This window comes from Bubalus kerabau, chromosome 8 (assembly GCF_029407905.1).
Source record: "Bubalus kerabau isolate K-KA32 ecotype Philippines breed swamp buffalo chromosome 8, PCC_UOA_SB_1v2, whole genome shotgun sequence".
Taxonomy (NCBI): Eukaryota; Metazoa; Chordata; class Mammalia; order Artiodactyla; family Bovidae; genus Bubalus; species Bubalus kerabau.
This window is the reverse complement of record NC_073631.1, coordinates 25160961-25233049: the sequence shown is the minus strand read 5'-3', so window position 1 is coordinate 25233049 and position 72089 is coordinate 25160961. Positions and strand designations below refer to the sequence as shown.

Genomic DNA, 72089 nt, shown 5'->3' with positions numbered 1-72089 from the left:
CAGTGATTTTCAGTTCAGTTCAGTTCAGTTCAGTCACTCAGTCATGTCCAACTCTTTGTGACCCCATGAATCACAGCACACCAGGCCTCCCTGTCCATCACCAACTCCCGGAGTTCTCTCAGACTCACATCCATCGAGTCAGTGATGCCATCCAGCCATCTCATCCTTTGTTATCCCCTTCTCCTCCTGCCCCCAATCCCTCACAGAATGAGTCTTTTCCAATGAGTCAACTCTTTGCATGAGGTGGCCAAAGTACTGGAGTTTCAGCTTTAGCATCATTCCTTCCAAAGAAATCCCAGGGCTGATCTCAGTGATTTTGGAGCCCCCCAAAAATAAAGTCTGTCACTATTTATGTTGTTTCCACATCTATTGCCAAGAAGTGATGGGACCGGATGCCATGATCTTTGTTTTCTGAATGCTGAGCTTTAAGCCAACTTTTTCACTCTCCTCTTTCACTTTCATCAAGAGGCTCTTTAGTTCCTCTTCACTTTCTGCCATAAGGGTGGTGTCATCTGCATATCTTAGGTTATTGATATTTTACCCAGCAACCTTGATTCCAGCTTGTGCTTTACCCAAACCAGCATTTCACATGATGAATTCTGCATATAAGTTAAATAATAAGGGTGACAATATACAGCTTTGACGTACTCCTTTTCCTATTTGGAACCACTCTGTTGTTCCATGTCCAGTTCTAACTGTTGCTTCCTGACCTGCATACAGGTTTCTCAAGAGGCAAGTCAGGTGGTCTGGTATTCCCATCTCTTTCAGAATTTTCCACAGTTTATTGTGATCCACACAGTCAAAGGCTTTGGCATAGTCAATAAGGCAGAAATAGATGTTTTTCTGGAACTCTCTTGCTTTTTTCATGATCCAGCAGATGTTGGAAATTTGATTTCTGGTTCCTCTGCCTTTTCTAAACCAGCTTGAACATCTGGAAGTTCACGATTCACATATTGCTGAAGCTTGGCTTGGAGACTTTTGAGCATTACTTTACTAGCGTGTGAGATGAGTGCAATTGTGTGGTAGAGATGTGAGCATCCTTTGGCATTGCCTTTCTTTGGGATTGGAATGAAAACTGACCTTTTCCAGTCCTGTGGCCACTGCTGAGTTTTCCAAATTTGCTGGCATATTGAGTGCAGCACTTTCACAGCATCATCTTTTAGAATTTGAAATAGCTCAACTGGAATTCCATCACCTCCACTAGCTTTGTTCGTCGTGATGTTTTTTAAGGCCCACTTGACTTCACATTTCAGGATGTCTGGCTCTAGGTGAGTGATCACACCATTGTGATTATCTTGGTCGTGAAGATCTTTTTTGTACAGTTCTTCTGTGTATTCTTGCCACCTCTTCTTAATATCTTCTGCTTCTGTTAGGTCCATACAATCTCTGTCATTTATTGAGCCCATCTTTGCATGAAATATTCTCTTGGTATCTCTAATTTTCTTCAAGAGATCTCTAGTCTTTCTCATTCTATTGTTTTCCTCTATTTCTTTGCATTCATCACTGAGGAAGGCTTTCTTATCTCTCCTTGCTATTCTTTGGAACTCTGCATTCAAATGGGTATATCTTTCCTTTTCTCCTTTGCTTTTCACTTCTTTTCTTTTCACAGGTATTTGTAAGGCCTCCTCAGACAGCCATTTGCCTTTTTGCATTTCTTTTTCTTGTTGATAGTATTGATCCCTGTCTCCTGTACAATGTCACGAACCTCCATCCATAGTTCATCAGGCACTTTATCAGATCTAGTCCCTTGAATCTATTTCTCACTCTCACGGTATAATCATAAGAGATTTGATTTAGGTCATACCTGAATGGTCTAGTGGTTTTTCCTACTTTCTTCAATTTAAGTCTGAATGTGGCAATAAGGAGTTCATGATCTGAGCCACAGTCAGCTCCTGGTCTTGTTTTTGTTAACTGTATAGAGCTTCTCCATCTTTGGCTGCAAAGAATATAATCAATATGATTTCAATGTTGACCATCTGGTGATGTTCATGTGTAGAGTCTTCTCTTGTGTTGTTGGAAGAGAAAATGCACTATGACCAGTGCATTTTCTTGGCAAGACTCTATTAGTCTTTGCCCTGCTTCATTCCGTATTCCAAGGCCAAATTTGCCTATTACTCCAGGTGTTTCTTGACTTCCTACTTTTGCATTCCAGTCCCCTACAATGAAAAGGACATCTTTTTTGGGTGTTAGTTCTAAAAGGTCTTGTAGGTCTTCATAAAACTGTTCAACTTCAGCTTCTTCAGTGTTACTGGTTGGGACATAGACTTGGATTACTGTGATATTGAATGGTTTGCCTTGGAAACGAACAGAGATCATTCTGTCGTGTTTGAGATTGCATCCAAGTACTGCATTTCAGACTCTTTTGTTGAATATGATGGCTACTCCATTTCTTCTAAGGGATTCCTGCCCACAGTAGTAGATATAATGGTCATCTGAGTTAAATTCATGCATTCCAGTCCATCTTAGTTCGCTGATTCTTAGAATGTTGACATTCACTCTTGCCATCTCCTGTTTGACCACTTCCAATTTGCCTTGATTCATGGACCTGACATTCCTGGTTCCTATGCAATATTGCTCTGTAGAGCATCAGACCTTGCTTCTATCACAGTCACATCCACAACTGGGTGCTGTTTTTGCTGTGGCTCCATCTCTTCATTCTTTCTGGAGTTATTTCTCCACTCATATCCATAACATTTGGGCACTTACTGACCTGAGGAGTTCATCTTTCAGTGTCCTCTCTTTTTCCCTTTTCATACTGTTGGTGGTGTTCTCAAGGTAAGAATACTGAAGTGGTTTGCCATTCCCTTCTGCAGTGGACCACATTCGGCCAGAATTCTCCACCATGACCCATCGGTCTTGGGTGTCCCTACATGGCATGGCTTTGTTTCATTGAGTTAAACAAGGCTGTGGTCCATGTGATCAGATTGGCTAGTTGTCTGTGATTGTGGTTTCAGTCTGTCTGCCCTCTGATGCCCTCTCTCAGTGCCTACCGTCTTAACTGGGTTTCTCTTACCTTGGATGTGAGGTATCTCTTCACACTGCTCCAACAAAGCACAGCCACTGCTCCTTACCTTGGACGTGTGGTATCTCCTCTTGGCTGCTCCTGCACCATGCAGCTGCTGCCCATGCACTGTGCGGCCGCCTCCCCTGCACTGCACAGCCACCCCTCCTTTCTAGGAATAAACTTACCTAAGGAGACAAAAGAACTGTACACAGAAAATTATAAGACACTAATGAAAGAAATCAAAGACCACATAAACAGATGGAGAGATATTCCATATTCCTAGATAGGAAGAATCAATATTGTGAAAATGACTATACTACTAAGTGCAATCTACAGATTCAATGTGATCCCTATCAAATGACCTATCAAATCTCTAGAACCAAAAATTTCACAATTCATATGGAAACACAAAAGACCCCAAATAGCCAAAGCAGTCTTGAGAAAGAAGACTGGAGCTGGAGGAATCAACCTTTCTGACTTCAGATTATACTACCAAGTTACAGTCATCAAGACAGTATGGTACTGGCAGAAAAAACAGAAATATAGACCAATAGAACAAGATAGAAAGCCCAGAAATAAACCCATGCACCTATGAGTATCTTTTTTTTAACAAAGGAGGCAAGAATATACAATGGGGCAAACATGCAGCCTCTTAAATAAATGGTGCTGGGAAAGCTGGACAGCTACATGTAAAAGAATGAAAATAGAACACTTAACACCATACACAAAGATAAATTCAAAATGGATTAAAGACCTAAATGTAAGACCAGAAACTATAAAACTCTTAGAGGAAAACATAGGCAGAACATTCAATGACATAAGTTAAAGCAAGATCCTCTATGACCCATGACCCACCTCCTAGGGTAACAGAAATAAAACTAAAAGTAAACAAGTGGGACCTGATTAATCTTAAAACCTTTTGCACAGCAAAGGAAACTATAAGCAAGGTGAAAAGACAACCCTCAGAATGGGAGAAAATACTAGCAAATGAAACAACTGACAAAGGATTAATTACCAAAACATACAAGCAGCTCATACAACTCAATACCAGAAAAACAAACAACCCAATCAAAAAGTGGGAAAAAGACCTAAACAGGAATTTCTCCAAAGAAGACATACAGATGGCTAACAAACACATGAACAGATGCTCAACATCGCTCATTATTAGAGAAATGCAAATCAAAACTACAATGAGATATCACCTCATGCAATGGCCTTCATGAAAATGTCTACAAACGATAAATGCTGGAGAGGGTGTGGAGTTGGTAGAAATGTAAATTGATACAGCCATTATGGCAGACGGTATGGAGATTCCTTAAAAAACTAGGAATAAAACCACCATATGGCCCAGTGATTCCACTCCTAGGCAAATACCCAAAGGAAACCAAAATTGAGAAAGACACATGTATCCCATTGTTCACTGAAGCACCATTTACAATAGCTAGAACATGGAACCAACCTAGATGTCCACTGATAGATGAATGGATAAAGAAGTTGTAGTACATATACATGATGGAATATTACTCAGCCATAAAAAGGAATGCATTTGAGTCAGTTCTAATGACATGGATGAACCTAGAACTTATTTTACATAGTGAAGTAAGTCAGAAAGAGAAACATAAATATCATATTCTAACACATATATACAGAATCTAGAAAAATGGTACTGAAGAATTTATTTACAGGGCACCAGTGGAAAAACAGACATAGGGAATTGACTTATGGACATGGGAGAGGGGAGGAGAGGGTGAGATGTATGGAAAGAGTAACATGCAAACTTATATTACCATACGTGAAATAGATAGCCAATGGGAATTTGCAATATGGCTCAGGAAACTCAAACAGGGGCTCTGTATCAACCTAGAAGGGTGGGATGGGGAGGGAGATAGGAGGGAGGCTCAAAAAGGAGGGGATGTATGTATAGGGGATATTTATATGCAGGAGAGTGGGTTTGATCTCTGGATGGAGAAGATCCCCATGAGGATGGTATGTCAATTCGCTTTTGTTTTCTTGCTGGGAAACCCCATGAACAAAGGATCTGGTGGGCTACAGTCCACATGTTGAGGTTTGACAGAAAATAACAAAATTCTGTAAAGCAATTTTCCTTCAATGAAAAATTAATTAATCAAACAAACAACCATAAAAATAAATAAAGAAACACTACAGCCAGGTATGTTTTCTAGTCATAACATTAAGTGTAAAGTTATAAAAATATTTGATGCTTAGATTAAAGAGGAGTATACTATGCTTCCTTTAGGTTCAAAAACGTATTTCTTTAAAAACTGATTTGTAGGAATTTTACCAATAAAATGAAGTCCTCAGTTTAACACTTTGAAGAGTAAATACCTCATATATGTTTTGTACTGTGTGTACTCAGTCGTTTCAGTCGTGTCTGACCCTTTGCCACCATGTGGACTGTAGCCCACCGGGTCCTCTGTTCATGAGGTTTCCCAGCAAGAAAACAGAAGTGAATTGACATACCCTCCTCAGGGGGATCTTCTCGATCCAGGGATCAAACCTGCATCTGCTGCACTGCAGGTGGATTCTTTATAGCTGAGCCACTGGGGAAGCCACATTTTGTAGTATAGGCACTCACTTTTAACTTACCTTTACCAGCTTGACATGGATTTTAAATTAGGGTCAAAGTCACTTCCAAGGCTTGTTTTCAACCTTTGGTTTGCATGGAAGTGACAGAAGTGTCTCTTCCTTTTCACCATTGCCCATGCTTACAGGGACATGCATTCCTTCTTCTACTCTCTTCTGGTGATGATGTCTGAATCACCTCCTTGTACCATTTCAGTGGATTAATGGACTTTCTAGGTGGCTCAGTGGTAAGGAATTTACCTGCAAGGCAGGAGATGCAGTTTCAATCCCTGGGTTGGGAAGATCCCCTGGAAAAGAAAATGGCAACCCACTACAGTATTCTTGCCTGGAGAATCCCAAGAACAGAGAAACCTGGTGGGCTACAGTCCACAGGGTCACAAAGAGTCAGATACAACTTAGTGACTAAGAACAGAAACAAGCAGATTAATAGAATTTTCTTCTGGCAGATAGAGAAGAAAAGGTATATGTGTTCAATCTTTGACCTTCTACATCAACTTAGGATTCTAAAATAGTCACGTCGCATTTATTTTTACAATTCATTGCTCATGTTTTCACATATCCTGTTCTCATGAAACCCAAGTCATATCTGTTTCTGGTGCAGGAATCACCAGGGCCTGTACTGTGAGCAGAGGAAAGTTTGGGGGGATGGTACAGAGAGGCCAAGAGGAGTCTTGACCCCTGCGATTGTGCCATTGCTTGTTTCAGCCGCTAGGTGACAACCAGTAAAGTTTATCTACACACTTCCTGTTGGTGATGCTTCTGCTGGTGCAGATTCCTGCATCCATAGGAGTGACTGCACCCCAAGCATAGGTTCTAAAGTTGGCTTTCCTTTCCTTTATTCACAATGTTTGGCCATTTCCCCCCAATATAAAATATAACACCATGCAGTGGTTGCTCTATCCGTATGGGCTTCCTCCTCCAAGGGAAAGCTTTATTCACACCAACTCTTCTTCAAAAGCATTTAGACCTTTGTCTTATTGTAAACACTACCTTAGACTTTACCTTTCCTCACAGCTATTTTCTTTTGGGAGTGATGTTTACTTTCCCTGCCAGTAGGTCTTTTTGAAAACATCCTGTTCTACTTTGGTCTCTTTACCTTTCCATTTCAGGGGCCAAGGGTCAAGATTTCCAATCTCCCACAAGTATGCCTGTTGCTCGCTTTTTCCCCATCACCCGTGAGGAACCTCAGGAAATCAGTCATGATGAAGTCACAAGGCTCTGTCCTACCATTCTGCAGGTTTCCTGCTCTGCTAGCTCCTCCCTTTCACAATTCCATAAAACCTATACTTACCTGCAGCTCTTCTTGGAGAAGACACATACATACATAAGCATATATAGATACAGTCATAAACATTGCCTGATCAAGTACCTTTTATTCCAGCATTGTCTTGATCTGTGCCTTGATCTGGCTTTGGCCCAAATCACAAATTCAGCAAACTGAACCTTCTTTCAGTGTTTCTTTTTTCTTTTTCCCTTCCATGTTTCTCATCTTCTTCAAGGGTCCCCTTGTGAATCTCAACTATAAATTGTTGCATTCTACCAAGAATGCATAATGTTTCTCACTGAAACAGATCTCACTTGCATCTTGGGTCAAAAAACTGATAACATGGTCCATGTCTATAAGAAAAGTTTATAACCAGATCTAAGATATTCAGGGATTTTTAGTTTTTACAAAGTCCTTCCTTTAAGAAACAGCCTTGGGTAGCAGAATGTACACCGGCTTTGCAGTCAGCTTGACTTGACTCCAAATTCCTAAGAAAAAAATGAGAGAAGGAAAAGGAGGAACCGAATAAGAGCCCAAAGATGAGTGCAAAAAGGAAAAGCTGCACTCATGTTCTCGGTGTTACTCTATTTGGACTCTGCCACTTGGAAACTAAAATAGATGGTGTGGTATTTATATTTGAAGGGAGTTTGCCATGAACTTGAGCAATATAAATAATGAATACTGAATGTTTAAGAAGGTAGGCCTAGTGAAACTTTAAGGGAAATTCCAAGAAAAAAAGTATTATGACTTTAGCTTTAAAAAAAAAAACGAACTTTGCTATGTAGCAAATAAACCAGATGTCATCAGGAGCAGATGCCAATGAAAGTTTTCTCTACTGAATTTAATAGAAGGAAACATCATCTGTGACCATTTCCTTCCATGAAAAAGGAGGCTGACCAAATCCCTAGCATTCAAGTTCACAGTGTCAGAAATGAAATCCACAAGTAGAAGCCAGTTTAAATAAAAAAGTGTTGAAGTATTAAAAGAAAATGCTTTAAAAGTAAGGATAATTACTTGCATACCATAGAGGAGATTGAAATGCATTGAATGAAAGAAGAGATCAATTTTTCTATAATTCTAACTTGCTTTGGAGTTGACACAAAGTATTTGGTTTTGATTTTTTTTTTCCTTTAGTTAGTAGCTTTCTCAAGTAAGCTATATATATATATATATATATATATATATAAAATTTTCTAACCTCTATGTAACAATTTATGAATTGAAGTGAAAGTGTTAGTCCCTCAGTCATGTTCGACTCTTTGTGACCCCATGGAATTCTCCAGGCAGGAATACTGGGGTGGGTAGCCATTCCCTTCTCTAGGGATCCCTGACCCAGGGATCAAACCAGGGTTTCCTGCATTGCAGGCAGATTCTTTATCATCTGAGCAATCAGGGAAGCCCCTGACCATATCTATGTTTCTAACTTTCCTGTGAGGGTTTGTTTACTGTCCTGGAGGTGGTATATTGCATTTCATGGAAACATGCCATGTTAATTTATACTGAAATAGGACTGGTTGTTTTCAACCATTTGTAAGTTTTCAGAAAAAAATATTTTCAGATTCCTAGAAGTTTTGTACAATTTGCTTTAACATAAAATCAGAAGAATGATTTTTCTTTTTCCCTGTGAAGTTTTTCTAGTCATTTGCTAATTAATGGCCTACTTTTTTTTCCACCAGAAATGTAACTGTTTGGGGGAAGTAATTCAGAGTAAAAAAATTATCACTAGGCTTGGGTTTTGGTAACCCAAGTGTTAATGTTAGCAGATACCACAATCTGCATTTGATTTCTAAGCTTTTCCTGTTATTTACCAAGTGTCTCCTTCTGTGCTATAAATAATTTAGAGTTAAAGTGAACTTTGCCACGAAGTCCTAGAAAGCTCCAAATCACGTTGATTTTGTTTGTTAATGTTTCCCTCATAGAACCAAGCTCTGAACCCTTTATACTTGCTCTCTAATCTTACACAAAAGTCTTATGATGACAGAAGCTGTAAGCTTCTGGCAAGGGGTAGAATAAATCTAATATCCAAAGTGAACTGATACAGAACAGTTCTTATATGCATTAGTAATGACAATATAATATTCTTACGATGTGCATCTCATATAGGAAAATCAGCATTTAACATGACCAGAACAAAGAAGGATTCGAAAACTCAATATGGATTGATTTGTAAAGGGTTTTATTGATACGTTATTCAACAGTGGCATCTAAAATAAAGGGAAATTAAATTTACATGTGTTTTGAGTGAATATGTACATAGCCAGCCTGCAACCCTTGAAAGAATAACGATTTTAATTGAATATTTCTTGCAGCAATGTCTCATGAATAATTTTAAATATTCACTTCAGCATGTTGTGAAAAATGACACAGCAGATTCTTCACAGTCGTGGAAAAATTTTGCTGCTTCCCCGTTGTGGTTTCCTTATGCCAAAAAGCAGTCAGTTCAAATGATTCAAATGATTTGTATTTGTTTTATTTATATGACCTTGGAACACTTTTTGAAGGAGACGAGATCTAACAAAATCAAGATCGTACTTTCATTGCAATGATTACGTAAAGAGAAGTTCAAAAAGTTTTCACTTTGCCAAAGTTATAAATTGTGGCAGGTTTGAAATGAAAGCCCCAAGATTTTGATGGCCTACTCTGGCCATTTTCCTGCCTTTAAGAAGGTTTGTGACACTCTAAAACTCTTCTACAAATACGTCCCACAGACAAGTTTAAGACACTAATAATACAGTGTCATTAAAACAAAAATAGTACTTCAAAAGAATATCTAACTTTGTCACTAATTTTAATGTCTTGCTCGAAACCAAACTACAAAAAATTCTTTTTAATCTTCCATTTTAAGTCAGATTAGAAAATAATAGTTTTTTAAAAAGGACTAGAGCTTACTTACTAATTTGTGTACATAGGGTTGTATCTGGATCATCTTTATCTCCTACATTTAACAAGAACAATACTAACAAGAATAATATTTAGCACCACTGCAGACTCTCTCTAAGCTTGTATGCTTGTTTGTTTCCTGATATCTGAGGGCTTTTGTGTGGACTGGCCTTAGGTATACATGTGAGAAACTAACCTAGTACCTGCTTTGGTTTCAGTTAGGAGAAGGCAATGGCACCCCACTCCAGTACTCGTGCCCAGAAAATCCCATGGACGGAGGAGCCTGGAAGGCTGCAGTCCATGGGGTCTCGAAGAGTCGGACGTGACTGAGCGACTTCACTTTCACTTTCCACTTTCATGAATTGGAGAAGGAAATGGCAACCCACTCCAGTGTTCTTGCCTGGAGAATCCCAGGGACGGGGGAGCCTGGTGGGTGGCCGTCTATGGGGTCGCACAGAGTTGGACACGACTGAAGCGACTTAGCAACAGCAGCAGTGTTACTAAGTGAATAGCTTTACCAAATCATCATTTCCTAAGATTATCTGGTTCAGTTACTCTTACAAGAAACATCTTTGGTGGTTTATGTCCATAAACTCTTTAGTCACTACAACTGCTAGTTAACATCGAGAAATCCATTATGAAATGTGAAGAGACTAATATAGTCTCTCAGACACATGCAATGAGGTGTTTCATAGATTATTCACTTTGATTCTCTCAGAAATCATATATGGCAAGTAGTAAAACCTTCATTGTCTTATGAACACTCAGTTTAAAGCAACTGACTTGGCTAAGACTCCATAGCAATATAAGAGAAGCTGAATTCAAATTTAACTATGCCTGCTTTGAAAGCCATCAATTTTCTAGTCTATCAGGTGACTATAAAACCTGAAAGATCATGTAACTTTGAAGCTAGAAAAGAATTATTTACTTCTCTATTAGAAAAACAAAGGTTTATAAGCATGTAAAATCCCATCGCAATGTGTTGCCCAATATCAGTGAACAACAGGCTGAAAATCAAGTTCTGAATGTCGTTCCAACGCTGCTGGCTTTAAATGTTGAGGTCGAACTTAGATTTTTGGAATTTCTGTCTCCTATAACTTCAACATTCTTTTGAATTCCCTTTCTCCCAATCAAATGCCAAAAGCAAACACTACACAGACACACACACCCATGGAGTCATGTGCCTCATTTCCTTCATGAGAGACTAAGCTTGCTTTCTCTGATGTGTATCTTGCCTCACTATGCAACATAACCTGACCTCCTACCAGGTCCCTTTTCATGATGCCAAAGTAGAGCCTTCAGGACACTTTCTCAAGTCCTTCCTAAGCCCTTTACAAATCAGTCCTGGTTTATAAACACTGAAAATCAATTCCCAAATGAAATTTTCCAGCTTTCACATGAGTAAAATCAATTGCCTTTCTTTAGCAATATGTTCCAGGTAATATGCTAAGCATTTGGCACATGTGATCTTATCTAGCAGTTATAATAACTGAACACAGTTGACACTGGTCCTCACCCTTATTTTTCAAGTGGGTACACACAGAAAGACAAAACAAATTACACAAAGCAACAGAATAACTAAGAGAAGATTCAGGAATGCAAACCAAAACTAGCAAGGCTTCCATAGTCTATGTTTTCAGGCTTCCATCGGGTAAGCAAACTTCTGAGCTGCTCACATGTTCAGTTCAGTTCAATTGCTCAGTCGTGTCTGACTCTTTGCAACCCCATGGACTGCACCATGCCAGGCCTCCCTGTCCATCACCAACTCCTGGAGCTTACTCAAATTCATGTTCATCAAATCAGAGATGCCATACAACCATTTCATCCTCTGTCGTCCCCTTCTCCTGGTGCCTTCAATCTTTCCCAGCATCAGGGTCTTTTCCAGAGAATCAGTTCTTCACATCAGGTGGCCAAAGTATTGGAGCTTCAGCTTCAGCATCAGTCCTTCCAATGAATATTCAGGACTGATTTCCTTTAGGATGGACTGGTTGGATCTCCTTGCAGTCCAAGGGACTCTCAAGAGTCTTCTCCAACACCACAGTTCAAAAGCATCAATTCTTTGGTGCTCAGCTTTCTTTGTAGTCCAACTTTCACATCCATACATGACTACTGGAAAAACCATAGCCTTGACTAGGCAGGCTTTTGTCAGCAAAGTAATGTCTCTGCTTTTTAATACGTTGTCTGGGTTGGTTATTTCTTTTTTCCAAGGAGCAAGCGTCTTTTAATTTCATGGCTCACATGTAGTACCCTGGAGAATCTCCATGAGCAGCAAGAAGTGTTTGTTCCTTTCCATGTTCCCAACTTTTCCCAACCAGAAAAACAAAAACATACAAGCAAAACCCAGGTATTCAAAACTGTGTTCATGGAGAATAGGAACCTGTCATAAACAACCATTTCCTTGACATTTTTGGATCAAATGGGGCTGCCCTGGTAGCTCAGACAGTAAAGACTCTTCCTGCAATGCAAGAGATCTGTGTTCAGTCCCTGCGTTGGGAAGATCCCCTGGGGAAGAAATAGCAACATACTCCACTATTCTTGCCTGAGAAATCCCACAGGATGGAGGAGCCTTGCAGGGCTATAATCCATGGGGTTGCAAAGAGTCAGATATGACTGAGCAACTGACACTTTCACTGTTACTACCTATATCTCTGTAACAATATCAGGTGCTTTGCTTCCTGAAAGAGACTCTGTTGCCATTTTCACTCCCAAGTGTTAAATGTGCTCTCCTTTGAAACCATAATGTTTATGTAAAACAAAATGAATAAAAATCTCCACAAACTTTGTACTCTAAAATATATTATACATTCTGTTAAACTTTCCAACTGATCATAGAAAACCATTTTCGAGTTTAGTTATGATGCATGTTGCTGAGGAAATTTTGGATTTCTCTATTAGTGCTCAGATGGCTGTAATGTAGACAGCTGCTGGGGAAATTTGGCAGGTGTCCAAATGAAGTTAGAAATGTACATGTTTATCACTTAAAAGCTGCATACACCTACTGTTCTTCTTCACCAAAAGATAACAATCCCACATTTTATAGGCAATTTTCTTTCCTTTTTTTGTCCCAGAGGCTCACCAAAATTCAATAAGTTTATTTTAGTGAAAACCACCTTGCTGCACTCAGCATCTTGCCTAAGCAAAATTCCCTAAAATAAAGTGAGCAGCAGCCATTTAGCAGAGTGAACAAAGCCAAAATGATCATGAGCCCATTGCTTTCCAAATGAGCCCATTACTATTAATTTCTCCTGTCCTTAGAGAATATTTGGAAAAAGCAAGTTCATCAGGAGAGTGAAATAAGTGTAAAAAAAAGTTGGTAAAAATATCTCTCCCCTTCAAAACTGCATCCTAAGTAAGGTGATCCCTATAGGACACTAACTCTCAAAGGCACAAGCTCTGCTACATGTTTTAGATGATGAGCTGTGCATGATTGCAGGATGTTTTGACACTGGCATCAAACAGGAGCTAAATATTTGTAGAGCCACTTCAGTCAGTACACATAATGCAACAGATTCCATTCTCAAAGATTTAGAATTTTCCCTCCTTGGAAATCTAGGGAGACTGTCATGGAAAGAATGCTAATAATAGATTCCATAAGTTAAAACATAAATGACATTGAAAGACTCACTTTCTGTAAGTCAAATTCCCTGTCACTCCCTACCCTGCCCTAAGGAGAGCACACGGCTGTGTGTGCAGGATGGGGTATGTGGTTTGAGGGCACAGCTAGAGATGGGAAGTGGGAGGTGAGCAAAGCAATGTCTTTCTTTGGTACTCTTCTGAACCCCAGAGCCTACACTTATAAGCTGTTTCACATTGGACTTCTCAAATCACAGCACTCTTGGTTTTTTAATCTATAAAATGAGAACAGCAATAGTTCTTACCTTATAAATATAAGATATTAAATGTAAATAGCCTAGGACAGTACTTGGTATGTGATAAGAATTTTTTTTAATGGCCATGAGTTTTTATGGACTTGGACAGCAGTTTCCATCTCCTCTCTTTCTTCCCAAATAGAGAGTATGGAAAAGTAAGCATAAACCTGATTCTCTGCTGATGAAAAGTCAAGCAGGATGGGGTGGGATTTGGGGCCACAAAAAGAGTGAGGTGGCTGGCCATACACACGTTTTTAAGAGGGGGAGGTATCCTTTTCCTATGAGTTGAGTTTTCAGTGTTGTTGTTCAGTCACTTAGTTGTGTCCGACTCCCTGAGAACCCATGGACTGCAGCATGCCAGGCTTCCCTTTCCTTCACCATCTCCTAGAGCTTGCTCAGACCCATGTCCATTGAGTCAGTGATGTCATCCAACCATCTCGTCTTCTGTCTTCCCTTTCTCCTCTTGTCTTCAATCTTTCCCAGCATTGGTCTTTTCCAATGAGTCAGCTTTTCCCATCAGGTGACCAAAATACTGGAGCTTCAGCATCAGTCCTTCTAATGAATATTCAGGGTTGATTTCCTTTAGAATTGACTGGTTTGATCTCCTTGCAGTCCAAAAGACTCTCAAGAGTCTTCTCCAACACCACAGATCAAAAGCATCAATTCTTTGGCACTCAGCCTTCATTATGGTCCAACTCTCACATGCATACGTGACTACTGGAAAAACCATAGCTTTGACTAGATGAACCTTTGTTGGCAAAGTAATATTTTTGTTTTTTTAATATGGTGTCTAAGATTGTCATAGCTTTTCTTCCATGGAGAAAGTGTCTTTTAATTTTATGGCTGCAGTCACCATCCACTTTGATTTGGGAGTACAAAAAAAATAAAGTCTGTCACTGTTTCCATTGTTTCCCCATCTATTTGCCATGAAGTGATGGGACCAGATGCCATGATCTATGTTTTCAGAATGTTGAGTTTTAAGCCAGCTTTTTCACTCTCCTCTTTCACTTTCATCAAGAGGCTGTTTTGTTCCTCTTCACTTTCTGCCATAAGGGTGGTGTCATCTGCATGTCTGAATCTTCCATGCTTTCTTACTATATGAAGATAGTCTTCAAATGTAAGCTTGGGAAGAAGATTAGGGTAGGCTGAGTTTGACTTAATCTGAGCCTTAAAGAAGCAAAAAGAATTTTCTTAGATCACATAAAGTCCAGCTTACTTTACCAAGATGAAAGACCAGCTAAAGTTTTGGTGCTACTTGAAGTATTCTCTACTATACACATGTGCTTCTCCTGGAGCCCTGTAACAACACAGGAAGTCATTAAAACTCAGGTATCAGGGATGTTTCTTAATGACTTTAAAACAACACTTTAATCTCCAACCACTACCACCTTTGGTTCCCTATCATGTGTTGTCTGTTTATCTGTGTGTGCATGCTAAGTTGCTTCAGTTGTGTCCACCTCTTTGCAACCCTATGGACTGTAGTCCACCAGGCTCTTTGTCAATTGAATTCTCCAGGCAAGAACACTGGAGTGGATTGCCATTTCCTTCTCCAGGGGATCTTCCTGACCCAGGGATTGAATCTGCATTGCAGGCAGATTCTTTACCACCGAGCCACTGAGGGGAAGCCCATCTGTTTTGTATCTCCAAATGACTATTTCTTTCCCAGCAGAGAAAATGTGAACATTATCGCAACTTCTGGCCCTTTTCCCTGGTTAGTTGACTTCGTTGACTGAATGATAAACCAGATAAAATGTCCACATACCCAAAGCTGGTTTAAGTGTTTGCTAACCAAGACATCATTAATAAGATTTTCAAAGCAAATTCTCTAAACCAAATAAAGATAAGGTGATCCTTGAAATGTATATACCTTTATTTTTATTCTAAAAGGTTGAAAACATTTAAATAGTAAATGACCTTTTCTTAGCCTACTTCACAGACTGGATAACCAGTAGTATTAAACATGTTAAGCATGAAATAAAAACTTCCATCCCAATCTACACATTCCTTAACTTCTCCAACATTTCCCTGAGGAGGGCCTTGACAAACACCTTACAGAAAAAAGGCTCTGCTCCTGATCATCCAAAACATAGAGGAGTTTTAAATAATTTATCCAAAGCTATCAATCTACATACCTTAATAAAGTCTTTCAACATGAATGCCATATAGGTGAAAGATCCAACTCCCTGCTTTCCTTTGTGCTCAAATATTATACTTCTGGAAAATATCCCAACAGCAGCCAAAAACCTGACATGGAGGAGGAAATCAGTAAAGATCATCTAATAATCAAAACTCTGAATTTTTAAAAAACATTGTACCTTACTTGTAGGCCTCTAAATATTACTTAGTTTTTCTCTCTCCTTGGGTATCCACCAAGTGCATAAAATGAAATGCACTTTATAGAGATGGGTTTTATACTGCAGAAGTTTAATTCTTTTAAAATTCAATGCATTGCCCCTATTTCATTTGATTGATTTTTCTCATAGTAGATGCCAAGGTGCAGTCATTGTTCCTTAGCTATAAACAAAGCACAATATATAGCTTTTGCCTAACTTCCTGGGTCAACCGCAATCCAGTCCAAATGCTTTCTGTATGTGATTCAGGTACTTAAACCATAAATTAATACTCAGTCATAAATGGTAGGAGAAAGATTGCAATGTTGCAGTTGCTCTGTATGGTCTTGTTTATTAGACACTATGATTGTTCAATATAAAATGATCACAGAAGTAAGAAAAAAGAAATCTGGGTTCTGGAGAGGAAACTCGGGTATCAGTATGTGCAAGAGTAGAAGAGCACTGCCGAAGTGGCTTTCAAACTCTAACCACAGACAAAGCTAAGAAATATGTATTTTATTTTATTCAGTAACACACACACCTGGTAAAGCTTTAATCAAATGACACTTGCCATTGTTACCTGTGACATTATTCTGACATTTTCTAGCCCACTATATCCTATGTCATCTCATCCATCCTGCTGTATTCTATTTCACTTGTGTTGGAGCTACATAATGTTCTCCAGGTATCTGCTGTGGGTCTTGCTATGCATCTCAATGTCAGTCTTTGCCTCTGCTGTGTCAACTATTTCTTGCTCTCTGCCCTGAAGCTTCTCAACCACTGAATGCTACCTTGGCCTAGATGAGAGTACCATCAACTATTATGATACCTATTACTAAAAGTGTCAGGTAATTAATTCGTTTTGAAGTAATTTTTGTGAAAAGACAGGAGTCAATGGAGAATCATCCTCTTTCATGCCTCTTTTTCATGCCTCTTCTGAGATGCATGATTCATGCTTTTCAGGGTCAAACCAGTGGGCTCTGCCCCTTGTGCCTGTAGTAACATCCTGGACAAAGCACCTGTGGATTGGTTTTCCATGTACTGGCTTCCCAGCTTTTAAGTCCCCAACTACTATTTCTTGGAATGGGGTCAAATCCTAAATAAACCACTTACACATATATTCTAGACACAAATTCTCCTTTTTGGGGAGAGGAGCATGAAAGGGACTCAGGCTAAAATAACACTTGACTTTAAAAATTCTGGTTGTAAGTTGATTTCATGTTTCATGAACATTAGTTTGCAAAACAGTGATCCAGGCCTTGGGAAGAAAGAGAATTCAAGTGGAAGAGAGGATTCTCAGATGATGGGAGAGCTGAAATTTTCTCATTTGTGTCAGAGAACTTTGCAAAATACCCATTGGTGAATGGTACTCATGAGGCAAGTTTAGCCCAGCTAGCTAGAAAGTATCTCTCTATTCTGTGGTGTATATCAACCTCGCTGACTGCTGTCACCTTTATGACTTCATAGGAAGACAGAATGCACATCGTGCATTTACATTCAATTTAGCAAGTATTTATTGAGTCTCAATGATTCTGAGGTTACCATGTTAGAATGTTTTTAGAAGCGAGTTGAAACATAACATACATATCTACATAATAAGAAATTGGAAGTCTTCTGGGCACTGCTGCTGCTATCAAATTTTTGTTAGGAGAAATAAGGGGGTTTTAAAGGAAATAAAGAAATTAGACATGACTCTATGTGTGTGTGTGTATTTGATTAGAGACTGAAATAAAACTTGATGGCTTGAGTTAAAATTCATAGAAAAAGAAAGCAGAGTAGCCAATACAGAAAACACTGAACAAGTGTGAATGTGTTAGTCACTCAGTCATGCCTGACTCTTTGTGATCCCATAGACTGTAGCCCACCAGGCCCCTCTGTCCGTGGAATTCTCCAGGCAAGAATACTGGAGTGGGTTGCCATGCCTTCCTCCAGGGGATCTTCCCAACCAAGGAATCAAACCCAGATCTCCCACATTATAGGCAGATTTTTTACCATCTGAGCCACTCAGGAAGTCAGGAACACACATTTTAACATCAGATTCTTACTATACATGAATACTCAAGGAATGTAAATAAGATACATATGAAAAGTAACTACATGTGTCCATATATGTGTTACAGGGCTTCCCTGATCATTGAGGAGGTTTACAGGCTGCACAGATTTACTTTTCTATGAATTTTACCTGTTATCCTGGGCTGTCAATCAGATTGTTAGTTCCTTTCTATAAATCTGTAAATTTTTAATATATTCTGTCATGTGTGTCACAGATGAAGGCTTACATCATTACTATTTCAAAAGAGTCCCCAGTAGCATCTAACAAACTCTTTACTTGCCACGCTGAATTTAAGTGAAAAATAAAGAGCCTACAAGAGGGCAGTGACTGTTCAAGTTTTATCTCTTGTTAGTCAAAGGGAACAGTTATAAGATGAATAAGTTTTGAGAATCTATGTACAGCATGGTGATTATAGTTAATAATACTATATTGTATATTTGAAAATGGCTGAGTAGATCTCATATTCTCATCACAAAAAAAGGAATGGTAATCATGTGACTTGATGGAGGCAGTGGCTAACACAATGAGGGTAATCATTTTTCAACATAAATGTACCAAATCAGACATTGTACTCTTTAAGTTTGTATAATGTTACATGAATTATATCTCAATTAAACTGCAAAGTAGAGTTTTATCTCTGGTCCAGAAACATAGTATCCAAGGGTTCTCATAAATCTCCTTGAGCCCCTATCATTCTATTGAAGGCAGTATAATGACCAGTGGAGAAGCCAAAGGGTGAAAAACATACAGAAACAGTGCTGGTAGACCAAGGGGCTCATCTTCCATCTTGATCTAAATTTCAGAATATTTAAAATAATCTGTGAACACATATAAGGTAAAGGAAAAAGAAAAAGATGAAGCACCACCTGTACTTGCCCTGGTTAAGCACAGGGTCTACTAGTGCCTTGCCCCGTGCAGTGGCATGCTTGCTTGAGTGCCCCTGTGAGCATAGCATCTTAAGAGGGATGCCAACAACTGGAAGCACATCCAGTGATGGACGATGAAGGTCATGAAGGGTCCAAGGCCATGCACTGTGTTGAGTCATCAGAAGTTGGAAGTCATCAGAATTAAGCCTGAGAGACACACGATGCTGGTGGCCCAGTGGTGCCATGGCTGCATGGGCTGGATTTGGAAGTGATATTAGAATATTAGTCTCCCAATGGCAGTAGAGGCCCATGGGAAGAAGTTCAAAAGAAGATAAACTTTCATATTTAGTTCAACAACAACAAAAATATTAAAGCCCTTTTATATGTGCTGAACAATGCAACTGATGCTAAGGTTAAAAAGTACATGAGACACAATCTCATGTCTCAAAATGTTCAATTGGGCAGGAGAGACTAGTCTCTATACTATTAAAGTTAATAAATAGTGAAAGTAACGTAATATACCAAAGGAGAACCAAGGATATAGTGATTAATTTGCTTAAATACATTCAATCAGTTAATAAGTTACCTCGAAAGATACTGAGATTCCAAACACAGAGGTCATTTGAGCCAAATGTGAGTTGGACTCAAATGCACTTGGACGTGGACAATAAATACAATTGTTTAAAAGTTGACTGAGTTTGAAAAAACAGAGTCTAAGATGGCTGTATTTCCAAGAACATGTTTGCTTAATGGATTTCATTCTAAAAATAAACATGAACTCAATGGTAATCAAAGAAAACTGCTATTGTTTTCATATTTGGCCTGGGTTGCCAGTGTATGATCCATTGTCTAAGTCAGGGATTGGAAAAGTATGACTCATGGGTCAAATTCACATATCTGCCTGTTTTTATAAATACAGTTGTATTGCGACATAGCCACACTCATTAATTCATGTATTGCCCAAGGCTCTTTGAGTACTTGTGGAAGATTATCTAGTTCTCAGATCTAAAATAATTAGTATCAAATTCTACAGAAAAAGTTGGCTGAGAGTTGGTCTACATAACCACTCATTATTCATGTTGAAGCTGGGGTGGTAGGTTGGCTGATGGTGGTTATTGGGTTAAATGTTGGATTAGGTTATTTTCAACTTTACAGGATGTGTTAAAATCGTAATTATTCTATTTTTCTTGTTAGATCCCAAGTAAATTGTTGTATTAATGTAGATAATCATATTCTTATCAGTTAACAAGTAAAAACAACACTAACTCCCTGAGAGTTGGGAAATTCTCAGTGTAATTAATCCAGTTCAATTGGATCATGTGTGTTTTCTCCTCCAACCTAAAAATTACATTATAAATCTACAGATGACTGGGGTTTCATCACTGTTTCTGCTCAAAAATACATTTAAATTGATTAGAAAACAGTTGACATGGTACTACTATAGCAACAGGACCTATATGATGAGGTAATGCTCGCTTGATATTTAATGTTAAATTAATGAGAATTATGCACTCATGACTACTCTTAGAGTGCCAGTAATAGATGTTTTATTATGATGTGAGCAGAGAGATTCCGTCTTCTCACTATTTCGCTCTTAAACTGATTGATCTTGCCAAGCTTCCTGGAGAATTGAGTGCTGAGGTGTATTGTAAATGCAGCCAAGGAAGTATGAAAACTATTTTTTAAGCATAAACTGCTAAGTTAAATATTTGTATAACTTTAGAAAAGTCCATTTATCCAGGCCTTCAGCATGCAGATCCATCCTCTCAAAAATAGAACGCTTATGCTAGAAATGTGAGACCTGGTTCTCCCATGGGCAGCTGTGGGAGCCAACCTCTAATATGGCCCCTCATGGTCTTCATGTCCTCCTACAATCACTGTCTTATTGTGCCCTTCTGTATTAATTGGGACTGACTTGTGTAATCATCAGGGTACTGCAAAAATGATGGAATGTGGTATCCAAAGCTAGGTAACAAAAGACATTAAGGGATTTCTCTGGTGGTTCAGTTGCTAAGACTCCATGAGTCCACACTGCAAGGGGCATGGGTTCAATCCCTGGTCAGGGAACTGGGATCTCTCATGCTGCACAGCATGGACAAAAAAAGAAAGAAAGAAAATGGACAAATAAAAATAAAAGACACTGAGACTTCTACCTTGCTTTCTTGGGTCACCTGAGAGGTCAGGTGGTATTAGAGAAGGATACCCAAGCAGCACTGTGGGAAGCAGACTGACAAGGAAAGGAGACAATCTTGCCAAGAGTCAAGAGCAACTTGAGAGCTTACATGGGATAACAACTTTGGAAGGAGATCCTCCAGCCACAGTCAAGACTTCAGATGGTGGCAGAGATCTTGATTGTAATCTCATGAGAGACTCAAAGCCAGAATCACTCAGTTATGATTCTCTCAAATCCAGGCAATACAGAAAGATGATGAATGTTTGTTTGAAGCCATTAAATTTGGAGATGAATTGTCATGGGCAGTAGATGACTAATATAGCAGCAATACCATGTGTGGGCTTCCCTGGTGACTCAGGTGGTAAAGAATCTGCCTACAATGTGGAGGACCTGGGTTTGACCCCTGTGTCAGGAAGGTCCCCTGAAAGACGACATGGCAACCCACTCCAGTACTCTTGTCTAGAGAATTCCATGGATGGAGGAGCCTGGAGGGCTACAGATCACGGGGTTGCTAAGAGTCAGATGCAACTGAGTGGTTTTCACTTTCACTCTGTGTGGGACAGTTATGAAGCACTGCTTCACTGAAAAGATCAATGCATGCTATAGAGCCTTGGCAGCTGGGAAGAGACTGTCCTGTCCCACGGATGTCGTGCCCCAGAGATGAAGGTCTCCCTCTCTAGGTAGATTAAGCCCGATTGGGATGCCTGGTTTATTGATGGGAATGATGCAGAGAAGTGTTTTGAACTAAGAGGCTGGCAAAGATACCTGTTCTACTCATGTAAAGCCATATGACATTGGCCGTGGCACATGAATTCTAGACTTCCTTTCTGTAGTTGAAATGACTCTCTGCTTTTTCCAAGTCAAATAAGGGAACACATGTGAAAACATGTTTGAAAATAGTGTAGAGCGATTGCTGTGATTGCTGATCCTTGGCACCTTCTTTAAAAGATGAATGCTAGCTCTTGCTTGTTTATAAACGTTGATGAAACTGTCCATTTTTCTTCATCAGAATTATGGGACACATGAGTATATCATTATCTTCCATACCTTGATGTTCCCTCCTCTGTGAGTACCTGAGTTTATTCACTCTCAATTTTAACTACAAAGTCAAAGAAAAGATTCTTTTCCTAAGCTAATTGCCATCATGTTTCCCCTTCTAATGGTTTTCAGCTTGGCCTGCCATATCTATCCAGTCTGAGAAGACCCTGAATCTCCATTTTTAATCATCTCTGCACTCTGTGTTATGAATCACCCAGTGCTAACCACCTATAAGGAATAAAAGGAATACACTTTTAGTATATGTTGCTCATACCATCATGAATGTCAAAAAAATACATTTTACAACATTGATTCATTGACTCATTCATTTCATAACATTAATACTTTGTACTATAATTAACATACATATCATGAAAATTTATATTCTGTATCATGCTCTATTCTAGATACTAGAAATACAGCTGTGAACAAAGCAGAATCCATACTTTCACAAAGCTTTTAGTTTATTAGTGAGTGAATGCATATCATAAATAATCTCCATGAAATACATAGCATATTACATGGTGCTACTGAAAGAAAAAAAAAAATGAAAGAATTATAGAGAGTACATGGAGGGTGTAGTTTCAAGTACAGTTGCCAAAAGTCTTCATGGGGAAGCTGACGTTTGAGTTAAGATCTGGTGGAGATAAAAAGTGACACGGGGTCCCGAAGAAGAACACTGCCACCAGAGGAAACAGTGGGAAGAAAGGCCCTCATGTGGAAGCATTTTTGTTTTGTCTCGGAGAGAAAGGAGGTTAACGTGACTCAAACAAAGTAAGAAAGGAGCAACTGTTACTTCCCAGGAGGCACAGTGGTAAAGAATCTGCCTGCCGGTGCTGGAGAAGCAAGGGACCAGGGTTTGATCCTGGGTCAGGAAGGTCCCTTGGAGGAGGAAATGGCACCCCACTGCAGTTTTCTTGCCTGGAAAATTTTGTGGATAGAGGAGCCTGGTGGGATACAGTCTGTGGGGTCGTGAAGAGTTGGACATGACTAAACATGCATGCACAAGGCCAGAGGGTGTTTTTTTCTTTTTCTTTTTTCTTTTTTTTTTTTTTGAGGCTACAGGTTTTAACAGGAATTTAGATGTTTTCCAATAACTTGTACATGGAATGAGATAGGAAGCCTCTGAAGAGTTGAGCAGAATGTTGATTTGATCTGACTTGTGGTAGCCCCACTGGTAAAGAATCCACCTGCAATTCAGGAGACCCTGGTTGGACTCCTGGGTCAGGAAGATCCTCTGGAGAAGAAATAGGCTACCCACTCCAGTATTCTTGAGCTTCCATGGTGGCTCAGACCATAAAGAATCTGCCTGCAATGTGGGAGACCTGGATGCAATCCCTGTGTTAGGAAGATTCCCTGGAGGAGGGCATGGCAACCCACTCCAGTTTTCTTGCCTGGAGAATTCCCATGAACAGAGGAGCCAGGTGGGCTATAGTCCATGGGGTCACAAAAAGTCAGACATGACTGAGCGACTACTCACAAGCACATATTTTATAAGAAGCACTCTAACAGTTGTGATAAGAACAGAATGAGGAGGCCTATAGCAGATGCTCAGTAATTGGTAAGAAGGTTTGAGCATGAATTTGAGTGAATAATAATAATGAAGTCTTTTACTAGAGAGACTTTTTTAAAGGTGTGGAAAAGTGGGCAAAAATTCTGGGTATATTTTGAAGGGAGAGCCAGAAGGAGTTACTGACAGATTGACTTAGGATGTTAGAATATTATTCCAAAGATTTTTGGCATCACACAAATGGAAGAATGGGCTTCTTTGAAAGTGATGATAAAGACTGCAGGGAAATGCAATTTGGAAAGTTAGAACCTAAAGAGTTCATTTTGTAATATTTTAACCTGAGGACACCTAGGTGAAAATGTCAAATAGGCAATGAATTGTTCAAGTTGGGAGTTCAAGGATGAGGTATGGGCTGAAGATGTTCATTTATAATTCATCACGATTTAAATGATGTCAAGGCAGAAAAGATGTGTTGGTTAAAAAGATAAGTGGTTCAAATACTTAGTTCTGGAACACTCTAAGTTTAGACATAGGTGAGGAGAGGAGACCACAGCATAAAAGAGCTTGAGGAGGAGCAACCTGTTACTCAGGAGAAAATCCATGGCAGTGAGCATTCTGGAAGCCAAGTTAAGACAGTGTTTTAAGGATGAGAGACCCATTAGCTCTGTCAAATGCTGTAGATAGGACAATAGATGGGGATTACGAATAGAAGCAACACAGAGTTTACTGGTGATACTGACAAGAGTCGTTTCAGTGGAGTTGGAAGCATGAACACCTGAATGAGGTGAGTTGAAGGTACAAGATAGGAAGAGAAATAATGGAGTGCCACTGAGGATGACTATTTTGAGAAGTTTTTCTTCAAAGTAATGAAAGAAAATCTGAGGTAGTATCTGAAGAAAAAAGAGAGCTCCAAGGAAAATTGTTTTAAGGAGAGAGATAATAGAGATTATTTTGTGTTTATGGGAAAATCTCAGTAGAAAAGAAACAATGATGGAGCAGAGGGGGAGATTGGTGGAAGCCATGTGCTTGCATGGTTGAGTGAAACTGGCACGTAAGTGGAAAGACTGCTCATTGCTTGGAGTACAGTTTATAGCAATAGACACCGTTCATAGGCACAGGTACACGTAGCAGGCATATCTGTTTGGGGCTCTTTGAAATTTTCTTCTGTTGCTTCAGTATTCTCAGAAAACACAATATGCTATGCCATGGGCTAAGAATGTGCACAAAAGAGTAGGTGTTGGAAGCTTGAAGAGAGAGAAAACCATTTAAAATAGTTATCCAGGAAAATGGAAGAGACACTAGATTGGGCAACTAAAACGTGAATCCCAGGTGTCATTAAAAGCTCACTTGACATTTGTAGTCACATTGAAAGAACTGTGGTGTCTTTTCCCCCAGGATGTTCAGCTGTCTGGTTTGGGCAAGGAGTAGAAAATGAGATAAGTGAAATGTAAACAGGTACATATAGGCTTTGTTAAGAGGGGAGAGAAAATAAGTGAAAGGCAGGGAAGCTGAAGATAGAGGTCAGGGAATGGTTATAGCGACTGAACATGGAATAAGCAGAATAAGGAGGGATGTAGAAATGGAGGATGGGTGAGGGATAAACAAAGGTGGTCGGGTTAACAGTAGAGATCCATGACTTAAAGAGCTTGTTGGAGTTGGAATTTTAGACCAATACACTGAAAAGATAGGATGTGGTTATTGGAGGGAAAAAGAATGTTGTAAATGGAATTTGGAGGGACTGTAGTTACTGTCAACAACAAGCTTTAGGAGCTGGAGACATGGGCATTGGAAGAAAGGATGTCAAAGAGCTCTAGGCAAAGATATGGAAAGGACCATCTAAGTAGATACCACAATTCTTTAGAAATATGGTAAGAGTAGTGGTGGAGAGAGCGACTGTGAACCAGGAATTAAAATTTTCAAGGAGTGAAAAAGTGACGAGAGAGTCATACCAACTGTGAAGGAAAGATGCTAGATAGAACGGTCTCATGACATGGAATCGTGGGAGTAAAAACTGGATTATTTTAAAGAATAAGAAGCAGAAATGTGACTGAGTTCTCCTCCAGGAGAGGAATATGCAGTATGTGATGGAAAAAACCTATGCCCCTTGAAACAATTTCAAGGAGACAGATTTCAATTTTGAAAAAAAAAAAAAAGGAGTGAAGAACATGAGAGATTTCACTGATGACCTATCATGGTAGAAAGGTCAGTGAAATATTTTCATATTCTATTCTTTAGTAACTTGGTTATATGTTCAAGAAAATAGGTGTAGAGGAGAAATAACCTGTATACATGCAGGTACTACTGAGCCAGAGTGCAGTTCAATTGTATTAATTATTCACCTACCCCCCACTAGTGACCCAGGTGATGGGCTCAGGGGCACAAAGTCAGAACAGCCTCTGGACTTTCTGAGCCATTTTTAGTTCTATAGTCATAGAACTATAGTTTTTGTGATATGGAAAAACAGTGTTCCTTTGGGTAGTCAGATGGAAAGTAAGAAAATGGTATAAGATTTCAGAATGAAATAGTAACCGATATCAAATATAAATTTGGCATGCTGATAAAAATATATCTAAAACAAGCAGCAAGATGATAAAGAAGTGGGAAAAGCCTCTGCTAGATAAGCTCTAGCATTATTTACCCCACTTTTTGCCCAGTCTCACTGGGCTTTGATTTTTCTATAGGAAAAAAATATATGGTATAAGCTGAGAGGGTCTGACCACATAAATCCTAAGATCTTGGCTCGAAAATTATAATGTGTTAACCTTCTGACAAGGAAAATAATTTTTAAATGTTTCCATATAATAAATTTCCTTTATACTACTCTGCTTTAAGCTATTTTAAAATTGTTTATATAATTTAAAATGGGAGCTCTCAATAAATAACATTAGATAAGTTTTGTTTTTGTTTTAGAAAGCAACTGAATGAATGCCACAAAACACATGCCTATATATACAGAACAAAAGAATAGAATTTATTTTCTTTCCCTAACCCCAGGCAAAGAAAAGCATTTTCCTAGATATTTCATTTCCCTAACAAATTCCAAGATATATGCTGCTAAGTCTCTGCTGCTAAGTCGCTTCAGTCGTGTCCGACTCTATGAGACCCCATAGACGGCAGCCTACCAGGCTCCCCCGTCCCTGGGGTTCTCCAGGCAAGAACACTGGAGTGGGTTGCCATTTCCTTCTCCAAAGATATATGCTAATCAGCATTATATTAATAACTGATTTCCTATTAATATGTAGCCAATATAAATTTCAAAAATGATTAAAAGGAATAATGGATGATAGGGAAAATGGTAAAGATTCAAATTTAAAGAAGAAACCATTTCTCTAAAAATTGTGGTTGTAAGAGTTTACCCTTCATCTATCATGTGTGACAGGTTTGAAATAACAAGTACTAGCCTCCCAAAGTATACACTTCAGCGGGATTTCTTAGGATGTTTTATACTAAGATTTAGCTCTTCCTTATCCATGCACTCAAATTATAGCCTTTGTGAACTGAGGCTACAATTGATCGCTCTCAATAAAGCTGCAATATAGTCCAGAGCAGTGCATTCCAACGTAAGATCAGAAGACTGACTGCCCATCTCTAAATAGTTTCTTGCTAGTCTGCAGTGAGATAAGGACCTTGGTTCGGTTCCATTCAGTTCAGTTCAGTTGCTCAGTCGTGTCCGACTTTTTGCAACCCCATAAACTGCAGCACTCCAGGCCTCCCTGTCCATCACCAACTCACAGAGTCCACCCAAACCCATGTCCATTGAGTCGATGATGCCATCCAACCATCTCATTCTCTGTTGTTCCTTTTCCTCCTGCCCTCAATCTTTCCCAGCATCAGGGTCTTTTCCAATGAGTCAGCTCTTCGCATCAGGTGGCCAAAGTATTGAAGTTTCAACTTCAACATCAGTCCTTCCAATGAATAGCCAGGACTGATCTCCTTTAGGATGGACTGCTTGGATCTCCTTGCGGTTCAAGGGACCCTCAAGAGTCTTCTCCAACACCACAGTTCAAAAGCATCAATATTTCAGTGCTCAGCTTTCTTTATATCTTCACAACCCAGATAATCACAATGTGTGATCACTCACCTAGAGCAAAATATTCTGGAACATGAAGTCAACTGGTCCTTAGAAAGCATCACTACAAACAAAGCTAGTGGAGGTGATGGAATTCCAGTTGAGCTATTTCAAATCCTGAAAGATGATGCTGTTAAAGTGCTGCACTCAATATGCCAGCAAATATGGAAAACTCAGCAATGGCCACAGGACTGGAAAACGTCAGTTTTCACTCCAATCCCAAAAAAAAGGCAATGCCCAAGAATGCTCAAACTATCGCACAATTGCACTCATCTCACATACTAGTAAACTAATGCCCAAAATTCTCCAAGCCAGGCTTCAGCAATACCTGAACCATGAACTTCCAGATGTTCAAGCTGGTTTTCGAAAAGGCAGAGGAACCAGAGATCAAATTGCCGATATCTGCTGGATCATCAAAAAAGCAAGAGAGTTCCAGAAAAACATCTATTTCTTCCTTATTGACTATGCCAAAGCCTTTGACTGTGTGGATCACAATAAACTGTGGAAAATTCTGAAAGAGGTCAGGTCACCTGACCTGCCTTTTGAGAAACCTGTATGCAGGTCAGGAAGCAACAGTTAGAACTAGACATGGAACAACAGACTGGTTCCAAATAGGATAAGGAGTACGTCAAGGCTGTATATTGTCACCCTGCTTATTTAACATATACGCAGAGTCCATCATGAGAAACGCTGGGCTGGAAGAAGCATAAGCTGAAATCAAGATTGCCGGGAGAAATATCAATAACCTCAGATATGCAGATGACACCACCCTTATGGCAGAAAGTGAAGAAGAACTAAAGAGCCTTTTGATGAAAGTAAAAGAGGAGAGTGAAAAAGTTGGCTTAAAGCTCAACATTCAGAAAACTAAGATCATGGCATCCGGTCCCCTCACTTCATGGCAGATAGATGAAAACAGTGGAAACAGTGTCAGACTTTCTTTTTTTGGGCTCCAAAATCACTGCAGATGGTGATTGTCACCATGAAATTAAAAGATGCTTACTCCTTGGAAGGAAAGTTACAACCAACCTAGACAGCATATTAAAAAGCAGAGACATTACTTTGCCAACAAAGGTCTGTCTAGTGAAGGCTATGGTTTTTCCAGTGGTCATGTATGGATGTGAGAGTTGGACTGTAAAGAAAGGACCTTCGTAGAGTTTGCATAATGAGATAAGGAGCTTGTACCAGAACATAAATTACCTGCATCATGAAGTATACTCTTAACTTCAGTTGCTGTTTTTTTCCTAGTAAGACTTTTTCAATGAAGGCAACAGTGTGTTGATTTTCCTTCAGGCACACTCATGGACCTCCTCATAGACAAGAACTTTGAGTAGCACAGGCAAAGATATTAACCTTGGAGGGCCTTTCCTCTTGCTACAATGTGAGTATGCTTAATTACTTCAGGCTCTTCATATTATAGCATAAATTAATTACAGTATAGATCAATTTCTCTGTAAACTGCTTAGTGTCTGTAGTCTTCACTACTAGATTCCCACTAGCAAGCACAGAGTTGGACTTCAATAAATGTCTGTTAAATGAATTAACTGCAAAAAATAAAAGTAGACAGGGAAATAAACACAATCCTTGAGACTATTTGCTACATCATATCCAAAATCCATCTTTAATAGGAATTCATATTTGTTTCTATTATGTTATTTTTGTTTGGGGATTTAAGCAAAGAAACACAGAAACAAAATCATAGTAGAATATATACAAGTATCAGTTGCTCACTTGTGTCCAACTCTTTGTGACCCTTTGAACTGTACCCCACCAGGCTCCTCTGTCCATGAAATTTCCCAGGCAATAATACTGGAGTGGGGTGTCATTTCCTCCTCTAAGGGATCTTCTCCACCTTGGATCAAACCATCTCCTGCATCTCCTGCACTGGCAGGCAGATTCTTTACCACTGAGCCATCGGGGAAGCCCTGAAATATACAAAAGAGACAGTCATCTCCATCATTAACTCAAAGAGTAAATGGTAAAGAATGAAAATCTATTATGACTCATTATTATCTATTGCCGTTACTGGGACTTCCAGTACTAAGTTAAATAAACATGGTGAGAGTGGGCGTCACCTTGTTCCTGATCTTAGAGGAAATGTTTTCAGATTTTCACCACTAAGTGAAAGCTGTGGGCTTGTTGTATATGGCCTTTATCATGTTGAGATATGTTGCCTTTATACCAACCTTGTTGAAGGTTTTTATCGGTGTTGAATTTTATCAGATGTTTCCTCTGCATCTATTGAGATGATCATAGGCTTTTACCCTTCATTTGTTAATATGTTGCATGACATCAATTGATTTGCAGATGTTGAACCATGCTTGTATCCTTGGGGTAAATCCCACTTGACTGTAGTGTGTGTGATATTTTTAATGTTTTAATTCAATTTGCAAATATTTTGTAGCAGATTTTTGCATCTATGTTCATCAAAGATATTGACCTACAGTTTTCTTGTAGTGTCCTTGTCTGGTTCCCCAAAACTTTGGTCTCAAAACAGCAGTCCACTTTTAATCCCCCATAGCTTGTACGGGTCATGAACTGAGGAGCAGCTTGGATGGGCAGTCCTGGCTTGATGCTTCTCACAATGCTGTAGTCAGATATTGGTCAAGTATTATCTGATGTCTTAACTCTTCCAGAAGTACCCACCTCCAAGGTGGCTCAATTACATGATTGGCAAACTGGTGCTGGCTGTCTTGAGAAGCCTCAGATCTCCACATAAACCTTCCACAGGGCTGCCTGAGTATCTTCATGTTGTAGCAGCCGGCTTCATCTAGAAGTGATACCAAAAAAAAGTGTTCATTTTTTGAGACCTGGCCTTGCTTTTCATCACATTCTGTTTACCAAAAAGGATTCACAATTCCACTCCAGCCCACATTCAATGGTAGGGAAATTAAGCTTCTCCCTTTGAGGCAAGGAATGTCAGTGAGCTTGCTGAAATATTTTGAAATCACTGAAGATTATCTGGAGGATTAAAATTTCCTTTTTTTTTTTTTTTTTTTGCTTAAAAGACTGATTATTTTACTCTAATAGTTAGTAACTTCACTAAAAGATAATTGGCTATTTCAATAAAATGAAAAATAAACTGGCTTTTCCAATAAATTGAATATCTTTCTTCCTTCCTGTTTTCTCCTCCTCCTGTAGGTTTTCTCCTCCTCCTGTAGCTTTTCCTCTCTTCTCTAAGACTGGCTGTCTTCCTCAACTGGCCACCACAGTTGTCTGTTTGGAAATCTAGTAGTCATAACATAAATGTTTCTTCCAAGGTCACCCAGCAAAATGCAGCACTCACTCTAAGTTTTCCAGTGACAGATTCACTCATATTATTTTTAGTTATTTTGAAATAACCCATCAATGACAGCAGCTTTACCTTTTTCCCAAGGCTCTGTGATTTTTGAATATAAGATTCAAGAAGTGAGTTTCTAATGACAATGAGACAGATACTGGGGTCAGGGGGGTACTTGAAATGACAAGGTCAGAGAGAGAATTTTGTCACCCACAGAGTTGATGTCTGGATGCATGATGTGGTAAAAAAGAAATTGAATTGATGATTAGATAATGGACTACAGACCTTTCAAGTAGCAGGAGCAAAAGTCATTTTTTTCTTTTATTTCTTATTTATTTTAATTAATAATGCATGATGGTGATCTCAGCAGTTTAGCACAGCAAGTTCCAGTTCTCTCATTTTCTATCTGCAGTAGAGCGATGTGACTTTGCCGTCAGTTACAGGCTGTGGCATTTGTTATATAATCAAAACCAGAACCATATTTAGTGTGGCTAACTTCTTGAACCTCTTTGTAACAAAAGGATACATTGTTTTTTTAGGCCAAGAGAAAATATTGTCAGTCTTCTTTGAGATAATGGAGTAAGGTTTATACAGAGATCAGAGGTGGGTATTGAGAGAGCCATTCCCTGAATATCACTTCAGAGTTTCATAGACTGTCATAACTAAGCCATAGCAAAGCAGTATAAAATATAGCCATTCTTTTATAGCTTCGGTAGGTACTACTAACATATATTTCACATTTAATTTCTAGTAAACTGTATTTTAAAGGATAAAATGTTTAGCCGAGACCAGCAGAATTGTTCAAAACTATAAATACCTTTGCTTCTCTCAAGCTAGGTTTATGCTGTACTTTCCATCTGAATTTCAGTGCACATGGATCAGACTGGTATCAAAAGAACTTTCTCTGATATTGAAGGTCATAAACATCAAAAGTAGTGCTAATAGAAAAAGACTAATAGAAAGGTGCTATCCAAGACTGTCTGCATTTAGTGTACATTCAGACAGCTGAATATTTTTCCCATAGTTTAGGTATAAAGTAGACATTCTCACCCCAACTTGCATTGGAAGAATTTTTAAGTGGTTTCTTATGAAAAAGAAATTCAGTCCCAATTATTGAAAAGCAACATGATTGTCAGTGTTTATTCTATGCAATTTACAAGAATAGGAATGACCTGGGAGTATGAAAGCGGTGCTAACTTGTATCATAGAATGTTGTTTAATCACAAAGTCGTGTCTGACTCTTTTGCGACCCTATGAACTGTAGCCTGCCAGGCTCCTCTGTCCATGCAATTTCTCAGGCAAGGATACTAAAGTGGGTTGCCATTTCCTTCTCCAGGGGTTCTTCCTGACCCAGGGACCTAATCTGAGTCTCCTGCATTGGCAGGCAGATTCTTTACCACGGAGCCACTAAGGAAGCCTGCATTATAGAATAGTGACTTCTAATATAAGTTAGTTTAATATCATAGCCAGTTTTGTGACTTATGAAAAAGAAATTACCAACTGATCCTTGATTTTTAGACTCATCCTGTATTTTAGAGCTCTAAATTTTAAGACAGCTGTGGAGAAACTGAAACTTTCTTTCAAATGTTTCTAAACAATGAAAGAAATAGTAGCATTTTTTAACAGAGGGCTGGAGCAAACTACTGTAGGAATATATCACTGAGTTTAAATTTAAACATTTTCCCCAAGACACATTTTAGATTGTGTAAAATTCTAAACAAACTAAAAAAGTCTAACAATAAAATAATTTAGTCATTCAGAAAATTATTTTAGCACAAAAACAAAAATTTCAAAGTCAGTTAATTCATGAAATCTGAACAGTAATTACCATTGCTTTTTTCCTTGTCAGTGTTTTTTTCTAACCTTCAAGAAAGGAAAACCCAAGAACAGCGGAGCTAGGAAAGAGAAGCAATATCCTATCTGCATTTTATCAGATTAAGTAAGGGTGGAGTTAGTTGCTAACAGGAGACATTCCCACCATTTCTTTTGTCATGAAGGGAAGAAAGTCAGCTAATAAAATGTGAGCTTTCTTTAATGAGCATAAATTTCTAATTAAAACCTTTTCATAATTTGGCTGAATGTGGAAACACTAGAATCTCTTGACATAGCCTACAGGGAGGTGGGCAGGAAAGAATTAGGCTGTGAATTTTTATACCATTTAAGGTGAAGTGGAGAAAGAAGGTGCTGTTTGATGCTATAATTCAAGACGTATCAAAGAAGGCTCGGGGTCAAAGGCGATCTGAAAGCTTCTTTCTTTCATCTAAAAGACAAGCAGGGCCATACTATTCCTCCCAGTTTTTCTGAGTAGAAGAAGAGTATAGAAGAGAGCAAAGAAAATATTCAAAGTGAAGATACAGTCAGACAAAGAGAAAGGACCTCACAATTTGCAAGGGTCAAAGACAGGATTTTAAGCAGACTAGACAATAAAAGTGTTGGAGTGGCCAGAGCAGCTAGAACCATAGAAATAGAGTTGACAAAGTCTGAGCAGTTGCAGAAATAAATGGTCATGGAACATGGACACTGAGAGCCATAGAAGCAGGGCCATGAGTGGAAAATAAGGGGACAGTGTAAAAAGGATTCAGGTAAGACTGTTATGTTGACACAGAAATTCATCCTTAAGATGTTGATTTCACCAGAGTAAGAGACTGAAAGAATGAAAGGTTACCTCTGTGCATGTGTGTGTGTGTTTTACCCTCTTTCCTTAGGACTCAGTAGTTGTGCTTTGGATGCAGAGAGGTGATCTTCAACCTCTAAAATAGCATTTTTCATCATCTGGAACTTACATGTATATTATTTATACACATTTGTGTGTGTGTGTGTGTGTGCATGTAGGAGGGGAATGGATGTGAACAGATGCTACTGAGCTTAGGTTGTGGACCTGAAAGCAATACTTTTCATTTTCCTTGACTAGGAAGGGATGAGGTTGTTGTACAGTCTGTGTAGTTTTCTCAGTGATGGCTTCTTCTTGGCAAGCTGGAGGGGAGGTGGAGTTAGGATGCTTGTGAAGCCCAGGTCACAAACATGAGCCCTAGAGAGGAGCAGCAAAGTTCTTTATAGTTAAGCCTGCTATGAGTGAGATTCACCCTTGAGCTTCTCAGAGGCATCATTGCTTGACAGAAATAGGAAGAGAAGGTGTTCACTGGTTGTGAACAACAGGATTTGCTGTGATTTCAGCAAACTCTCCCATGTTCCACACTTCGTGTAAACCTCAGCTTCTGCTGTAGAGGAAGAGCGACAGAGAGATCCAAATTTTTCATATTAGAATCTCCGTCAACCTTAATTTGCTTTTAAATAACCTTAATGATCTTCTTGCCCTTGAATATTGAGTAAATGGCCATTAAATATATAAATTATGCTCAGTACACTGTAAAAAGTTTGCTGTCTGAGTTTTATTTGTACATGAAAACGATGTTCAAACTTTGAGTTCAATGGACAAACTGAGGTTTCCTTTCTGAAGGAAGAGGGGAAGAAAGACCCAAATGACAATATAAGCAGGAAAGGATACTAGAAGTAAAAAAGTTCTATGATGTGCAGTAGAATGAAAAATGGAATGAAAAGAAGTAATAATAAATGATTCTATCTCTCAGATGTCCAAAAAGAAAATGGAGACATGAAATACATGGTAGAATACGATATTCCCAAAGAAGTTGGCGAGCCCTCAAAACCCCACAATACACGATTCTTGTCTCCTTCTAACGCTGTTTACTTACTTTTTTCTTCTCTTCTGTTAACTCTCAACTATGTTTCTTCAAAATGTTAAACTTTTATCTTTTGGCTATCAGATATATCTCAACTTCACCACTCAAAAAAATCTCCATAACTTTTATAGTCGTCCTTATTTTAAGTATTATTTTAGTCTAACTTATATATTCTTAGTCTTATAATTTCCCCAGTTTTACTCTTTGGTCTTAATTTTTGGTTGTCTCTTTCACATTTAAGTCAATTCTGTTAGGTTTGAAATTTTGCTTTAATATTGGTTTAAAAAATAAATAAATAAATAAATAAAGTTTTCTGTTCTTTTAATAATCACATTTTCTTCTTAAGGACTTCCCTGGTGGCTCAGATGGTAAAGAATCTGCTGCAATGAGGGAGACCTGGGTTTAATCCCTGGCTTGGGAAGATCCCCTGGAGGAGGGCATGGGAACCCACTCCAGTATTCTTGCCTGGAGAATCCCCATGGACAGAGGAGCCTGGCAGGCTACAGTCCATGTGGTCACCAAAAGTTGGACATGACTGAGCGACACAGCACACCACAGCATTTCCTTCTTAAAGTTATCTGTTACTTATTTTTATGACTTATTTGCACCACAGCTGAACAGTGGAGAGAACTGCTATTATGTGTAAGAGAATGGCATCTTTCTTTGATCTTCCTGTTCTGATGTGTGCCACCCCTGTTTCCTAAGTCTTGCTGTATTTATGTGTTTTTTTTATTTTTTTTTAATTTTATTTTATTTTTAAACTTTACAGTATTGTATTGGTTTTGCCAAATATTGAAATGAATCCGCCACAGGTATACATGTGTTCCCCATCCTGAACCCTCCTCTCTCCTCCCTCCCCATACCCTCCCTCTGGGTTGTCCCAGTGCACCAGCCCCAAGCATCCAGTATCGTGCATCGAACCTGGACTGGCGACTCGTTCCATATATGATATTATACGTATTTCAATGCCATTCTCCCAAATCATCCCACCCTCTCCCTCTCCCATAGAGTCCAAAAGACTGTTCTAACTATGTGTTTATTTTAAATAAACAGGGATATTGTATGAGCAGAGTGATACAGGAATTCAGTTTAGATTTTTCTATATGCATAATTGTTCCATACCATTTATTCCATAGTTTGGTAGCTCAGATGATAAAGAATCTGCTTGCAATGTGATAGACACAGGTTTGATCCTAGGGTCGGGAGGATCCCCTGGAGAAGGGAATGGCATCCCACTCCAGTAGTCTTGCCTGGGAAATCCCATGGACAGAGGATCCTGGTGTGTGTGTGTACACACCACACACACACACACACACATACACACACACACACACACACACATATGTGTGTGTGTGTGTGTGTATATAAGAGTATATGTACATGGGGCTTCCCAGGTGGCTTAGCAGCAAAGAATCCTCCTGTCAATGCAGGTGACACAAGAGACAGGAATTCAATCCCTGGGTCGGAGGGATCTCCTGGAGTAGCTAATGGCAACCTACTCCAGTATTTGTGCCTTGAGAATACCATGGACAGAAGAGTCTGGTAGGTTACAGTTCATGGGGTCAGAGAATTGGACATGTGAAAAGAAATGCAAAAAAGCAAAATGGCTGTCTGGGGAGGCCTTACAAATAGCTGTGAAAAGAAGAGAAGTGAAAAGCAAAGGAGAAAAGGAAAGATATAAACATCTGAATGCAGAGTTCCAAAGAATAGCAAGAAGAGATAAGAAAGCCTTCTTCAGCGATCAATGCAAAGAGATAGAGGAAAACAACAGAATGGGAAAGACTAGGGATCTCTTCAAGAAACTCAGAGATACCAACGGAACATTTCATGCAAAGATGAGCTCGATAAAGGACAGAAATGGTATGGACCTAACAGAAGCAGAAGATATTAAGAAGAGATGGCAAGAATACACAGAAGAACTGTACAAAAAAGATCTTCACGACCCAGATAATCACAATGATGTGATCACTGACCTAGAGCCAGACGTCCTGGAATGTGAAGTCAAGTGGGCCTTAGAAAGCATCACTACGAACAAAGCTAGTGGAGGTGATGGAATTCCAGTTGAGCTATTCCAAAGCCTGAAAGATGATGCTGTGAAAGTGCTGCACTCAATATGCCAGCAAATTTGGAAAACTCAGCAGTGGCCACAGGACTGGAAAAGGTCAGTTTTCATTCCAATCCCAAAGAAAGACAATGCCAAAGAATGCTCAAAATACCACACAATTGCACTCATCTCACACTCTAGTAAAGTAATGCTCAAAATTCTCCAAGCCAGGCTTCAGCAATATGTAAACCGTGAACTTCCAGATGTTCAAGCTGGTTTTAGAAAAGGCAGAGGAACCAGAGATCAAATTGCTAACATCTGCTGGATCATAGAAAAAGCAAGAGAGTTCCAGAAAAACATCTATTTCTGCTTAATTGACTGTGCCAAAGCCTTTGACTGTGTGGATCACAATAAACTGTGGAAAATTCTGAAAGAGATGGGAATACCAGACCACCTGACCTGCCTCTTGAGAAATTTGTATGCAGGTCAGGAAGCAACAGTTAGAACTGGACATGGAACAACAGACTGGTTCCAAATAGGAAAAGGAGTTCGTCAAGGCTGTATATGGTCACCCTGTTTATTTAACTTCTATGCAGAGTACATCATGAGAAACACCGGACTGAAAGAAGCACAAGCTGGAATCAAGATTGCCGGGAGAAATATCAATAACTTCAGATATGCAGATGACACCACCCTCATGGCAGAAAGTGAAGAGGAACTCAAAAGCCTCTTGATGAAAGTGAAAGTGGAGAGTGAAAAAGTTGGCTTAAAGCTCAACATTCAGAAAACTAAGATCATGTCATCCGGTACCATCACTTCATGGGAAATAGATGGGGAAACAGTGGAAACAGTGTCAGACTTTATTTTTCTGGGCTCCAAAATCACTGCAGATGGTGACTGCAGCCATGAAATTAAAAGACGCTTGCTCCTTGGAAGGAAAGTTATGACCAACCTAGATAGCATATTCAAAAGCAGAGACATTACTTTGCCAACAAAGATTCGTCTAGTCAAGCCTATGGTTTTTCCTGTGGTCATGTATGGATGTGAGAGTTGGACTGTGAAGAAAGCTGAGCACTGAAGAATTGATGCTTTTGAACTGTGGTGTTGGAGAAGACTCTTGAGTGTCCCTTGGACTGCAAGGAGATCCAACCAGTCCATTCTGAAGGAAATCAGCCCTGGGATTTCTTTGGAAGGAATGATGCTAAAGCTGAAACTCCAGTACTTTGGCCACCTGATGCGAAGAGTTGACTCATTGGAAAAGACTCTGATGCTGGTAGGGATTGGGGGCAGAAGGAGAAGAGCCAACAGAGGATGAAATGGCTGGATGGCATCACTGACTCGATGGACGTGAGTCTGAGTGAACTCCGGGAGTTGGTGATGGACAGGGAGGCCTGGCATGCTGCGATTCATGGGGTCACAAAGAGTCGGACATGACTGAGCGACTGATCTGATCTGATCTGACCTGACCATATATTCCATTGCCAACATCCGCTGGATCATCGAAAAAGCAAGAGAGTTCCAGAAAAACATCTATTTCTGCTTTATTGAATGTGCCAAAGACTGATTGTGTGGATCACAATAAACTGTGGAAAATTCTGAAAGAGATGGGAATACCAGACCATCTGATCTGCTTCTTGAGAAACCTGTATGCAGGTCAAGAAGCAACAGTTAGAACTGGACATGGAACAACAGACTGGTTCCAAATAGGAAAATGAGTATGTCAAGGCTGTATATTGTCACCCTGCTTATTTAACTTATATGCAGAGTACATCATGAGAAATGCTGGGCTGGAAGAAGCACAAGCTGGAATCAAGATTGCTGGGAGAAATATCAGTCACCTCAGATATGCAGATGACACCACCCTTATGGCAGAAAGTGAAGAGGAACTAAAAAGCCTCTTGATGAAAGTGAAAGAGGAGAGTAAAAAATTTGGCTTAAAACTCAACATTCAGAAAACTAAGAATGTTTTCTGGTCCCATCACTTCATGTCAATTCTGGTCCCATCACTTCATGGCAAATAGATGGGGAAACAGTGGAAACAGTGGCTGACTTTATTTTTGGGGGCTCCAAAAGCACTGCAGATGGTGACTGCAGCCATGAAATTAAAAGATGCTTCTCCTTGGAAGGAAAGTTACAACCAACCTAGATAGCATATTCAAAAGTAGAGACATTACTTTGCCAACAAATATCCATCTAGTCAAGGCTATGATTTTTCCAGTAGTCATGTATGGACGTGAGAGTTGGACTATAAAGAAAGCTGAGCACTGAAGAATTAATGCTTTTGCATTGTGGTGTTGGAGAAGACTCTTGAGAGTCCCTTGGACTGCAAGGAGATCCAACCAGTCCATCCTAAAGGAGATCAGTCCTGAGCGTTCATTGGAAAGACTGATGTTGAAGCTGAAACTCCAAAACTTTGGCCACCTGATGCGAAGAACTGACTCATTTGAAAAGACCCTGATGCTGGGAAAGATTGAGGGCAGCAGGAGAAGGGGATGACAGAGGATGAGATGGTTGGATGGCATCACTGACTCAATGGACATGAGTTTGAGTAAACTCTAGGAGTTGGTGATGGACAGGAAGGCCTGGTTTGCTGCGGTCCATGGGGTCGCAAAGAGTCGGACACGACTGAGGGACTGAACTGAACTGAACGTGCTTCCATGCCAAATCATATGCATATAAGCATATATGTGTGTGTGCTCAGGTTGCTATAGTTGTGTCCAGCCCTTTATGATGGCAAAGACTGCAGCCCTCCAGGTTCCTCCATCCATGGGATCCCCCAGGCAAGAAAGTAGAGTAGGTTGCCATTTCCCTCTCCAATAAACATACATATATATAGTTATATTCAGACATCAACATATATGCAGTAAGCGTAAGAAATATCATGATTGTGATTACATGGAGAAGTTGGGTAGGAGATGCATCTGAGAAGGGCTTCAAAGTTACTAATATTAATCTCTTTAATTAGGGTCACTAGCATGTCCATATGTGTTTATTTTCTTAATAGCCATTTAATAGTCATTAAATTATACATTATGTACACATGTATCTTTTGCACATCTGCTTTATTTTCAACAGTGTATAGATGAGCAAGAATATGAATTGTTTGTCAGGTTTAATAAAATATACAATCATGTGGAATGCAAGGTAGAGATCTGAGATGAGAAAAGGTAAAATTCTCTTATGGTCACTTAAGTTACAGATAGCTGTGAAATATATAAGTGCAGAGAGGTATTTGTTTCTCGAGCTCAAAATAGAAGTTCATGCTACAGATATCAATTTGGAACTCTTAGCTCAACTAACAGGTATGTAAGCCAGGGATGAACAGGTGTGGAGGAAATGAAAATGGCTCCAGACTGTACCCTGAAGGTAACTTCTCTTCAGAAGTCAAGGAGAAGAATTCAGCCAAAAGATAGCAAAATCCTTGCCAGTGAATTAGGAGCAGTTTGTTTCAGGAAACCCGAGGGGGAAAATATTTAAATAAAGTCAATAAATAATATTAGAAAATTATGTCAGGAGATCGAGAAAGACAGGTTCAAGGAGTTGTTTTGTTGTTTTCTAACCAACAAGGAGGCTACTGTACCCCCTGATCGAACAGAGGAGTGGTGGGAGCAGTTTGGAAGGATTAAGGAGTGAATGGAGAATTTTACCCTAAGAAGTTTCTCACAAAATCTGTCTCTTCTTTCCTAGAGTAAGACCTGTTATAAAATTTATAAATAGTAAACAAACAATAATAACTTAAGTTAGGAAACTGGGAAAGGGAAAGTGTATAGGACTCTACACAAGAGTAGATAGAGCTTGGCCTGGATCCTGTCCCTCCCAGTGATGGTTAATTTTATGTGCCAACCTGATTGGGCGAAGGGGTACACAGGGAGCTAGGAAAACAGTATTTCTGGGTGTGTCTGTGAGGGTGTTTCTGGAAGAGATTAGCATTTGAATCAGCAGATTGCACAGACAAGATGGCCTTCACCAATGTGGGTGGACCTCACCCAATCCCTTGAGGGAACAACTGTCAAAGGAGGGGTGGATTGTCATTCCAGTCTTGAGCTGGGGTGTCCATCTTCCCATGACCTTAGACGTGGGAGCTCCTGGTTCTCAGGCCTCCAGACTCTGGGTACACCATTGACTCACCATTTTTCAGGCCTCTGTACTCAGACTGAATTATTCTTCTGGCTTTCCTTCTTCTCCAGCTTACAGACAGTAGATCTTAGGACTTCTTGTTTACCATGATGACGTGAGCCAATTCCCCAAACATATCTCCTCATATGTATATCAATATATGTATTTTACTTGTTCTGTTTCTCTGGAGAACCCTGACTCAAACACACTGTCATTTGCACAGACAATCCCAAGCAATATGGCAAAATATCGGTGAAGCCACCAAAGGTGGAACGTTCTCTTATTCTTCTTCTGATCGTGAAACAAAGGAAACTGTATCTGGAAACTTCTGTAGAGTCTGTAAAGCGGGGAAAGAAAATGGAGAAGATGACTCTGATAGAAATAAAGGTATCAGGACTACACATTGCATAATAAAAATAACTTTGAGTGACATGGATAAAGGATTCAGGCAGCACCTAGTTAAGGCAGATTGACTGTAAGCCACTCGGATTTCCCTGGTGGCTCAGTTGGTAATGAAAATGCCTGGAATGCAGGAGACCCAAGTTCAATCTCTGGGTCAAGGAGAAGCCCTGGAAAAGGGAATGGCGACCCACTCCAGTATTATTGCCTGGAGAATTCCCACTCCAGTATTATTGCCTGGAGAATTCCATGGGCAGAGGAGCCTGGTAGGCTTTGTCCATGGAGTTTCAAAGAGTCAGACACGACTGAGCGACTAGCACTTTCACTAACATAATAAAGCTTAAGATTCAGGGTTCCCTCACTTATGTGAGTCCTTTGGACCTAATTTTGTTTTCATAATTTTGCCATATGTTCCTTAACAAGGGCTCTAAAATTTTTGTAAACTCACTCAATCTCAATTTACCCTTGCCTATAACTAATAAGAGTAAACATTAGTAGTGTACATAAAACATTCATAAAGAAAAAAGCAGAGATTCAGTTGGAAGTAACACCACCATCTCTACCCTTTTGACTGTTTCTTGTCCCACAGAAATTGGACAGAAACAATTATGCAGCCTTAACACTGCATCTCAGGGAGAAAATAAAGCGGTCCTGGCCTTGATACTGCAGGAAGATAGCCAAGTTACTTTCACAATTAGCCAAGCAAATGGAGTGTCTAGATCGGTGCAACCAAGAATAAAAAAGAAAAAATTAACTGTCATGGCAACCAAGCAAATATACTATGGCAAACAGCTTAAGAGAGAAAGCATGGGAAGAAAGAAAAGGGGCTTATCCAATAGGAAATTATTACTTGAAGCACAAAAGGAAATTCTTCTCAATTGCTTCACATTGTAGAACAAATTGAGAAATGTGGCTTCTATAAAAAGCTCCAAGATGAAATGATAAGATAAAAAATAGTTTGAAAATAATTGCAAATGTAAGAGGAAATGAGAATTAAAGCCCCGTAATAAAATTAATAAATTAATTAGCAAGGAACAAAAATGACACAACTAAAAATAAAATTGCTGACATAGAGGAAGGATTTGAAATAATCACAGATTAAAAAAACTTAAAGAAGCAGAATGAAAAAATTGGATGTGGATGGTAGAAAAAGATAAGCTGAACCTAACTATAATTTTTGCTCTTAAACTAGAAACACTCAACAGAGAAATCCCCTGAGATAAAGAAATCATTAAATCAACAATTTGAAAGAGAACCCTATTCAAGGATAATTTGATACAGAAATTTCAAGACCAAAGCATTTTCTAAGTCAGATATTTAAGTAGTATTTTAAAAGAAGTCTTTTTAGGATATCTAGACTTGAAACTCAAATCACCTACAATTGGAGAAAATCAGGCTTGCATCAAAGTTCTACTCACCAACCTTCAAAGCCAGAAGACAAAGAAGTAGTTTCCACAACAGTCTTAGAAAAGCGTGACCCAAAAACATTACCCCCAAAGTATTAGCCAAGTATAAAGGCAACAGGGATATATTCTCAACTGTGAAAAATATCAGGGCGCTCTCCTTGCGCTGTTGCTCAGGTGCTCAGTCATGCCTGACTCTTTGTGACCCCATGGACTGCAGCACGTCAGGCTTCCCTGTTCTCCACCATCTCCCAGAGTTTGCTCAAACTCACGTCCATTGAGTTGGTGATGCTATCTAACCATCCCATCCTTGGTTACCCCCTTCTCCTCCTACCCTCAGTCTTTCCCAGTAGCAGGTTCTTTTCCAATGAGTTGTCTCTTCCCACCAGGTGGCCAAAGTATTGGAAACTCAGTGGTAAAGAATGTGCCTGCCAATGCAGGAGACCTGAGTTTGATTCCTCACCCAGGAAGACCCCACATGCTGCAGAGCAACTAAGCCTGTGCACCACATCCACTGAGGCTGTGCTCTGGAGCCTGGGAACTACAATCACTGAGCCTGCCTGCTGCAGCTACTGAAGCCCATGTGCCCTAAAGACTGTACTCCTCAATGAGAGAAGCCACTGCAATGAGAAGCCTGAGCACCACAAGTAGAGAGCAGCCCCCATTCACCTCAACTAGAGAAAAGCCTGTGTAGCAACAAAGACCCAGCACAGCCAAAAATAAATAAATAAAATTATTAAAAAAAAAAAAACCTCAGGGAATCTACAACCTAAACATGCTTCTTGGAGGGAAAAAATGTTTGACAAAGAAATTCAAAAAAATTAAAAGAAAGATGTCAATGAAGAAGAGAAAAGCATAAAATGAATAATGGTAAACATTAGACCAAAAAATTCAAAAAACTAATTGTAAATAACATTGAGAATATTTTTATAGAAGAAGTCATAGGTTTATAGAGTATAAAATATTAATAGCAAAATTAAAATGAAGTAAAATATTTTATTTAAAATACATGCAATATAATTCCATTTTTATAAAATATGAATCATTCATTTTTACATGTATAAATGATATATGCACTTGCTTTGTATCAATGAAGATAATTTCAGGGAAGTGGTATTTGGAGGTTTTTTTCTCAAATCTTTTATCTTTATAATTTTTCTGCAAAATGTGTAAACTTTATAATTTGTATTTATCATTTTGAAAAACAATAAAGTGATTAAAAAAATGAAATACCTTCATAATGCTTATCAGAGTTAATTAAGGGTAGTAGACATGTGAATGATTACTTTCTTCTTTTTTTTTTTCCTGCTGTGTTCTGACTCCCTCACCCCACTTTACTGTCCAAAAATTATAAAACGTGAATGTAAGTAAAGTAGTAGAAGGAGTAAATGTAGGAGTGTGTTTGAAAAGATTTTGGTTAAGTCAGAGAAAATGCCGTAACTGGAAGAAAATGTGGACTTAAGACAGGGATTTTATTAGAGGAAACTATATAATGTTTCTTGTTGATGTGAGAGATGCTGCTGCTGCTAAGTTACGTCAGTCGTGTCCGACTCTGTGCGACCCCATAGACGGCAGCTCACCAGGCTCCCGTCCCTGGGATTCTCCAGGCAAGAATACTGGAGTGGGTTGCCATTTCCTCCTCAAGTGCATGAAAGTGAAAAGTGAAAGTGAAGTCACTCAGTCGTGTCCGACTCTTCCCGACCCCATAGACAGTAGCCTACCAGGCTCCTCCGTCCATGGGATTCCCAGGCAAGAGTACTGGAGTGGGTTGCCATTGCCTTCTCCGGTGAGAGATGCTACATAGATGCAAATTGATGCTGAGGGTGAGGTGGAGATAACTAACAGAAGGACTATGGTTCCTTGAAGACGTTATAAATAATGGAACCCAGAGCACTAGCAGGGTGATTGTCCTTGGAAACAACGATGGCTAGTGATTCCATTGTGAAAAAGAGAAGAGGAAAAAATGGGTACAATGTAAGTCAATTGTTTAGGGATGGAAAATGAAGAGAATTTGATTCTGATAGTTTCAATTTTCTTAACAAAAATTGTATATTATCTGAAAATACAGTAGGAGGAAGGCATATTGTATTAGAATAAAAATACTAGTAAACATAACAAAACAAATCTCAAATTCTTAGCAACTGAGAGCAAAAGAAAACAAACAAAAAAAAATCCCTATTTATTGTGTACACAAAACCCACATGAATATTCATGATGGACCAGTTATCTTCCTGACAGTTACTCATGACATAGATTCTTTCCAACCTGCGACTTCACCATCATCTAGGTCCTCATTGTGCTCTTCCATTCAGCCGGCAGAAAGAGAAGGATTGTGTGTAGAAGATTCTTATGGGCCAGGTCCCAAAGCGATGGCTACATCTTCTGCCTACATTCCATTGGCCAGAACTCAGGAACTTGACTGCTTTCAATTACAATGGAGGCAGAGGAATATAGTCAGCTTGTGAGTCCAGGAGAAAAAGAAAATGGCTTAGATAAAAGTTAACTAATTTCTGCCCCAAGATAGTGGTATAAGATAGTTTCAGGTAGTGGGGAAATCAGTCTATTGGAGACAAAATTATTGGGCTACACTGAGTGCAAAAAAGAAAATCTTAAATTCACCATGTTAAATTTGTAAATGTAAATGTCAAAAATGTGCAGAAAAGTCTCATTGGGCTCAGGTGGGTGATTTCCTCAATAGCAATATTGCAGGTCAGTTCACATACAGAAAGGAAGTTGTTAGGCTCATCCAGACCTACTGTGTTCCTAGCTGAATAAAATAGAGGAAGAGTCACACAACCAATTGAGAATATTTGTAAAAGATAAATGTTATTTATGGACCAAGAAATTAGGCTGATTCAGGAAGCAGATGGATATTGAAAAACTGGTGGAGTTAACACATTGGGGGTCTCAATGAGGTCAGATATTTGTAGACATAGAAATATTTGATAGAAAAGCTATAAGAATGAAATTGTTGATCTTACAGTGGATTGCTTTATTTATTTAAATTTTCTAGTGATAATATGGTTTATTTGTATTATGATAAGAGGGAATGGCAGCAGTAGAATGAATGAAAGGTCATTGGGAAAGAGAAGAGCAGAAAACTGAAAGATTTAGGGAGAGCATTTAGACATTTGAAGTTTAAAAGAAAAGTGATATCAATAGAAAAACTGTTAGCTAAGCTTTGGTGTTAAGTGAATGAGCTGGGTGAAAAACAAAAAAGACTGTTTGATGACAGTGGGAATGAGAATGATGAAGCAATTTACCAAGAGGAATAAATCTGAAAAAAAAATGAAGTTTAAGTCATGGATTGTAAGGAATAATAGAAACTGAGAAATTCTGAGTAGTATGCCTCAAACTGGTAGGGAATGAAAAATGAAACAACTTCAAGCTAAGAATAGAAGAAAGTTATGCCAGTAGACATCTGGAGTTCACAAAAGGCAAGGAGGAGAGAAGAAAATGCCAAGAGGAGGTGAAAGGTCCTGGGGAGCTCTCTGATCATAGTGGGTAATCCAGTAGTTGTTGCAGGAGGTTTGTGAAGAAGGTTGCGGGGTGCTTAGGTAGGATGAGTGGATAGCAAGCATGGAGTAGAAATTAGAATGATAACATCTTACCTGGAAAGATCCAGCATCTGGTGGTGACCAGGATGAACAGAGATAGGAAGTATGATGCAATTATAAGATTATAAGTATTAATATTATAAGCAATACTCTTAGTATTATTCTGGATTCTGCTTCTAGCCTGAGAGGAAAACATAGAGAAAATAAAGTAAATGAGAGTGGTATGGGACTATTTGAAAGGTAAAATATTATAGCTTTTGATGATTGATCGGAAGAGATAAAATAAATAAAAAAGAATGACTTCCTCATTTCTGGTTTAAGCAGTGGGATGGCCATTGGTGTAATCGTTGAATGTAGGAAACATTGGCCCAGGAACATGGATATTATGGCCTGCTTTTATTTTGGAAAGTGGAAAATGATAATCATTCAAATGGAGATGTTGAGTTAAATATATGTAAAAAAAAAAAAAAAAAAAAAAGCCAGCTCAGGAGAGATATCTGGGCTGTGAATATAGAAGAACATCAACAATTATGGGTTGATTAGAAAGGGATAGCAAAAAAGACTCAGAAGACACAGCCAGAGAAATCAGAGAAAAACCACTAAGAAATTGTACTATAAATCCATTCAACAAGAGGGAGCAATAAATCAATGGGGTGAAAAATAATGCCAAAAGGTAAATAAGCAAGATGTTTCAAAAGTATCAGTTGATTTGTATGACATGGGACAAATATAGTTCCTACTTCTGCAGTAGTCCCAAATTTTCTGAAATGAGACTCTAGTAGGTTTTCAGATTTTCTGAAAATCATTCTACTATACTCAAATATATCTTAATTTCATCACCGTAAGCATAATCTATATTAAAAGATTATTTCAGATACAGTAATTTAAATAAATTATTATCAGATAATATGTTTAAGTTTAGTAGTTTAAAAATACATTACCCTCTGTAAAAGCCATTTTCAGTACAGGTGCTAGTCCAATTTTTTTAAACTCCAAATACTCACCAATAGTGGAGAAATAATGTAATCACAGTTGATTATTTTCCAGCACAGTTTCTACATGAAATACAATATCTATGGGAATTTAATGTAAAACTTTCTGAATTAGTAATTCAAATTTCCATTTCCTAATAATTATTATATATATACCAAATATACCTTAAGTGATTATTTTCTCAAAGACAAAAAAAAAAAAAAAACACAAAAAGTAGTGTAAATGTAACTCATTCAAGAAAAGGAATTTGATGTAAAACTGCTAGAGATCCTGTCAGATCCTCAGATACTCGTTTACAAAAATCAGTTTATCAAAGAGAAGCTGAATTTGAAGCAACAGGAAATCCTCTGACAATTTAGGGAATGTCTCCCTCAAGTCTGACAGATTTATTAACACTGATATTTTTCCCCCTACAAATGCATATTTATTATTTGCCTGGTACTGTAATGATTTATGGACACAGCAGATTCAAAATGTGTTTTACAATACAGGGCCTAATGCCAAGCATGTGTCTACTTTTTAGCCTTTTTTCCCTTTCTTTTCTATTTCTTACGGCAGCCTTACATTCATAATATATTTATTCCCCTGATGAAATGCAAGGCAGCAGTCTGTTTGTGTGGGTTATAGTCTTTAAGACTGCCTAGATTACTTTCAATCTTTGGATCACAGAAATCTACATAATCACAATTTCATTCTCATTTTCACAAGGATCCTCAGACAGCCAGCACAGTACTGGAAGGTCAGTAAAGGCACCATGGAAAACAAAACTCACATGTGGCCAGCCATATGAGAATCTGTAAAGGTTTCTTGAGTTTGCTCATTGGTTTAACAAACAGCTACAGTAGAACTATGGGTGAGAGCTAAGAGAGTCCACTTCCTCAGATTTGCAAGGCAAAGTTGATGGCAAAAGATTTTTTGCAAAGTCAATTCTCTTTCTAAATGGGGCAATCCTTTACATTTATCCTATACAGTTCTTTCTTTTAAATAGTAGAAACAAGACTAAAGGGAATATTTTAAACCTGTATATCTGATTAAGAATTCCTCTGAATGATATATTTCATTTCTAATGAACTAAATTAGTTTTATTAATTCAAAAATTATGGTTCCAGCCGACTATGGAATATAGCTCCCAAGAACCATAGCATAAATGCTGAAGAATGTGAGCATTGTAACAAGTCTATGTGACTTTGATTTCCAGCTCTGCCAATGCTTGTAAAACTTTGCTGAAGTTACTTTCCCTCTCTTTGCCTCAGTTTCTTCTTCCATAAATGGGAATAATAATGACAATGACAACTTTCAGGAGGTTGAGTAAGGACTAAGTTAATATACATAAAGAATTTAGGACATAGCTTGGCATGAATTAAGCTCTACCTGAATATTAGCCACCATAGATATTAGCTAGAATAAAATTTTTCTCATTTTCAAAAAAGCAACCTCAATTCATCTTGCTGCTGCTGCTGCTGCTAAGTCGCTTCAGTCGTGTCCGACTCTCTCTGTGTGACCCCATAGACGGCAGCCCACCAGGCTCCCCCATCCCTGGGATTCTCCAGGCAAGAACACTGGAGTGGGTTGCCATTTCCTTCTCCAATGCATGAAAGGGAAAAGTGAAAGTGAAGTCGCTCAGTCGTGTCCGACTCTTAGCGACCCCATGGACTGCAGCCCACCAGGCTCCTCCATCCATGGGATTTTCCAAGCAAGAGTACTGGAGTGGGGTGCCATTGCCTTCTCTGCAATTCATCTTAAATTGGGGCAATTAATTTGTTGGGCAAAGTTCTGCCATGTCTGTTGCAGGACTTCTAGCAAAGAAATTCCAGAGGATGTAACGAACATCTAGGGAACATTACTCACAGGTTAATCCAACAAGCATTTATTAAGTGCCTGCTAGGTGCCGGATGGCTTCTAGTTTCTAAAGTATAAAAAAATGGACACGTCTATGCTCTAGGATCTCTCCATCATGTTTGCAAACAAGTAGATAGATGACATCAAGGACTGATGGGTGGTAAGACCTATGTTTGCCACGTGGACTGGGAGTAGAGAGTCTGGAGTCTGCTCAGTGGAGGCAGGCAAGGTTCAGAGGCTCCCATCTGGACCGACCCTGAAGCCTGACTCCAAGCTGCAGCCTATTTCAGTGTTCATCTATCAAGGAACATTATAAAAATCTCTGCCCTATAAAACTAAATATATAATGGAACTTGACTTTCACATCACTCTTACAATTATAAGTGAAGGTGAGGGGTTCACACCAATTCTAGATGCCTCATTCCTCTTTAATTCTCTCTCACAAAAGGCACAGATGAATACAGAACATCAGTGACTGGTATGATGAAAACCGTTGTTTCCCCCGCCCCTTACATTTCTTCACAGATATTAATGCCACAAATGCTATTCTCAAGGATAAATTGCTGACAGAGAAGAGAGGACACTGCAGAAATATTTGAACATCACAATGGATTTAAATGACAGGATACTATCATTGAAATCATAGTTGAAGCATAGATGGATCCACAGACAGTTGTCATAGCATTTAACTTTTTTCCTGTTTTAGTCTAATGTTCAAATCCACAGTTTCATCATGTTTGGCTTGGCAGGCGCATCCCACTCACTCTGAGGGTGTGTGGCAGGGAAGAAGAGCCAGGAGTAGACAGATCCCAATCGCTTACTCATCTCATGGCAGAAAGGCTTTTTTTTTTTTAAGTTGTAGTGCTGCCAGCTTGGAAAGTGAGGACCAGCTGAAGTGACTTATAATCATTTGCAGATACTTTGAGACACTGGTATGTCTTTTTTGGCCAAAGAACATCAGAGGAAGCTTGGTAGCTAAGAGTTAGAAGGGGCCCTCTTGAGTTTACTACTCCACCCCTCACCCCTGTAGTTAAAATAGAAAGGCTGTAACCTGGGAAAGGTGAAATGCCCTGAACAAAATCACACATCTATCTGGTACCAATATCAAGGCTGGAATCCAGATTTCCTGGCTTCCAATCATGTCTTATTTCCACTCCACCATGAATTCTTTCTGATAATTATGAGTGAAATATAGTAAAGCTTTCATATTCTGGCAAAATGCTTTCTAAGACCTTCTCAAATTCAGGAATAGCTCTAAGCATATATTTTGTTCTTTCAAATACAATCGAGTATAACTGGAAAATGCCAGTGATACCTTTGGGTTTTTAATGCATCTGTTATATGGGACAATGGTTTATTTATACAGCTATTAAAATACCTGTCTCCAAAAGCACATTTCCTTCTAAAGTTAGTTAGGAGTTAATTGGTTTTTCAGATTTTACTGAAGTTTCATCTTTCACAATAAGAACAAATTTTGGACTATTTAGAAAATTTGCCAAATCAGATTCACAAATCACTTTTTCATGTCTCCACATAGAACTAACAATGGACTTGACAATTTCAGATTTCCAAGCCACCATATAATTCAGCAATCTGCTTTGAATTTATCCAAAATGTTAATTTATGGATAAGAACATTAATACTTTTAATGAATCTCCCTGATGGCTCAGATGGTAAAGAATCTTCCTGGAATGCAGGAGAACTGGGTTCAGTCCCTGGGTTGGGAAGCTCCCCTGGAGAAGGGAATGGCTACCCACTCCATTCTTGCCTGGAGAATCCCACGGACAGAGGAACCAGGTGGACTACATTTCATAAGGTTGCAAAGACTCAGACATGACTGAGTGACTAGCATACTTTCCACCACTGGCAGCTGGATTTCTTTCAGCGTCATTTTTGCATATAAAACGTAGTTTCATAGCCCTTCAGTAGAATTTTATAAACTATAAATATTAGACAAGAGCTCAAATTCACAATGAATGTGGATCATCTCACATATCAAGTGGTCATCTCACTCACTAGCTAAAGTTCCTTTCTATCCATCAGCCTTGTGCTGTAAGTCACTCACTCTCACAATTAGCAAAATTCAATATTGCTATATATTACTAATAGAGGTGTGCACAACTCTCTCAGTAATCCAGAGAAGTCTGTTAAATGTGTCGTATCAAGATATCTTCTACTCTTATTACATCCATCTTCTAGCCTGTACTTCAGAAAGTGCAATGTTGGCCCCATGTCACAGGTGGAAACTGAATTAGCATGAAGTTCAGTTACATAGAGTGTGTCCCTTTGTAGCTTTCTTAACCTGTATATACACAATAGATACTTCAAGACCTGTGAAGTTTTCCAAATCAAGCATAGCACATTACATAACAAAATACTTTCTTCTCCCTGTTTCCACTAAAGAACTTTTCACTGTGGAACAGATTGAGCCTCTGAAGAAACCCTCCATGACGTGTCCAAAGTGTTGTGGGAATGATGCAACAAAATTTCAACAAGTTCATTCCAACAACAGGGAACTTAAATTTTTTTTTTTCCACTTTTTGTAAAACTTTAATTTCTGAGACATTTGGTACCAAAATCTAGAGAGTTATTTCTATGATCACGTCCCAAAATTTTCCTTTTGCAGTTTTTCTCTCTGTTGTTAGTGATTTGATCTTTTTCTGAAACAGGCTTTTTCATCTCCAGGTTACATGTCTTCAATGCAATTGTCCCAGGTTCCTGCTGATCTTTATGATTCTTTATTCTACTTCTTACTGGTTGGTAGTGATCTCTTTGTACTTAAGATATTCTGCTTTCCAATAGGTTAGTCCTTCTCTCCATATTAATAGAATTTAACCTATAAGTATTGGTGTTTTGGATAATTCATAGATTTGGTAGTACAAGGAAGAGATTGTACAGAAAAACCTATCTTTGAGGCAATATATTAACACACAATCTTTCAAAATTTACAACACTTGATCTAAACCCTATAATTTGGGTTTATGAAATAATCATAGTAAAAAATAGTAGCTTCTTAAGACTTTGTGTTCTATATTTGCACTAATATTCCATATATGTTCAGAAATGAACTTACAAATTAGAAGATATAAAAAAAAGTAACATTTTCACAGGGTCTCACCCTTTTCATTTGTGCTCCATCAAGACAGCTGTCCAATCTCTTGGTATTTATTCTAATAAAGTGAGAGTCTTCCTTATGATTTCATAGTATATCAGAAAGCAGAATTGTGAAGCCTTTAGTTACATGGCAAAGAGCAATTTTTAAAATGAAGAATTTTCCTTTCAAATGTCATTGGAAATAGTGATTGACTTCATATGACCCAAGGCTTTGGGAGGAAATATATATATATATATAAAAGATTTTGAACTAAGAGTGAGGGGTCTATTTTAAAAAAGAATATTATGTTTAAGATTGAAATGTGTTATAACTAACATTTATTTCCTTGGTAATTCTTCAAAAATGGACTTAGAATGTATGACCTAAGTCAGACTAAAGAGTATTTTCTAGGGCATTTGCTAAAGTTTTCAAAAGTAAAGCTAGTGTTTTGGAGTTGAAGATAGTATTATTGGCCTGGAGTAGTTGTAGCCATCTCTGTACTGGAAGACTGTTGTCTGGAAATAAAAAGAACCTATAAGAAAAGGAGATTAGAAATAGAATAGAGAGATCGTACTCACTCCTAGACATTTCATTTATGAAAGTCAAGATATTCCATTTATTGCTTAAGCAAGAATAAACAGATGATTAAGATTATCTGTTATGGAAGATTGACAACAGAAAAGAAAAAGACCACAGTGAATAAACAGAACAGTTAAGTCCATAGAAAGGGATATAATGCAAGAAGTAAAAGATTGTAAGATTTATAACACTTTTACAGTGTTTGGAAGTTACTGTAACTAGAAAAATAAAAAGAAAGAAAATAGGATTATATGAAAGAGTCAGTGTATGAGCAAGTAACAGTTAAAATGTCACTGCCAAAATAAAAATTTAATAAGGTGAATCTATAGAATAAATAGTACCATATAAGATAAAATCAAATTTCTGGACTACAGAGCAAAACCAAAAAAAAAAAAAAAAAAATAGGAATCAAATCAAAAGACACTATTTTCAGAAAATAGAGCATCTCATCCCCAGAGGGTTAGAAGAAAAAGAATGAAAAGGAAGAAATTAACAAAGAAGAAAAGAAGATGAGAGAGAGAAACTAAAGAACATTTCCCAAGCTGAAGAAAAGATTTAAGTCTTAAGATAGAAAATATCAAAGACAAAATTGAAATGGGGGGGAACTTAGTTATAGATACATACTACTCTAAGGTTCAGAATAAAAAGCATAGAATATCTTGTGTGTGCTCAGTCACTCCCAATTCTACTGTAGCCTACCAGGCTCCTCTGTCCATGGAATTTTCTAGGCTAGAATATTGGAGTCAGATGCCACTTCCTTCTCTAGGGAATCTTCCTTTCCTAGGGATCAGATCAAACTGCATCTCTTTTCTCTCCTGTGTTGGCAAGTGGATTCGTTTACCACTGTACCACCTGGGAAGCCCGTAAGGATTTACTCAAGTGCTTTATCCTTGAGCTGATCTGGATGAAGGGATTCTGGATTCTGGAGCTTACATACTTTTAAAAGCAGCCTGTAGAGAATATCTTAGAATATCTATAGAATATCTTAGAGGCTATATATTACAGTTCACCCTGTCATCCAAAATTCACAACACTTCCACAGCAAAATATTCTCGTTCCCTGCCAAGATTTCTTAAATTCTCATCCCCCCAAAGAATGTAAGCTCCAGAATCCAGAATCTTTAAACATGTTTTTGGAGGTCCTGGCCAATGTAATACAGTAAGAAAAGAGGGAAATTGGTCTTATCTACGTTAAGAAGAAAACCTCAATGCAAAAGTTCTTATACTGCTATTTTTTTATGGAGTACAATTACTAGGAAGCAGGCATGAGTTAGGAAGGAAAAAAATGACAATACAAGGTTGCATTTCTGAGCTGGCCTTTGCTTGGTGTCAAGATAGTTGGTTGTTCTGTCTCGTAGAACTATCTTTAAAAAGTCTGTTCTGGGAGGAAAATGAAGTTATAAGATTTATCCAATGACTTCCATGACATTTTGATCTCCCGTAGAGAGTTGACACATGCAAATTTTTATCTTTAAATACATGAGAATCAATAGTGTGTATATACCTTCAGTATTAAGAGTGAAGCCCTGAAGTCTAAGGCCAGTGGGAGCATCGGCAAAACTACAGATACGTGAGCAAAAGAGGATCTAAAGCTGAATGTAAGATGTGTCTAATAGAAGTGGTATAAATGTTAGAAAGAGAAAAACATGTTTGCAGAATACATGATGGCCTTCTTCGAAATCTAAGGTGCATCAAAGTAGTACTTGTGAGAAGATGGCAGTTGGTGGGTGCCAACAGAGGATTTTAATATTTTATTCCAAACATGTTGGTTTCAGTTCTATAATGGACAGTTTCACTCTATAATCATTATTAAGTAAGAAAAAATTAATATATTTTTAACGGATACCGTCTTAGAAGGATTGTTCACATTTTTATGAGTTTAACCTTCAGGATCCTCTCCAGAGTCTCATGATAAAGATCAGAGAAAAGCCTCCTTGTGCTCTGGAATGGCAAGAAAGATGATAGTGACCATTTCAGAAATACAACTAGAGCGTTCATCTCAGTATTCAGGTCTTCATATTGTAGTTGTATTCTCAGGGTAAGCTACCTTGGCAGAGCCTTATCTAGCCTAAGACAAGGACTGTTAGACAACTCCAGCCAAACTAGCCTCCCTGTCTACATAAGAGGAGGAAAATAAAAGTCTAAGAGACTCTCCAAAAAGTCACACACCAAAAATTAAAGACTCTCTGAAAAATAAAATAAAACCTGAGATTTAAGCAAAACATAGAATGCTTCACCTCCCCAATAACTTCCAACACTTCAACATAGCTTAATAAAACACCAGTAGATTATAACTAATAGAGGTGAAAGACCTCAACTCTAAGAAAGAATGTCTATGGTAGCCCAAAGGTAACAACAAGAACATTAGAAGATAAACATAAAACCTCATAATAAATGCCAATTTATCTCAGTTCCTATTACCTGATAAACCTTGTCTGGCTTTAAACAAGAAAATTGCAAGGCATGCTTAAAGTTAGAGAAAACCCATTCTAGAGAGACAAAGCAAGCATTAGAACCTGATGCAGACGTGTCAGAGATTTTGGACTTATCAGGCTGGGAATTTAAAACAGCTAGGATTAATATGTGAAAGGTTCTAGTGGAAAAAATAATTGACAATGTGCAAAACCAAATGGGTAACGGAAACAGAGAAATAGATACACTAAGAAAGAATCAAAATGGAATGCTAGAAATCAAAATCACTTTAACAGAAATGAAGAATGCTTTTGGCTTGATTTGTAGACTGAACACAGCAGAGGGATGCATCAGTAAGCTTGAAGATATGTCAATAAAACTTGTTTAACTGAAAAGCAAAGAGGCAAAAAGAACAACAAAAACAACAACAAAATAGAAGATCCAAAAACCATGAGAAAACTACAATAGAGTAACACAAGCATAATAAGCATAACAGAAAGAGAAAAAACAGATAAAATATTTGAAATAATAGGAGCTAAAAATCTTTCAAACTTAATCACAGACACCAAACGACAGATCCAAGAAGCTTAAAGAAGCTTATCTTTTTCTTTTTTTGTCTAAAATAATAGTCCTTATTTTTACACAAAACAGTACAAAATGAGGCAGTTCCTCAAAGGGTGATGTGGAGCCAGAAAATCTATCGTGAGCTTGAAAATGTTAGTATTAGACACTCAGTCATGTTCGATTCTTTGTGACCCCATGGACTGTAGCCCACCGGACTCCTCTGTCCATGGGATTCTCCAGACAAGAAGAAGCTTATATTTTATCAAACAAGATAAAAACCAAATAATTCACACCTAGACATATCATGTTCAAATTGCAGAAACCAAAGTCAAACAAAAAATTTTGATTTATACAGACATAAGTTAAAAATTAACGTCATACATCTCTCTTCAGAAACCATGCAAGAGAGAAAGGAGTGGAGAAATTACCTAGTGCTGAAAGAAAAAGAAAGAGTATGTCTGGATGAGTTTGAGCTTTAGTCAATCTTTCATGTGGGTTTTGATTGAGAGCCTGGCAGATCTCTTCTTTGGTTCTGAGACACTGGGAGGGATTAATTTCTACCATTATTAGGTTTTGAGATAAGCGTTATAAACTTCTACTTTATTGAGGTTCAAAATATGATGTATTATATAAAGACAAAGATGACTATGAATTTGAAGCAGTCCCTCTAGGAAAACTTTCTCTTAAGTACCACAAAGCTACAAAATATTTCACTCTGCTTTAGAATACTTCTAACCCAGCCTTCCACACAACCATAGAAGTCAGCAAATATCCCAGGATGAAAGGTAGCCACGCATTTGAGAATCCTCAAATAACAATCCGTAATTTAAGAATGTACAATTGGTTAAAGCTCTGCTGGTTTCCCTTTCCCTCCTCAGGGACCCTCTTCCTAAACTAAACTAATCTCAGCTCATATTTGGTAAATACTCCCAAAAAAGGAGACAACTAGAGATCCGGAGCTCTGCAGGAGGGCTTTCATTTCATTTTGGGAATTTGGTTTCACTTAGGTTTGCTAATCCAGAGTACTCTAAAATTAGTTTTATTTATGTTATCCTTTTTTTAGTTTTAATTGTTGTAGCAGAACAACAACTAAACTAATGGCATACCACAATATATAGCACATAACATAGAAGCCATTTAGTCCTTTAAAATATATATTAAAAATATTTTACATATATTTTATAATGTAGTTTGAATGCTAGAACAAAAGTACAGGTTATTATTTATTACCAAAATTAATACCCATGTACTAGGTGTACGTATTTTAACTGTTTTGCAAATGTTGATATATGATCAACAGTGTTTAGAGTTCAACTGATGAAAACTACCATGTTACACTGCTCCAGGGAATCCCTGGTAGCTCAGATGGAAAAGAATCTGCCTGCAATGCACAAGACCTGGGTTCAATCCCTGGGTTGGGAAGATCCCCTGGAGAAACGAATGGCAACCCATTTCAGTATTTTTGTCTGGAGAATTCCATGGACAGAGGAGCCTGGTGGGCTACAGTCATGGGGTTCCAGAGAGTCAGACAGGACTGAGTGACTAAAATTTTCACTTTTCACACTGCTCCAAAAGCCACTCATTTTAATAAGCTCACAAATTTACTCCAGAAGAAATTAAGCTTTTCAATGGTCTTTGTTGAAGAATATGGATACATATGTAGAATCTGATTTTATAGGACATATATATCCACAAAAATTTGCAACTGTCCTTAAATAAAGATATAATAGCATTCTGCATTGGAGGAATTGTTTTTTCTTGAAAAAATGATGAACTATAGGAGCACTTTTTTAAAAAAAGAAACATGTTAATTTTGCTGAGAATCATTTTTCTTATTTAAACAAGTAACCAACATATTGATTTTCTTCTGGTTGAATTCTTGATGTTCACAACTCATGGCCTAGAAAAAGAAGTATATTATATTCCTTACTATTCAAGGTAAATAAATTAGGATGAGCTTTATCTTTCATAAAGTGAGCTTAAACTGGTTGTTCTGTTTTCTAGAGCATCTTCTATATATCGTCCAGATGTTCCTCTCACCAAGATGTTTTGAATATCCACTCCTTTATGGTGGGTTCATATATCTCAAACTTCAGTAGTTTTTTGTTGTTCTTATTTTTAATCTTTTATCTTACTTTACTTTTTGGACCTATTCTGTCAAGCTTTTTGTGCTGTTTGAAAAGCACTCAGCTATCTAAACATCTGGAAATAAAACTTTGCAATTAACAGTCACATTTTCATCACTGGAAGTCTGTTAGTTTGTGAGTATCTTGTTTTTGCCTTTTTCCTGTGCTATGTTGTTCTGTGCTAAGTCGCTTCCGTCGTGTCCAACTCTTTGCAACCCTAAGGACTGTAGCCTGCCAGGCTCCTAAACTATACCACCTGGGTCTAATGAAGGAAATGAAAACTGAACATCAGAATACTCATGACATGGTCACCCAATGCATGCCTGTGCCTTATTTTACCTATACATTTGTTTTACTTTCCTTGGGCTAAGTGCTTCTTTTTCACTCCATGTTGCTAAATTGCCAATGACACAAATAAGTACCAACGTCCTTCAAACAATTATTTAAAATTTCTATGCTTTGATGAAACTTGGGTTCTTAACATGAGTTCTGAATTTAATAAGAGTACATACTTCTTTTGAGTATCTAGTCTTGTTTTGACTTGAATTAAATGCTGTTTAGGAATCTCACACTTTCTCCTGGCTGTCTCACAAAAAAATGGAATCTAATTTATGAGGTTCTAGGTGGGCTGCCGTCTATGGGGTCACACAGAGTCGGACACGACTGAAGTGACTTAGCAGCAGCAGCAGCAGGACAATGTAACTCAAACTCTGAATCCCTTGCTACAGAAATATAAAATACCACATTGCTGTATTTTCATGTTATTTTGTCCTGGAATCTTGCAGGGACAAATTATAAGTGACATCTTGTTTAATTTCCTTAAATAATTAGAAATTTGCTAAAATATTAGGCTGATTTTATATTAAACATTTACATGTAAATTAGGGTTTTGTACCTGAGATTTTAAGTCAATAAATGAAATTGAAAATAGTTGAATCCGCAGGTTTTCAAATTGAGCTAAGTGGATTTCTGGTAATTTCAAGGAGTCCCTTTGGGTGGGGATTCAATGGAAACAAGGGTTGGCGAATGTGGATAATAGAAGTAAGTAGGGTTCCTCTAGGCCTTCCCATTATGATCAGGGAAGATTGACTCACCTGTTTTGCATTTTAAGTTTCCTTGTAAGATTTCATTTGAAAAACCTTTCCTAGGACCTTAAAAAAAAAAAAAAAAAAAGACATTAAAGTCAATGGTATTATCAATGCCTCACTTTGGAGACTAAAAAACGAAACCTAAGATGACGCCCTTTCCCAGATGCCAGTTGACAGCTAATTCATGAGAATTATGGCTTCCCTGGTGGCTCAGAGGGTAAAGCGTCTGCCTGCAATGCAGGAGACCTGGGTTCGATCCCTGGGTCAGGAAGATCCCCTGGAGAAGGAAATGGCAACCCACTCCAGTACTCTTGCCTGGAAAATCCCATAGACAGAGAAGCCTGGTAGGCTGCAGTCCATGGGTCCACTAAGTATCGGACACGACTGAGCAACTTCACTTTCACTTTCCACTTTCATGCATTGGAGAAGGCAATGGCAACCCACTCCAGTGTTCTTGACTGGAGAATCCCAGGGACGGGGGAGCCTGGTGGGCTGTCGTGTCTGGGGTCACACAGAGTCGGACACAACTGAAGCGACTCAGCAGCAGCAGCAGCAGCAGAACTCTTTCATCTCACAAAACTAAAATTTTATACCCATTTCCTCTTCACTGCCCATCCCCATCCCCATCCCCAGAAACCATCATTCTACTATGTGTTTTCATGGTTTTGACTGCTCTAGATATCTCATATAGTGGAATCATGTGGTATTTGGTATTGTCCTTTGGTTATTGGCTTATTTAACTCAGCATAATTTCTTCAAATTTCAGTGATACTGTAGCATGTGACAGTAGTTCCATATTCTTCAAGGCTGAATAATATTGCATGGTAGGCATATATGCCACATTTTCTTCATTCATTCATCTGTCCATGGATATTTGGGCTTCCTCTAGCTGTTGGCTATTGTGAATAATTCTGCAATGAACGTGAGTATGCAGATATCTCTTTGATATTCTTCTTTCAACTCTTTTGTGTGTGTATATATATATGTGAATATATACATATGTATGTGAATATATATGTGAATATATACATATATGTATGTATATATATGAAGTAGAATTGCAGGATCATGTGGTAGTTCTATTTTTAATACCTTCATACAATTTTTTCACAGTAACTGCAACATTTTGCATTCCTGCAAATAGTGTGCCACCATTCCAGTTTATCCACATCTTCATGAACATTTCTTTTTGGTGTTGATTGTTGGTTGTAATGGTCTTCCTACTGGGTGGGAAGTGATATCTCATTGTGGTTTTGATGTGCACTTCTCTAATGATTGAGATTTTAGCATCTTTTCATATACTTAATGGCCATTTGTATATCTTTTTTGGAGAGATATCTATTCTGGTCCTTTATTAATCTTATAATCAGGTTACTTATTTTTGTTTTTCATTTGCATCAATATCAGTTTTACTGTATGTTTTATCAGCTCTTATAATATTTCTATCCATAAAAATGGTATTAGCTATTTTTATAAGTAATATTATGATAGTTGGGACATGCAGCAGATAAACTTATATGAACAATTCTCAGCACCTTTGTAAGCTTTTGCCATCATAATTAATGGTCACACAGTGTTTATTCAGATTATTATGATTATTAAGAATTTGTGTTCTCCAGATTGCACTTAGTAAATCTTCCCTGTAAATTGCTTCAGGTCATGGGTTCTTGGTAGTAGACACATCCCAGAAAATGAGAATCAAAACACATAACCGTATTAATATTGCTGGACCTCAGTTCGATTCCTGGGTTGGGAAGATCCTCTGGAGAAGGGAAAAGCTACACATTCCAGTATTCTGGCCTGGAGAATTCCATGGACTGTATAGTCCACAGGTTCGAAAAGAGTTGGACACGACTGAGTGACTTTCACTTTCATTTCACTATGGTCATAGTCAGAGTTCATATCATTTTATTCATTTTGACAACGTAGACAACTCTTGAATATGTGTTAGAATTGCTATCATCCATCTCACCACTTAGTTCTTTATACCAGGAAGAGGTTTCAACAGAGTGCTTCCCTCCAAGTGCATATGAGTCAAAGCTAAGGGAGCTATTCTTTTTCTCCAAGCTTCTCTCAAGGCACCAAAATTATATATATTAACATTTTCCTTTTTTCACATGCATTCACTGACTCCTTCTCCCTCAGTTACAATCTCCCCTTTCTTTCATTTATCATTAATTTTCATCTAAACCTTTCCTGCTGAGATAGGTTCTGACACTGATCATTCATATTGCTAGCAGCAAGATGAAGCACCTCTTTTATCCCATTCCTACCTATGGAGGGTCATATGGAACAAATACTCAGAAATAGGACTATCACATTCATTCGGCAATGAAACAATTACGACCATCAACCCAAACTTGGTAAGGTATAGAGAAGATATAATCCATCCCTTCAATCCTTCAAAATTTTTTTAGTTAGTTTCAAATCAGTAGATGTACTTTCTTATTTCTAGCCTAGGAACTACTGAGATTGGCATTGAAAAAAATTGAGCTTAAATGCAAGAGAAAACTTGTACATAAGTTCCTATATCATCAGCCCTCATACCTTCTTCCCCAATTTCACCACAAATGCATAACGACTTAGCTAATTAAGACCCATAATTAGACCTCTTGGCATTAAATTGCAAAAATAAGACTGGAAGTTCATAGATTAGCCTTTAATCTTTTGTCACCATCTATCATTTTAAACAAATATTTTAGTTGACTATGTCAGGTGTTATTAACCTACCACCTTGAGGATGATAAGGAATAAGAAGAATTCATTGAGAGTGATGCACTTCTATACCCACTGTTGCACGAGGTGGATAGAGAATTGAATGCCTTGATCTAATAAAATGTAATTGTGAGAGTCAAACTGGTAAAATATTATTTTTCCTAGTCTTTTTATAGTATTAGCTTTGACTCCATTGTTTCCCAGTCTTTTAATAGTATTAAAGCATTGACTTCAGTTCATACATATGGAAATTCCAACCTGGAATATGAATCAAGTCCTGTCAGTGTCCATTTAAGCCCTCTTCCCTACCCAGTGTGTGTGTGTGTGTGTGTGTGTTCAGGCGTTCAGTCATGTCCAACTCTCTGTGACCCCACAGACTGTAGTCTTCCAGGTTCCTCTGTCCGTGGGATTTTCCAGGTGGGAATACTGGAGTGAGTTGCCATCTCCTTCTCCAAGGGATCTTCCTGACCCAGGGATCAAACCCATGTCTCTTGCATCTCCTGCACTGGCAGGTGGATTCTTTACCATTGTGCCTCCTGGGAAGTTCCTAGATATAGATAAAAAGCAAAAGTAATCTACTTGCAAACTATGTGCTGGCAAGGATGAATTATAGACTTTGCCTTTTCTGGTTGTTCAACATTTGACTTTGTGGGGAAACTACCAGTACTTTTGCCTAGGAAATCCCATGGACAGAGGAGCCTGGTAGGCTGCAGTCCATGGGCTCGCTACAGTCAGACACGACTGAAGCGACTTAGCAGCAGCAGCAGCAACCAGTATATATCACCATTTGGCATATTGTTACATGCTTTGAGTTCCTTTATGTTTCTTCATGTTGTGGACTTCTAAGCTGCCACTTCAAGAGATCAAACTAGTGTGTCAACTTCATGATTCCAATTATCTCCCAACCCTGGAACAGGGTTGTTTTGGTTAAACATCAGTATATCGTACTTTGATTTTATCTCAGAATTTCTGTAGAGCTTTTCAAAGTGTAGTATCCTTTATAAAGGTCCTCTTCATGACCCATTTTGTCCATTTTACAGAAAAAATTACAATCCCAAGAGTCAGCATACCCAAATAGTAGAACTTTTGTTTGTTTCCAATTCTTTTATCATTGCAAGGAATAGAGCCTATAATTCAGCTCTTTCAATGAGGATCTTGGAAGAGCTGAATACCCTTTCATACTGTTCATACCCATGAACAGTATGAAAAGGCAAAAAGATAGGACACTGAAAGATGAACTCCCCAGGCCGGTAGGTGCCCAGTACATACTGGAGATCAGTGGAGAAATAACTCCAAAAATACTGAAGGGATGGAGCCAAAGCATAAACAACATCCAGTTCTGGATGGGACTGGTGATAGAAGCAAGGTTCGATGCTGTAAAGAGCAATACTGCATAGGAACGTGGAATGTTAGGTCCGTGAATCAAGGTAAATTGGAAGTGGTCAAACAGGAGGTGGCAAGACTGAACAGAAATTTTAGGAATCAGCGAACTAAAATGGACTGGAATGGGTGAATTTAACTCAGATGACCATTATATCTACTATGTGGGCAAAAATCCCTTAGAAGAAATGGGGTAGCCATTACAGTCAACAAAAGAGTCTGAAATGCAGTACTTGGATGCAATCTCAAAAATGACAGAATGATCTCTGTTTGTTTTCAAGGCAAACAATTTAATATCATGTTAATCCAAGTCTATGCCTCAACCAGTAATGCTGAAGAAGCTGAAGTTGAAGGGTTCTATGAAGACCTACAAGACCTTGTATAACTAACACCACCAAAAGATGTCCTTTTCATTGTAGGGGACTGGAATGCAAAAGAAAGAAGTCAAGAAACATATGGAGTAACAGGCAAATTTGCCCTTGGAGTACAGAATGAACCAGTGCAAAAGCTAATAGAGTTCTGCCAAAAGAATGCATTGGTCATAGCAAACACCCTCTTCCAACAAAACAAGAGAAGACTCTACAAATGGACATCACCAGATGGCCAACACCAAAATCAGATTGATTATATTCTTTGCAGCCAAAGATGGAGAAGCTCTACACAGTCAGCAAAAACAAGACTGGGAGCTAACTGTAGCTCAGATTATGAACTCCTAATTGCCAGATTCAGACTTAAGTTGAAGAAAGTAGGGGAAACTACTTGACCATTGAGGTTTGAACTAAATCAAATCCTTAACAATTATACAGTGAAAATGAGAAATAGATTTAAGGGACTAGATCTGATAGATAGAGTGCCTGATGATCTATGGATGGAGGTTCATGACATTTTACAGGAGTCAGGGAACAAGATCATCCCCAAGAAAAAGAAATGCAAAAAGCAAAATGGCTGTCTGAGGAGGCCTTACAAATAGCTGTGAAAAGAAGAGAAGCCAAAAGCAAAGGAAAAAAGGTAAGATATTCCCATTTGAATGCAGAGTTCCAAAGAATAGCAATGAGTGATAAGAAAACCTTCCTCAGTGATCAGTGCAAAGAAATAGAGGAAACCAATAGAATGGGAAAGACTAGAGATCTCTTCAAGAAAATTAGATACCAAGGGAACATTTCATGCAAAGATGGGCTCGATAAAGGACAGAAATGGTATGGACCTAACAGAAGCAGAAGATATTAAGAAGAGGTGGTAAGAATACACAGAAGAACTGTACAAAAAAGATCTTCATGACTCAGATAATCACGGTGGTGTGATCACTCATCTAGAGCCAGACATCCTGGAATGTGAAGTCAAGTGGACCTTAGAAAGCATTACTACGAATAAAGCTAATGGAGGTGATGGAATTCCAGTTGAGCTATTTCAAATCCTAAACGATGATGATTTGGAAATGCTGCACTCAATATGCCAGCAAATTTGGAAAACTCAGCAGTGGCCACAGGACTCAAAAAGTTCAGTTTTTATTCCAATCCCAAAGAAAGGCAATGCCAAAGAATGCTCAAACTACTGCACAATTGCACTCATCTCACACACTAGTAAAGTAATGCTCAAAATTCTCCAAGCCAGGCTTCAACAATATGTGAACTGTGAACTTCCAGATTTTCAAGCTGGTTTTAGAAAAGGCAGAGGACCAGAGATCAAATTGCCAACATCTGTTGGATCATCAAAAAAGCAAGAGAGTTCCAGAAAAACATCTATTTCGGCTTTATTGACTATGCCAAAGCCTTTGACTGTGTGGATCACAATAAACTGTGGAAAATTCTGAAAGAGAGGAATACCAGACCACCTGACCTGCCTCTAAAGAAATCTGTATGCAGGTCAGGAAGCAACAGTTAGAACTGGACATGGAACAACAGACTGGTTCCAAATAGGATAAGGAGTACGTCAAGGCTGTATATTGTCACCCTGCTTATTTAACTTCTATGCAGAGTACATCATGAGAAACGCCAGACTGGAAGAAGCACAAGCTGGAATCAAGATTGTCGGGAGAAACATCAATAACCTCAGATATGCAGATGCCACCACCCTTATGGCAGAGAGTGAAGAGGAACTAAAGAGTCTCTTGATGAAAGTGAAAGAGGAGAGTGAAAAATCTGGCTTAAAGCTCAACATTCAGAAAACTAAGATTGTGGCATCTGGTCCCATCACTTCATGGCAAATAGATGGAGAAACAATGTAAATAGTGGCAGACTTTATTTTTGGGGGGCTCCAAAATCACTGCGGTTGGTGATTGCAGCCATGAAACAAAAAGACGCTTACTCCTTGGAAGGAAAGTTATGACCAACCTAGATAGTATATTAAAAAGCAGAGACATTACTTTGCCAACAAAGATTTGTCTAGTCAAGGCTATGGTTTTTCCAGTGGTCATGTATGGATGTAAGAGTTGGAATATAAAGAAAGCTGAGCATCGAAAAGTTCATGTTTTGAACTGTGGTGTTGGACAAGACACTTGAGAGTCCCTTAGACTGCAAGGAAATCCAACCAGTCCACTCTAAAGGAAATCAGTCCTGAGTGTTCATTGGAAGGACTGATGTTGAAGTTGAAATTCCAATACTTTGGCCACCTGATATGAAGAACTGACTGATTTGAAAAGACCCTGATGCTGGGAAAGATTGAAGGTAAGAGAAGAAGGGGACTGCAGAGGATGAGATGGCTGTATGGCATCACCAACTCAACAGACATGAGTTTGAGTAAACTCTGGGAGATGGTGATGGACAGGGAGGCCTGGCGTGCTGCAGTCCATGGGGTCGCAAAGAGTTGGACATGACTGAGCAACTGAACTGAACTGATCTTTTCATTTGGATCTGGTTAGGAGGAATTTTCATTCAATTATCATGTCTATACCAATTATCTACTCAAGTAATATAGATGCCATCAAGACATATATATTTTTTATCATACATTCCAAAATTTAAACAAAGATTAATTTTCCCTGCTACTATAGCATCTCCATTTCCCTGTACATTAAGTTTACACTATTAAGAGGATTATTATCAGGTCTAAGCAGTACTATACACTGTACTTTCTTATCTAATACACCTAAAAATGTTTCTATTCAACCCTCAATCCACTTCACCAATATTGAAGCACTTTACTGGAGACAGGGTCAAGTGACCTTGATCTTCATGTCAATTTTCTTCTTACATGGAACATTTTGACAACCAATACTGGAGGCCCATCAGAATTTTTCTGTTATTGTTCTAAGTTCAGATTGAGCATACCAGACTTGAGATTTTTATATCCTAGAAAGTTCAAGGCAAGAGTTCTAAGTGTCTAAGTTACCTATAAAATTCTACCAAGCTTTCTGTGAACACGCTGTCAATCTTCTGTTACATAGCATTTATAAATAACCATCTCAATACGTACATATTATTATGTCCTGAATGGCTGCCTCCTTTCATTATGTTAAGGGAGCTTCCCTCATGGCTCAGGTGGTAAAGAATCTGTCTGCAATGTGGGAGATTCGGGTTCATTACCTGGGTCGGGAAGATCCCTTGGAGAAGGAAATGGAAAACCACTCCAGTATTCTTGCCTGGAGAATCCCATGGACAAAGGAGCTTGGCAGGCTACAGAATATGATATGGCAAAGAATTTGGACACAACTGAGTGATTAATGTTAAAATTTCATATGAGGAAGCTGGGATACAAAATCTGGGATACAAGCTTATTTTACATTTGTCTAGGGTTCAACAGCAAAATCACTTGCAGTACATTGCTAGTAGCATTTCTTTTATTACAGTATAATTATGCTAGGATAGGGGACAAGTATCCGTTAGGAATTTTGTTTCCTTTGGGGTAGAGGGACACAAGAAGGAACCTGTGGGCCTGAGTTCCTCTACTACTGAGTGAGGCCAGGCAGTCTGCTTTGGTTAAATCCCTACCTATACATTCCCTCAGCCAATACCAACAAGAAGCAGTGAGAGCCCTAGTGGCATAAGATAAGCCATAAAGACCAAAATAAAACCAAAAGGCTAAAATAAAAACCCCATAAAATCAAGCTGTCATTGGAACAACAGCCCACCAAACGAGGCTAGAATCTGCATGCTAAATGGAATGGCTGATTGCTAAAAGAGAAGATTTAAATTAGAACTAGAGCCTGTTAACACAATGGGCAAAGGTATAGGGTACAAACAAAAATCCCTTATCATAGTAAGAACTATAATAAAATAATATGGAAAACAAAAACTACAATGAAAAAAGAGAATCAACATATGTCAACAGAGATAAATCAGATATTGAATTTGTCAGCATTCAGTCTAAAGTAGTTCATAAAAATATTTCCACATCAATTATAAATTGTCTTGAAACAAATGAAAACAGAAATCTTAGGAAAGGAATAAAAGTTATAGAAAAAGAACCAACAGAAGAAAATGGAAAATATAGAACTGAAAAGTTCAGTAACAAAATAAGAAGCTTGCTGGTTTGATCCAATACTAGACTGGATATGTCAGAGGATAAAATCAGTGAACTTAAAGACAATCAAATATACCCAATCTGAACAACAGGCATAAAAATAGACTGAAAAAAATTGATTAGAGCTTCAGGGACCTCTATAACAATAACAAATATCCAACATTAATATAATTGGAATCCAAGAAGAAGAGATAGACTAAGAGTGTTCAGAGAAATAATGACTGAAAACTTTCTAAACTTGGCAAAGGACACAACCCTATGATCTAAGAAGTCAAATGAATCTCAACAGGATAAAACCAAAGAAATCCATACCAAGGTGCATTATAATTTATTCTTGAAAACAACAAGAGAGACAGAACATGTTACCTTTGGAGGAACATCAGTTCAAATAGTTTCTGATCTGTATCAAAGAAGACCGGAAGCAAGTGGCACAATATTTTTCCAGTGTTGAGAGAAAAGTACTGTCAACTATGAATTATATATCTAATAAAAATATCCTCAGGAATTAAGGAGAAATAAAGATTCTCAGAAGAAAGAAAACTAAAGAAAATTTTCACCAACATACATACATTAAGGTTCTCTAAGAAAGTCCTTTAAACAGAAAAGAAGTGAAATAAAAGAAAATCTTGAAGTGTTGGGACTGAAGAAAGAACAACAGAAAGAGCAAAAATGCAAGTAGATAAAATGGATTATCTTTTCCTCATGAATTTTATAAATTATATTTGAGTGGTGTTGGAGAAGACTCTTGAGAGTCCCTTGGACTGCAAGGAGATCCAACCAGTCCATCCTAAAGGATATCAGTCCTGGGTGTTCATTGGAAGGGCTTATGGTGAAGCTGAAACTCCAATACTTTGGCCACCTGATGTGAAGAGTTGACTCATTTGAAAAGATCCTGACGTTGGGAAAGATTGAGGGCAGGAGAAGAAGGGGATAACGGAGGATGAGATGGTTGGATGGCATCACTGACTCAATGGACATGAGTTTGGGTAAACTCTGGTGATGAACAGGGAGGCCTGGCATGCTGCAGTCCCTGGGGTCAGAAAGAGTCAGATACAACTGATCAACTGAACTGAACTGAACTGATTGAAGGAAAAATTGTAATGCCATCCAATACTCTAGATAGTGATATTTATAGTATGGAAAGTAAAGGAACCTAAGAGGAAGTGAAGATCTCTCATGTCACTGTAAGTGGTAAAATATTTATACTAGTAGACTGTGATAAATAGCATTTGTATATTATGATACCCAGCCTATAAATAATATGGAACACTAAAAAAACAATGTTCAAGTAATCCATAGGAAGGAAGGAAAGGAGAAATAGATGAATATCAGAGAACAAACAATATAATGATAGACTTAAGTCCTAATATGAATAATTACCCTAAATGTCAATCAAATGATAGTTTGGTATGAAAGATTTTAAAAATAGACTGCATATTATTTATAAAAACTCATCTCAAATTCAGTGACATAGCTAAGTTGCATCTAAAAGCGTGGAGGAAGATATATTGTGCAAACATTTATCAAACAAACAAAAAGTAGTGGATACGTAAATATCTAGTCATATGAACATTAAAACAAAGAAAATTACTGGAGTAAAGAAGGATGAGATCTAATGATTTTTTTTTAAATAATCCATCTACCAGGAAAATGTATGATCCTAAATGTATATACACCAAAAAACAGAGTCTCAGAATACATGAAGCAAAAAGCTAATTAAGTTAAAAGGAGAAATAGACCCACAATTACAGCTGGAAATTTCAACATTCTCCTCTTAGCAACTAATAGAACTAATAGGCAGAAAATTATCAAGGATCTAGAAGAATTGAACAGGCACAATTAACTGAGAGGATTCAATTCATGTATACAAAACATTCCACCCAACAAGAGCACAATGCACATGGAAAATTAATCAAGATGAGCTGTAAAATTAAAAAAATTTTGTTTAAATTGGTATCATATACAGTATGTTCCCTGACTATACATTTAACTAGAAATCAGTAACAGAAAGACAACAGGAAAATTGCTAAATATGTTGAAATTAAACAACAAACTTAGATTCATGAGTGAAGGATGAAGACTCATAGGAAATTTAAAAAAGTATAGAGCTGAAGGAAAACTAAAATATAGCAAAATATGTGAGATGCAACTACAACTATGAGAAGAGAATATATAGCTAAATGTTTACTTTAGAAACAAAGAAAGATCTCAAATCAGTCTTCTAGGTTCCCACATGAAGAACATATTAAAAAAGGAAAGCGCAAAAGGAACTCATAGAAAGTAGAAGGAAGGAAATAAAGAGCAGAAGTCAATAAATTAAAAACAAAGGAACCATAGAGAAAATCAATTAACCAAAAGTTGGTCTTCAAAAGTAATCAATAAAATTGACAAACTTCTAGCAAGACAGACAACAATAAAAACAAAGAATACAAATCCCCAATGTCAGGAATGAAATAGGGACTATCATCAACACATCCTATAGCCATTAAAAGAACATTAAGGAAATAGAGCAAATAAGTTTATGCTCAGGAATGTGACTACTTAGAAAAAATGAAAACTTTTTGGATACCTGGAAAACTGTGAACTACTGAGAGAGTTAATTCTTAGGTAGGTTGATAAGGAGTCCAGGGCCCTCAAGGAGGAAGGATTCTGGGGCCCTCAAGGAGGAGAAAGGGGTCCTGGGCTTTCAAGGAGGAGAAAGGGACAAACTTTTTCTACATTGCTTTGTCTTAGTCACATAAACTCAAGAGTTTTCCTAAACTTTGAGTTGTTATGACAACAATCCTTAAGACTAAGTTTCTTTAAGGCCAGAGCTAATGTTTACACAACAAAACAACTCATGTTGCTCAAGGGTAGGTTTTTCCTTAAGCTCTGTACTAATGATTATATAACAACAATGTATCTTACTTGAGGACATGTTTTTTCTTCTTAACAGGAACCTTTTGACTAATCCTGTTAGCTTATAAGGGAGTGGGTCTGGTAAGACCTCTCTATTGTTAGTTATAGTATGCATGTGAAAGTCCCTCAGTCCTGTCCGACTCTTTGTGACCCCGTGGACTATACAGTCCATGGAACTGAGCAGGCCAGAATACTATAGTGGGTAGCCTTTCCCTTCTCCAGGGTATATTCCCAACCCAGGGATTGAACCCAGGTCTCCCACATTGCAGGTGGATTCTTTATCAGCTGAGCCAGAGGGGAAGCCCTTGTTAGTTCTAATCTTGTTAATTTAAGATATATGTTGTGGGAGTGGGTCTGGTAAAAGTATATAAGGCCTTGATAAGACTAGGAAGTAGGGCATTCTCTATCCCCCTTCTGAAGTCTATATCAGAAGTTTTTTCTGTCCCTTTTCATTATAATAAAATTTCTGCCACATAAAAGCTCTGAGTGATCAAGACTGGTCACACTGATCCTGAAGCTAAATCTTTTTCTTCAGAGATCAGAAATCTGGTTCACCACAAGCTACCACTACCTAAACTGAACTGAAATGAAATAGATCATCCAAATAGTTGGATAACTATTAAAGAAGTTTAGTCCATATTTTAAAAGCTTGCAAAGTTGAAAGTGGAAATCGCCAACTCCAACTCCAGCTGGTTTCACTGGAAAATACTACCAACACTTAAAGAAGAATTAACACCAATTTTACAAATTTTGCACTATCTATGTCAGAAGTAGAAGAGGAAGGGACACTTCCCAACTCATTTTATGAAGCCAGAATCACTCTGATACCAAAGTCAGACAGTACAAAAAATGACAGATCAATATCTCTCAAGAATGTATACATAAATGCCTTTTATAAAAATATTAGTGAAACTTACACAACAAAATATTAAAAGAACTCTTTATCATGACCAAGTGATAGTTATTCTGGATATACAAGTCTGGTTAAATATTTGACTATCAAAATCAGTGTAGTCCATCATATCCATAGGTTGAAAAGGAAACTGTGTGGATCATGCCAGTTGGCCCAGAAGAAGAATTTAACAAAATCCAACACAAATTTGGAATTTAAAACATTTTAGCAAATTAGGAATAAAATATAATTATCTCAAATTGCCAAAAAGCATCTATAAAATAACTTGTAGCCAACAGCACAGTACTTAATGATGAAAGACTGGATCCTTTTCCCTTAATATCAAGAAGGAATAAATATCCACTCTCATCACTCATATTCAACATATTACCAGAAGATTTAGTTACCATAGTAGGACAAGAAAAGGAAATAGATGACACACAATTTGAAACGGAAGAAGTAAAACTGCCCTATTTGCAGCCAAATGGCTATAGCAATTCCAGACTTCATATGTGTACACTGCACTGTTCAGAACAAAAGAGAAATCTTTTCTTCTCTTCTCTTCCTTTTCCAAACATTGGACTCTGAGTTGTACATTTGTGGCCAGGAGGATGTCTTGCACTGAATAGCTTAGGTCTCTGGTACTGACTTTTTCTGAACCATTTATTCTGGCAAGGGGGGAGAAATTATTCTGATGAATTTGTGCCAATCATGTCCCACTCTGATGCTGAGGAGTATCAGTACCAAGCAATGACATCATTATTGTTAACCGATAACTGGGGGTTTGAGTGGGGAGATAATGCAACTCTCTTCTTGATAAGTAAATCCATCTGTGGAAATGACATTTTAAGATAATATAAATGCTATAAAAGTATTCAACAGGTAATGAGACAGATAC

General features: G+C 38.2%; 1 long non-coding RNA gene across 2 annotated transcripts; it reads right to left on the bottom strand.

Moving 5' to 3' along the window:
• Positions 1–14668: 14668 nt before the first annotated feature.
• Positions 14669–70125, bottom strand: LOC129658508 (uncharacterized). 2 transcript variants are annotated; one of them, XR_008717376.1, is made up of 6 exons: positions 69971–70125; positions 58855–58911; positions 46209–46335; positions 44863–45019; positions 15754–15865; positions 14669–14788 (listed from the first exon to the last, which is right to left on the bottom strand). It is a non-coding gene; the product is annotated as an uncharacterized LOC129658508 (long non-coding RNA). The 2 variants fall into 2 exon arrangements; XR_008717377.1 differs by having other exon boundaries at positions 44863–45016.
• Between the last annotated feature and the right edge of the window lie 1964 nt (positions 70126–72089).